Source organism: Patella vulgata, chromosome 1, assembly GCF_932274485.2.
Source record: "Patella vulgata chromosome 1, xgPatVulg1.2, whole genome shotgun sequence".
Taxonomy (NCBI): Eukaryota; Metazoa; Mollusca; class Gastropoda; family Patellidae; genus Patella; species Patella vulgata.
Window position 1 is genome coordinate 93,058,727 of NC_065879.2, and position 60,948 is coordinate 93,119,674.

Below are 60,948 nucleotides of genomic sequence, written 5' to 3' on the forward strand. Positions count from 1 at the left end.
CTTGCCCCGTTCCCCGTTTTCTCGTCATTATGAGAGATAGAAGGGGATTTCGCGTTCTTAAGTTATGCTCTAGTGAACCATTAGTGACATTTTTAACGAAAAAAATTAATGTTGTACGTGGAATTCAAATTAACTCATCTCAAAGAGGGGGGGGGGGCGGTCGTGGGTCTTCTTAAGCAGTTTTTTTGATGACATCTGAGGTTGGTCGACGTATGCACGAAAGTTGATCGTTGTACGCAAAATTCAAATTAAATCATCATTTTGGTCATTTCACCCATGGGTCCCCCGTTTTGTCGTTCTTATCTGGTATAGAAGGGGATTTCGCGTTCTTAAGTTAGTGTTATGTTCTAGTGGACCAATAGTGAAACTTTTAACGAAAAAAATTAATGTTGTACGTGGAAGTCGACTTAACTCGTCTCTCAGGGGGGTAAAGGGGGTGTTCTTAAGGGAGGAAGGAAGGATCGTGGGCCTTCTTAAGCAGTGATTTTGATGACATCTGATTTTGATCGACATATGCACGAAAGTTTATCGTTGTACGCATAAGTCGAATTAAATTGTCATTTTGTTCATTTCACCCATGGGTCCCCCGCTTTTTCGTTCTTTTCCGGGATAGAAGAGGATTTCGCGTTCTTAAGTTAGTGTTATGTTCTAGCGAACTAACGCGGAAGACGAATTAACTCGTCTCTCTGGGGGTAAAGGGGGTGTTCTTAAGGGAAGAAGGGAGCGTCGGGGGTCTTCTTAAGCAGTGTTTTTGATGACATCTGATTTTAGTGTACGTCAGGGGGCAACTGTAAAAAAAATGAAAAAAAACAACTGGGGGTGCGTTGGGTCTGCCAGCCGAAAAAATGCAAGAAAAAGTGCATTTCCGGGTAAGAAAATTGGGTGGTCTAACTGAGTTTTGCAAGGAAAAAAGCATTTCCGGGTAAGAAAATTGGGTGGTCTAACTGAGTTCTGAAAGAAAAAAAACATTTCCGGGTAAGAAAATTGGGTGGTCTAACAGAGTTCTGAAAGAAAAAAAAAACATTTCCGGGTAAGAAAATTTGGTGGTCTAACAGAGTTCTGTAAGAAAAAAAGCATTTCCGGGTAAGAAAATTGGGTGGACTAACAGAGTTCTGAAAGAAAAAAAGCATTTCTCCTCCTCACTCATGATAGAACAGGATAGAAACGATCACTACTGCAAATCAATTTTGACGCAAGAAAACGTTGTGACGTGCTGCCGTTTTACCGAGTTGTGTCGAATTAGTGGTCGAATCCAAGCGAAGATAAATTCAAATTTAATATGCTTGAGTCTTGGGTCGCTGGTAAATAAATTATGAAAGAAAATGCTATTCGAATATTTCAAATAAAATATTTCTAACGTTTGGAGATTTTTAAAAAGATTAGTAAATTAGCCTTAAACTAAGTGTGGTCTTTTTGACCGGTAGGTAGCCTAGTGCCAGTCGTGAATGAATTAGTTACGGCCTGTTAACCGAGACTACACAGGGATAACTCTTGGCAACAACGATGGCTACACACGCACTAGCGCACTGCACAATACTTGATCTTGAATATCTGAGAAATATCTTTCCTAGGGTTAGGGTTGGGGTTAGGTTTATCTAAAACTGTTCTGAAGGGTTAGGGTTAGAATTGTGGCTAACACACTTTCGAAGTTTCGATAACTTTAACATGGGTGAGTTGTTAGACTTTAATATGTAACAGGCATTGCCTGAGTAGAGCGAAGCTGGTTATTGTCAAATATAAAACCTTCAAAATTAATTTTCTCAAGTGATACAAAAAATGTTAAATAATTTAGTTTTTCCAAATTGATTTTCATTTAGATCTAAATTGTATACATTAATTTTGTTTTTTAAAAAAGAACAAAAAAGTGTGAGAATTATTTTCATTGACGTCAAAAATATGTGACCTCATTGATTAGACGCGTCATAGAAATAGTTCTATGAGGCGCGTAATCTCGCTTGGGCGAGATTTGGTAAGTTGACATGCGCATTGCCTGTTTTGCCCAGTGTATCCGGTTCCGGTCTGAATTTATTTTTAATCAACAGTCTGTGGGTGACAATTTCAGTTACGCTCCTGTGTTACCGGAAAAGAGCTTTGCTCAAGCACCGCGCTTCGCGCGATGCTGTAGAGCTTCGCTCTATATTATTTTAATTGCAGACCGTCAACACAATTTTATTGCTAGTTGAACTAGTTCTTGTTCAGAGAAGAGCAGTTCTTGCATACACCCCTCAGAATACCCTTATAAAACTATGTGATGCCTAGGATTCAAGTGGTTGCTATGTATAATATCGTTCTGACGTGTTGTCAATCATTGTCAATTTTAGCATAATTTCCCGTTATACTAGGCCCATCACAGCTGCTATTTCACCTCACCTACTCTAGTGAGTATATTTTCAAACAATTTCTTGAGACTAAACTCATTATCAGGCGGATCATGTTATTCAGAATTTGAGCAAACTTTGATTTAAATTGTCCACTTTAGCCTAAAGTAAACACTGCAGAGACGGAGTGCAAAAAAACAAAACAAAATTGTCCACACTGGCACTGCTATGCTTAGTTACGAATAATTTATGATGCCTGTTTATGACTGATTTTCTTCTGTTTTATATATTTCAGAGATGTGTTTGGATGAAGTTTGAAAATAGTGTGATGGTCATTTGAGCAGAATTTCTTGAAAATATTTGTCAATAAAGATTTGAGTTGAGGAAGATGGCTGAGCACAAAATGAAAAAAAAGTAGGCCTACACTGTACCGGTAATATTTATATACGCAGTTATTCGCCTTGCTAAAACAGAGGGGTGTTATATATTGTCCAATCGACAGTGTCTAATCCACCAATCAAAACGCAAAATTCACCCTTAAGCATGTTACAATGCCGTGTCGATACTGTTTTTTTTCCTGGTCTCAGTGTGGTGTTTGGTAACTATGTTTTTAGGACAATTGTGATACAAGTGAATGGTGAACTTTATATGTGTGTGTCGTAAAGTGACGACTATGATTAATTTTATAATTCCTCCGGGGAAAGTGAACTTTAATTTCGTGAAAACCCATGCTTTTTAACATGGCGATCTCCATAGACATCATAAACTCTGTGAACCATGAACTCTGTGAACTGTGAATTCCATGACTCGTGGACTCTAATTATTGAATTAGAACTGTCAACAAAGAAAACTGTCAACTTGTTTATGTTTGTACTGTAACTCCTGTTTCTTGTATATGTTTATTTACATAAATATTCATTAATATTTCAAAGCCTTATCATTTCATTCAATAGTTATCCCGTGATTTGATCGACTTTTGTCCTGTCAATTTGGTTTGCCAGCCCACTCAGAATAAACACGTCGTGTGGAGAGGGTCAACATATTTTTTTACCCACAACACCGCAGCATGCCGAGATGAGATTTGGGGAATCTTTTACTTCTTCACACTCTGGTCAAAATTGGTCAACCTGTGATCAGTAGATTTGAGTGGATCAGGCTGGATCAGGGAAAGCACAATAAATGAATAGGTACAAGCCTAAGTTCATATATTTTAGCCTGTCTCTGCATATGGGCAGTCTTAGACTATCTTTGTTAATAATTCAGACTCAGAATTTTGGCGAACATCCACTCAATATAAATACTGTATTTATAACATATCGTCTTGTCAATTGTTCTATTGTTCAGCCTTTTAGTACTTTTGGGTGGTCTAAAATGAGATATTTCAAGAAACACATTTTCTTGCACAAGATTTTAGGGTGGTCTAATAAGCAACTGTGAGGAACACATTTTCTTGCACATGATTTTTGGGTGGTCTTTTCTTAAAAATGATGGTGCAAATTTTTTTTACGCAAGATTTTAAGGGGTGGGTGGTCTACCCGTGTCCAGTGCATATTTTTCGACTTGACATATGATGTTTTTTTTTACTACTGCCCCCTGTCTACGTATGCATGAAAGTTGATCGTTGTACGCATAAGTCGAATTAAATCGTCATTTTGTTCATTTCACCTATACGCCCCCCTTTTTGTCGTTCTTATCCGGGATGGAAGGGGATTTTGCATATGCGGAAGTCGAATTAACCCCTCTCTCAGGGGGTAAAGGGGATGTTCTTAAGGGAGGAAGGAAGGGTCAGGTGTCTTCTTAAGCAGTGTTTTTGGCGGCATCTGAAGTTTGTCGACTTATGCACAAAAGTTGATTGTTGTACGCTAAAGTGGAATTAAACTTGAAAATTCAACGCTTTGTCGGACCCCCAACCCCCATGGGAAGGGGACCCGCAACTTAAGAATCAAGGTTCAGATTATTGAACACCGCTGTCCACTCATCTAACGTAGTAGAAATTTTGTACGCGATTTTCGAAACAACCTGAACCTAGCTCCCTAACTACTATGTTAGAGATTCTCAGTGCTAGAAATTAATGTTTTACTTATCTTTAGGGTGATCATCAAGACAAATATGGAACCATGTGGTTTTGGTTCCCAAAATTTGTTTTGCCCCCCCCCCCCAATTTTCAGTATTGTACCATACCCATTTTAGTGCTATATATTACTGTTTTACTAATCTACAACTCTGATATCATTTATATCAACATGATTACTTTTCACGCCATTAGAGATGTCGAGTGGTATGAAATGATCAACCCAATTTAAGACATAAGACCCTTCCCACCGCCGTATCTTGGAAACGCCCTTCAACAACCTGACCACCACCCAGAAGCGAAATCTACGCAAAAAGTGCTCTAGAAAATGTTGGTCTCATAAATTCTCCTTCGTGATAGCGCCTCCACCTCTTGACTGGCGGGACTAATACATAGCGCTAAGTAGTACATGTATGCACCTGGGTCCGTATTCAAAGGATTTCTTAAAGTTAAGTAAAAATACTTAATTTTTTCACTTAACCAAGTGTCTTATCTTAAATGAAATGGGGTTTAACGTGTCACTGCTCTGCCCCGACTGTACTAATGAAAATGGGCATACCCTATACAGTGTTCTATGAGGGGAAACTTTGTCCGGATAGCGGCGATATGGCCTACTCTTCTGTTGAATTCCAACCGTCAGCGGGTCTTTTACTTGCACGCCAATATGTACATGGGACATCAGTTTTTCGTTTCATCCGAACGACTATACGGTATTCCTTGCTAAGTCCTCCGTCCTGCACCCCTGTCAAAGAGAAATCATGAAGAGCCACATCACGACATGATACCAATCAGCCACCATATCAAAGCTGATGATAAAAAAATGTAAGTTGAGGCCAATTACGCCCGGCGACATTGTTTTTACTTCAATCTCAATCCGCTAACTTTTAAAATCGCCATAACGGGCCATCTACTAGTAGACTACATTGTGTACTCGCCAAAGCCTGCACCCACCCCAGACTGTTCTCGTCTCCTTCCCACAACACCAATCACAATTTATCTATTCCTCAGATGAAACGAAAACCTTGATTGCGAATATATAATTAGGTTCAGTATTTTACCGTCGTCGTTCTGAAAACGTTTGCGCTGAAAACGTAGCTACAGAATAAGACTGACAACTAAGTCTAGGTCTAATTATATCATAGAAATTTTTATTTAAACTATTTCAGGTTATAAAAACTCAGGTAACTGTATATTTTACAGAGTACATATAGATGCAGATCAGCTATATTTTCTTAAAATACACACAATTACCGCCAAAGCCTGCACCCACCCCAGACTGTTCTCGTCTCCTTCCCACAACACCAATCACAATTTATCTATTCCTCAGATGAAACGAAAACCTTGATTGCGAATATATAATTAGGTTCAGTATTTTACCGTCGTCGTTCTGAAAACGTTTGCGCTGAAAACGTAGCTACAGAATAAGACTGACAACTAAGTCTAGGTCTAATTATATCATAGAAATTTTTATTTAAACTATTTCAGGTTATAAAAACTCAGGTAACTGTATATTTTACAGAGTACATATAGATGCAGATCAGCTATATTTTCTTAAAATACACACAATTAAAATTACTGAAAGGAAACAAAGTACAGGCACAAAATGAACAGAATGATGATGACGGATCCAAAACTTGGATATGGAAAGGTTATTTATGAACAACCAAGAAATGACAACTCGGGTGTGATAGCTGAGATACATCATACATCAAACGAATTAAATGAAAATGTCTGATACCATAACATTGTAAGACACACATTATTAAAAATATAAAATGTATCAACAAAGTTACTATCATCACATTCGTAAAAGTTACTATCATCACATTCGTAAAAGTTAAGCAATGTCCATTCCAAAACTTTCCTTGTCATCTAATATATGTTCCCACTCATTTCGAAAGTCTGGGTAACTGGTATAAGTAGACGGTAATTCTAAACTTGGACCACATGTGTGAAAAGTTGGTACTCTACCTTTCCCATGACGGATAACAAATAAAACATCAATTTTTTCCACCAGTCATTAGGCGTAGTAATTTTGAAAGCTGGCAAATGTTTCGACCTCTAATAAAACGATATAAATATCCCAAACTTGAATTCTCCGCTTTTGACATTGGCACAGCTTTAATCAAAGATATAACTTTAGCGATAGATGGTTCCAACTATACATGTTCAAAATTGATTCAATATCGGGAAGGAGCAATTGTAAAGGTGCTCTAGCGATGTTTGCTATTGCATCCAACGCATATTTTGGTTCTTGGATAAGTGTTTTGTGACCTATCTGGACAATAAGCGCATCTAGGTCTTCCGGTGTGGGGATCTTGTGGCACTGAAACCTATCTAAGATACCTAACAGCTCATCGGTCTCGTATGGCAAACCATGTTGTGCAGCTTGAATAATGTCCTTTTCAGAAGGTTCGAGGTAAAGCATAAAACTGTTGGTGATCAGCTCGGGTGTAACACTCTCTTCTCCGTGGATTATAGCAATCATAAATACTGGAGCTTAATGAATCGGCAAATATCTGTGATCAGTAAATCCTTTTAAAAGAATCCGTCCTATGGCACCCCACTCTTCCAGTGAGTATTCGTTGACAAGCAAAGGGATGCGATAGGCTTCCCCATCAGTATTTCGCTGATAAAATGAATCCCAAAACCCAGAATAAGCGTCTCGTGACACCCCGTCCGCGTTGTGACCAAATTCGTTGATAAATGAAAACGAAAGACTTTGGTCGACAATTTCTGGGGCCTTAAAACAAGCAACAAGTTCTTCTTGAATTAATGTTCTGTGAATGTGTAGTTTATTTACTCCTGTCCCGACCGGTCCTACTTGTGAATCTTCGTGCACTATTTCTGGTATGTAACTTTCTCTGATAATGTCAAGTGTGGGTAAACTATCATCTGATAAATACGTAGGAGACTGATACACAAACGGGTCAACAAAGAATTCAACTGACTCTAGTTCACTGTCGTCGGAGTGTGATGATATAATGTTGTCTGAAATTAGTTGTATGTCATCAGCTTCTGTTTGTGTGTTTTGGGATTGGTCGGGTGTTTTGCTGTCTGTTTCATTGCGAATAGGAATACTAGCCGGCCCGTAATCATATAAAATCGAAGTCGTTTGAACTTGGCTGAATTGCAAACTTCCCTTACAGTTACATCATTGGCTAATTTTACTTGCGTTTGGTCAGATATCCAAAATTTGAATTCTGAAACGGACCCTTTTTTAGATTGACCGCCTGGAAAGAAAAGGGTTTGTGCTTTTCGTAAAAGGTCTGACATGTCTTCATCAACTTCTATATCAATACTTCGAGTGCCCCCACCATTCTGACACCGAACTTGTCTAGGCTCACAGTCTTCAGAGTACTGGTGCAACCAACCAACTTCGACCTATTTAGTCCCTTTTTTCGCATTTTTATTACCAGTTTGGGGCAGAGACCGCCTATCGTGTTCTTTGTTTATTTTGCTATTTAGTTTAGCTGCAAGTCTGTCTCGTAGTGTCATATTCTTATACGTAGAACTAGAAGGTGCACAGCCTGCCTCCATCTGCTTTTGTTGCTTAAGGAAGGAAAATAAAGCTAAGTAATCGCCATACTTCGGGATATATTTTTGGAGATCTTCCGATGACATTTGTAGTATTACGGTTTCATCTATCTGGAATAAAAAAATGATACATATTAGTAAATAACAGAATACCAAATAACGACATGGAATTTCATATACATCCACAAAACCTCTGAACTCTCAACATCCATATTTCTACTTTCAAATTCCTACTTCCGATTGCATTTGGTATTTTAATACCAACGCATCAGAGCGTATGTATAGGTATATGCAGTTTGAAAAAGCACAAAGGTCAATATTGTGAAAAACTTTTGAACTTAGAGTTCGCAAGTTTGACTTTGGAAATGCCACATAGCTACCGTATCATATTAATATTCATTCCGTGGTTACCTATCGTTTTCTGGACATGCATATTCAAGAAATAAAGCAAGCGGTTGCCATGCAAGATACTCCCACATTTTGCAAGAGATGGATAGTGAACAAGCTAAATCAAAGAAGAGATTTTTCGTACAATCAGGGGCCATAATCCCGGTAGTTACTGTCCGATATGCGTGAATATCTACAGGAACCTATAGGATCTTAAGGATATAAACTAAATGGAGCGGCCATTTTGACCATCAGTTTCGGTCAGATTTTTACGAAATTCAAACTCAACCTTCATCGATGTGAAAAGGTTATATATTTAAACATGCATTATGCAAGAGCTAAATCTGCCTTTTGCATGTCTTTCTTTAGGCCTGAAATCTTATCTAAATTATCAATTAGACATTAATTAACTTATCCAGACCATAATCAACTCTCGATGTCAGGGCTAGCCTTCGATATCGACTGGATTGGGATCCTATATGCTAATTAAATCAAAACAGTGGATAATCAAGACTATGCTTTTTAACTACTAATTTTAGTAATGATGAACGAGGCTAGACGGGCTGATATCTCGGTTCATAGTAGATCAATTTGACTGAAATTTTCAACGAATTACCTTTACATTATCTAGTTTTTAACTATTATAATGAGAACTGTCAGCTCTTTATCTAAATCTTACATAATGTATCTTTAAATATTTTTTAAAATTGAATACAAATTGTGACTTCTAGCTAAAAATACGATTTTTAGAACAATCAGGGGCCATAATCCAGGAAGTTAGGTTCGGATATGCGCGGTTATCAAAAGGAACCACGATCTTTGAGATATAAAGATAAATCAAAAGTTTCGTCAATATTGGATCACAATTATTGTGGCTTCTCGTGGTTCTACAACGTTGATATACCTTATTTTTACACAATTTGCACACAAGGGGCGGTCATTTTGTCTAGCAGTTTTGGTCCGATTTTCACGAAATTCAAACTCCACCATGATTAGGGTATAAAGGTGATATATTCAAACGGATTTTAAAATCGGATAAAAATTTCAACCTCTATAGAGCCAAGAAGCTAAAAACGTGATTTTTCGTAAAATTAGGGGCCATAATTCAGGAAGTTACGGTCTAATATACGAGAATATTGAAAGGAATCAAGATCTTTGTGATATAAAGATAAATGTAAAGTTTCATCAAAATCGGATCAAAATTTTGGCCTCTAGATGATCCACAACCTTGATATACCATCTTTACAATACTTGCGTACGAGGGACGGCCATTTTGTCCGTCAGTTTTGGTCCGATTTTTACGAAATTCAAACTCAACCATCCTTAGGATGTAACGGTGATATATTCAAACATTTTTTTTTTTTAAATCGGATAAACATTGTGACTTGTACAGGGTCCACAAGCTAAAAACGTGATTTTTCGTACAATCAGGGGCCATAATTCAGGAGGTTTCGGTCCGATATGAGCGAATATCGAAAGGAATCGAGATCTTCGAGTTATAAATTTACATTTCAAGTGTCAAAAAAATCGGATAAAAAATTGTGACCTCTATAGTGTCCACAAGCTACATACATGATTTTTCTTACAATCAGGGGCCATATTCCATCTTCTATCGTCTAACATAATAAAGTCAAAATCTCCATACTTGGGAGATCTTGTCGTTTTTTATTCGATTCAGAATCTCTTACTATTTCTCACTATTATGACGATTCAATGATTTTTCCCTCGAACGCCTCTTCCGAAGAACGTCTAATTATATAACGTATAGCCAAAACCCTCAAACGTTCTTATTTAACTTTGTAGATAAATTAACCGTGCTTAGCACACCTCTAAACACTCCTCTTAATACATTAATTCATTTCATTAACTCCAGCACAATCCTCGAACGCCTCTTCCGAAGAACTCCTAATTAGTAATCATATTCAATTGTTAAACTAATATAAAAAGGACAAAACCTTCAAACACTCCTAATTAACATGTTTTTAAGCTCGAAAAATTTAGTGACGAGAATACCCGAATAATTCAGAACACCCTTAAATATTCTTCCTAAGACCTTATCCGAAGAGCTTCGAAGTCATTCATCTATTTCAATCTAATATAGAACTAATCTACCTTGTTTAATAAATAACTTTAGATATGAAAGAAACCTAAAAGCTAATTATCATAGTAGGAATCAAAATAAACAAACTCAATCCTAAATATAACATCTAAATTTACTAAATTAGATACTCTTAAAATTGAGATAATCCCTTATGAAAATATTTCTCTTAAATAGCAGAGGAATTGCTGTCTGCAAGCATGAGTCCTATCTTCTAACCCATAACTTATACACGCAATGTGTGTCAATGATACTAGTCCCTATTACCCAGCATTATCTTAACTGTACAAATCATAATTAGTCTTGCTTAACCAGCCATCTCAAAAATTAACATGGAAATCTCCTATTGTAAACCTTTTCACAAGATATTCTCAGCCAATTCTGAATTATAAATAATTTTCTTGCTCACACTTACTTTAGTATCCATTGTAGTCACCAAATATAGCAACTTTTGAAACATTAATGGTCATATTTTAAAATATGAAGCATATTTTTAGATAGACCATATGTACTCAACATCCAAAAAACTCTACATTCCAAAATCCCACTGTAAACCTTTTTCTCTATATGACCTTAATTTATACCTAAAGTCATCAAATATTGCAATAATTGAAACATTGAAATTTATAATTAGTATTTAAAACCAAGTTTTTTCATTGACACTAAAGGTACCTAAAAGCGGTATTGTATTATAAATGTAGGTAGGCAAAACACAGGGAATGATTTTATTTGTATATATTATACTCTACTTTTTAATCTTTTATACATACTCAACTCTTAGACTATACATATTAAAAATAATGAAAAATACTTGTTTTTATTATTGTATATTTCTGTATTATACTCTGCCTGTGTTTTTCTTATATAGTAAAAAATAAATTAAAGGTGTGATAATTATGAAATACTGTAAATATTATAATGTATAATTATATTCTGTGAATAAATATATTACAAGAAAAAAAACCAAAACACCGGCTCGCTAGCCTGGAGGTCGGTTGTTCGACCCCTGCATTGGCCAAGAAAGTTCATCCCGATTTTCCGGCGTGGTTTCCCCTTGTCATTGATGCAGGACGGAGGGCCTGACAAGGACAGCTGTCTAGTCGTTCGTATGGAACGAAAAACCGAGGTCCTGTGTACACATTGGGTGGACGTAAAAGATCCCTTGGCAGTTGGAATTTGATATAAGAGTAGGCCGTAGCGCTGCTGCCTGGGCAAAATTCACCTCATAGCACACTGTATGGCATATGCCCGTCTTCATTAGCCCAGGTTGGGAGCAGAACAGTAGGACGTTAAACCCCATTTCATTTCACCAACTGTTAAATCTAAATTCAGAAGAATCCATGAAACAGGGAGGCCTGGAGAGCAGGGTCGAAAAGCATTAATACAATGAATGCACAAAGTTCAATGTGATAGGGTTCTCATTTTTGTGTAACAGGAATTCCTGTCGAATATTGTGAACTATGAATCTCTAATGATTTGATTTCGTTCAGTATTTTCAAAGTTATGCTGGATTGAAATTTCATCGATCTATGGCGCTCGCTATATAAGCCTCCCACCATTTTGTTGTTCGCCGGTTTTAATTCCAATTGCATCCATGCCCGGAGATTATCTAGCGTTGGTATTTTGATTTTGTTATTTATAATAAAAAGTTATATAACCAATTTCATTGAACATTAGCATCGCTTACACCACGTAGTGAGAATTTAAGATTTTAGCGAAAATTGCAAATGACGCGGGTTTTAACAATCGGAAGTGACGAACACAAAAGGAAAACACGAGTTATCCCTCTATATAACTGACTTAAAGGACAATATTGGTGTCAGTCATTATCACATATGTGATAGAACTTGTTAAACACATTCCAAATAACACAGAGATCACTGCTACGTTAGATGCGTTATGAAGCTTTCAAGAAAGGGGAGTGAAGAACGCAAAAGGAAAACACGAGTTATCCCTCTATATAACTGACTGAAGTGATGAGTGATAACAGATACATGGCCGAATTTCTGCTCACTAATAATTCCTTCGAAGACCCAAAGTTGTTATATGAGAAATTAAGAGGATATCTGACAATTCAAAAGATAGGTTTCCAAGCAACGAAATATATACGCCCACAGCAGCTAAATCGCCCGAGTGGTCGACAAGGGTTGTCGCATATTTATTCTTTTGTAGGTAATTAGGGGCATTTAATAGACAATTTCTTACAGATGGCATTATAAATTTGGTCGTTTGAGGGTTCAAAAGGTTCTAAAAACTAAAACAAGGGCCTTAACTCTGGAAGTAATCTACAGAAATTGTTGAAACTTTCGCTTTACTACATAAAAATTCCATACAGATCGGATTATAACTTTTGTCGTTCGAACATTCACAAGGTTCAACAAAGTAATTACTAATTTAAACGATACATATAAGTTTCATACAGATCGGATGATAACTTTTGTAGTAAGAGCGTTCTTAAGGTGCAACCAAGTGAAACAAGGACCATCATAACTAAAGGCGTAATTAACAGAAATTGCTGAAATTAAATAGGCTTCTTCGTTTCACTAAATTAAATGATGCATATAAATTTCATACAGAATGGATGATAACTGTTGTCATTAGAGCGTTCACAAGATTCAACAAAGTGAAACAAGGGACATAACTCTAGATGTAATTAACGAAATTGCTGCAATTCAATAGGCTTCTTCATTTTAATAATTTAAAGGACCTAAGTCCGTAACTCACAATCCTCCAAAATCTTCAAAATCGAAAACACGAATTATTGGTCAATTTAAATCAACATTGATGATGTTAACTTACCGGGAAAAAATGAGCTTCTGATATCCAATATTTAAGATAAAATAATTTTTTTAACATTGGTACACGAATCGTGTACCATAGTGCGTCTATCAGCATCAATTGTAATAAGGCACTGGGAGAACGAGGCTAAAATATCACACAAGTCAATGCGATTGTTCATATCCTGGACGCGGATTCTACACAAATGCTGTAGTAAAGAAGTATTGTGCGTGATCCCTGGCCAAACATGACACTTCCTGTGTAGACTGGAATAACCAGACGCTAGCAATCGCCCATCGATTGGGATACCTCGCGTATTTCACCAATATACCTTTTTTGAAATTAGAGTAAAAACGGAAACAATTGAATGCAAATCAGGTATACACATTCATATTACATTATTATATGTGTTGATACCCATTTGTGTCCATTTCTAGGTCCAAAATGTTAGCGACTTAGCTCCTTTAAACGATACATATACATTTGATAGAGATCAGATAATAACTTATGTCGTTAGTGCATTCACAAGGTGCAACAAAGTGAAACAGGGGCCATTACTCACGGCGTAATTAACAGAAATTGCTGAAATCAATAGGCTTCTTCGTTTCACTAAATTAAATGATGCATATGAATTTCATACGGATGATAACTGTTGTCAATAGAGTGTTCACAAGATTCAAGTGAAACCAGGGCGATAAATCTAGATATAATTAACGGAAATTGTTGAAATTCAATATATTTCATCCAGATTGGATGATAACTTGTGAGCGTTCACAAGGTGCAACAAACTGAACAAGGGCCATAATTCCACCAGAAATTACCGCAAGTTATTGAAATTCACTAGGCTTCTTTGATTCACTAATTTAAATAAAGCATATGAATTTCATACAGATTGGGTGATAACTTTTGTCGTCCGAGCGTTCACAAGTGAAACAAGGCCCATAACTCTAGATGTAATTAACAGAAATTTGCTGAAACTCAATAGGCTTGTTCGGTTTACTAATTTAAACGACACATACAAATTTCATGGACAGATCGGATAATAACTTTTGTCGATAGAGCATGCACAAGATACAACAAGGAGAAACAATGGCCATAACTCACGGCGTAATTAACTGAAATTGCTAAAATTCAATAGGAAAATCCTCATTTTCTAACTTAACGAAATGTAATGAAACTATACATCAAGTTCGATGATCAGTGTCACTTAATTAGAACTAAAGTTATCATTTCCCAAAGCATCAATCGATCAAATTGCTTATTTGTACTCAAACTAAGGACAAAATGCTCATCTTCGAACTACATCAACTACATTCGCCTTACCACAGAGGTCTGACCTATCGATTCATTATATGATATACCAAACCTACACCAAACCCAACTAGACAATATATAATAATAATAAAAAAATTATTATATATATTGTCTAGTTGGGTATGATGATGTATTTATACGGATAGAAGGTCAGACTCCTGTGGCTATACACGCCTACGCCAAGTTTGAACATTCTAGCTCAATTAAAATAGAAGGAGAGTTATTGTCATTGTGTTCCGAAAACGGAAAAGTGCGATGAACACTTACTGACAGGCCAATTTTAATAGTCCCTTGATTTCTTTGAATCAAAATCTAGTTTAAAGATAGGCTGGCACTGTCAGGCAGGATACGCCCACATTTTGAAATTGATATAAGTCGTTTGAATTAGTGAGATGAAGAAGCAATTTATTTCATTACGCCTTTCGTTACGGCCCACGTTTCACTTGGTTGCGCCTTGTGAACGCTCTAACAATAAAAGTTATCGCCCGATCTGTATGAAATTTTTATGTATCATTTAAAGGCCCAATAACACTCTTGTCGTAACTGAATAATATGTCCCAATCATTATTCTGGTCAACAAATTGTACTATTTTACAATATTCCAATTAATTGATGATACAAATTTCATCTTAACACACCGAATTTAAAAAATTGGAAATTCAACTACATGGTTTTAAAAGCATTACGTAAACCTTTTCAAATGTAACTTAGATTTAAAAATATTTTAACTTAGATTTAAAAATATTTTTGAACCCTCTGGACAAGTAAAATAGGATGTAATGGATAATTTACACAAGTAGGACACTTAAACATATAGTAGTTAGAATAAGGCTAATTTATTTTCTGGACCTGTCAAGCCAGCAAGAGTATTATTGTCCCTTTAAATTAGTAAAACGAAGAAGCCTGTTGGATTTCAGCAAATTTCTGTCAATTACTTCTAAAGTTATGACCCTTGTTTTACTTTGTTGAACCTTGGGAATGTTCGAACGACAAAACTTATCACAAAACTTATCATCAGATCCGTACAAAATTTATATGCATTATTTTAATTAGTAAAATGAAAGTTTCAACAATTTCTGTAGATTACTTCCAGAGCTAGGCTCTTGTTTTAGTTTTTAGAACCTTGGGAACCCTCAAACGATCAAAATTATAATGACGCCTGTATGAAATTGTCTATTAAATGCCCCTAATTACCTACAAAAGAATGAATATGCGGCAACCCTTGTCGACCGCTCGGACGATTTAGCTGCTGTGGGCGTATGTTTCGTTGCCTGGCAACCCATCTTTGGTATTAACTATACATCGCACTACATTAAACATACATTATGCAAGAGCTAAATTTGCCTATTGCAGGTCTTTCTTTGGGTCTAAAATATTATCTAAACTATTCGTTATTAGACATTTATTAAAAAAACAAGACCATAATCAACTCTCGATGGCATCGGATGCTCAAGATTTTAAATAGATTGGAATGGTTCGCCATCTAAAATTTAATTTAAAAATAGGCTGGCGGCTGCCAGGCAGGATACGCCCACATTTTCGAGAGATGGATAGAGGACCCCCAGACCCCCCGCAAGTCAGCAAATCAAGGTGGGGTATGAGTCGTGGCAACATCGATAACCCATTCCAAATATCAAGGGACATTTAACATGCTGCAAATTACATACAATGGACCTATATGCGAGTAAGTCCGTTTGCTTGCCATGCCAATCAATCTGCTGGCAAGTGGAAATGAAATTTGACGGGGGACCCCAATAATATTATATTTTGCACACTCTTTTGACAATAGTAGACTACTATTATTGTTTGAAATGGCCCATTTTAGCGAAAGCTCAATAGTCCGCCAGTATCTTTTGCCAGTTGAAATTCAGTGATAGATAGTTTCCTCTTTGACAGTATTGCGGGGTGGGGGGTCTGGCAAGGGATAACCTATAGTCTTTCGGATGGGACGCAAAACTGAGTTGCCAGGTACATATTCGCGTGCACACAAAGTACCCTCTGTCAGAATTCAATATAAGAGTAGGCCATAGCGCCGCTATATGAACAAAGTTTCCCTCGTAGTACACTGTATAGTACAAACCCGTCTTCATTAACCCAGGCGGAGCAGAACAGTAGGACGTTAAACTCCATTTCATTTCATTTAATATTCGTTCTTTTCTGCGTCAATCGGACTATTGAAGATGGAATATTATGTTAAATTTTATTTCAATAATTCAATTGCGCTTAGGGGTCTTTAGCAGCGGGGGAAAACGACAGAACCTGGAGAAAGCCCACGAGGTTGGACAGGCGACCCTACTCCTTGTCACGAGAATCGAAACCACGCCGTTATTAAAATGGTTTGTTAAGTTTGTAATAGACATTCAAATCGTTTAATTAACCCCATTTCATTTCTTACTTATCTGCATCAACCGAATTAATGAAGACGGGGGAAATGTGTGAGACTAACCTTTTCCTGGAATTAAAATTCTACCACTGTCTATTAGTCTATACATCCATACAGCACCTTACTCATAATAGAAACTATCTCAAGTCCCATCATTTCATTAATACGAAATAATATTTCGTTAATACGAAATAATATTTCGTTAATACGAAAGTGATGTATCCACTTGTTCATGTTGTTTGATGTGATGTATCCACCTGTTCTTGTTGTTTGTTGTGATGTGTCCACTTGTTCTTGTTGTTTGATGTGATGTATTCACTTGTTCTTGTTGTTTGGTGTGATGTATCCACTTGTTCTTGTTGTTTGATCTGGTGTATCCACTTTTTCTTGCTGTTTGATGTGGTTATTCTTTGATGTGGCGTGTCATGCTGTTTGTTGTCCGCTTCTGACTAATAGCTAATATTTGAGAATGCAATCCTACTGATAGTGAATTTCATAATTGACATGTCCATTTCCGAGTAGTCGTTAATAAGATACAGACATGTATTATCGTCTGTCTTAATGAAGTTGAAGAACATTATTATTACATGATCACATACAGTAGACTTTTACATCCTGACATACAGAAGACTTTTACATCCTGACCTAATACCGATATTAACATTCTGAAGTTCTTACACAGCGTAAGATAATGGAAATACATGAAATAGGTATGACGTTTTGAATACTTTTTGGTTTGTATAGGGTTACCAGATTATTTATAGTAGAAACCAAGACATGTGTTACCATTTTCTAGAAGTTGGGAGATGTGTTCTCCGCCATTTTGTGATGGTAGTTACACTCAAAATATATATGTAATATGTTGTGTTATGTACTAAGCTATAAAATATTTAGATTAGAAGTGGTATTATGAAGTATTGATCACCAGTTTAATAATGTCATTTGTGTTATTATTTTTTCAACTGAAAAACACCCAAAATTATTTTTTATCTGTGGAGTGATTTAAAAACCGGAACATCTTGGTATTTGAGAGGCATCGGGACGGGACGATAAAAAGTACCACAAAAATCAAGACCGTCCCGGTAAATGGATGCATGAATAACGGCATACACGATAAATAATTTACATCGGTATTTACCCCAGCCACAGCAGATTGCCAAGGTTAATTGACAGGACTGCTTAAGTTCATCAGGAAATATTAAAGATATTCAAGGGTGATATTCAAGGCCCATAAAATGAATGTCGTTCTTTCTGTTCTGCAGCAGTGTTCAAAAGAAAAATCATCCCACCCAACTCTCTAATCAATCGGCTAAAACAAGACAAAATAACGGACTATGGGTGTATTTATATGGATAAGCGCCCAAATTCATTACTGAGACCGAGAATAATAGCTTGTTCATACACAAAATCTAAATTGTTGTAAAAGAGTCACATACCGTTACGATAGACACGCCTTGCCGCCATCCCCTTGTAAGAAATGATTTATCCCGATAATTGATGTAATTAGCTCCTATTTTTGTATTTCTCGAAGTCATAGTTTGTGAGGATTTCAATTTTGAAAGAAAAAACTTGCACAATAGACTTTATTTAAGCGGAGGTGATTTCAAACACACAGACAAGTTTATAATAACCATAATTAAGTAGTTTGTTCATAATGGAATAAATCCGTTTAAAATTTATTACGGTTCAGACAGTGTAGTGTAAATTCATCTTTATTTATTTCATCGCAAGAATATATTGGATACCGGAAGTTATTCCGCACGAATTAGTAGAAGGGATGAATTACAAAATAATATTTTAAAAATGTTGGAGACATGCACCCACCACAGCAAGGTAGATCACTATGAGCCCCATTTGGCTAGTGTGGAAGCCAAACGTGAACCTATTAGACGTATGAATGTGGAAAAGGCCAGGTTAAGAGGTCATCAACATGTAATATGAACTTTTGATCCTTAATGACCCAAATATTTTATGTATCCCAAAACGAAAGTAAAACGAAATCGGACTTATCGCCCTACTGTTCTGTCCCGACTGGGCTAATAATAGCGATCGGCTCCACTGCTAGAGGGCTCAGACAATGTTGTGCTCAGCTATGGACGATTTTCAACCCCACTCTTAGAGAGTATGCACGCGTGTCCCAAAAAAATGGTTAGGCCCAATGGCGGTTGACATGCGGTACATAAGTGGACTTTAAATAAATTGTTGAAGGTTTCTTTTTTTATTGAAATTGTCTGACACGCGCAGATGCACTCAAACTTTTAATTACAATTATGAAAATAAACACTAAATTAGTGATCTAAAATATTGTTGAGGTCGGAAACCCATGTGGAAAGTGGCAATTCCTGGAAATCGGCACCGTGTCGGATTCGAAAGGGACGCAACTCCACCACAATACAGACAAAGACCACAGTTAATACCTCAACTGACTTTGACAAAAGAAAATGTTGCTTGTCGTTCAGTGTGTATTATTAGATTTATAAGTGTAATTTAAAATTCAGATGTAATTTTTGAAAATTGAATTAATACAGTCCATTTTAATTGATAGCATTTAGAGTTCCATAATGCTTGGGAAGAAAATATTTTTGTACCTGTTGCATAAAGGTATTATTTTAATTTATCAGGATTGTGTATGTTTGAGATTAAAATATATACATTAATAAATCCTAAATACACGAACATACAGTTTGGTATGAATAATAATATTGCTGTGCTGGCTATATAAACTTTTACTTGATATAATTAAATCTTTTGTATTTTCAGTAGTATGGTGGACTTGTGTTCTGGTACCTAGGTGAGTGCCAACTTGGGAAGAATGGTCGACTTGTGTTCTGGTACCTAGGTGACTGCCAACTTGGGAAGAAAATTATATTTCATGTTGATTTATTTAATACAGTTAGCTACATAAATAATTGATAAATAATTGGTTTTTTTTTTTATAATTTTTCTGGGTTTTTTTTGGGGGGGGGGGGGAGAGAGAGTATTATAAATATTATGATACTGGAATATAGATAAACGATTTTATTTTATGTATTTATTTATTTATGTCTTTTTATTTTATTTTATTTTTTTAAAATGTGGCGTGGGGGAGGGGGGTGGTTATTTTCATTTTAGTTTTATTCTTAGTTCATTCTTAATTTGTTTTGAATACTCTACGACGATTTTTTTTTTTTTTAAAGTGTTGATTAAAATGTATCATTATTGATTATGAATTTGTATAGTTCAAGTTCAAGTTATTATTTAATTTTCTGTACCGGTATTTTAAACCATGTGTTTGTATGGGGGGGGGCAAGGGCTTCTGGGGGCGCCGATGTACTCGTAGTGGGTGCCCAACCAAAGTCACTCGGCTTTATAGAGCGCCCATACTGATATGGACACGTTAGTCGTTGGTTTCGTACTGCGTCCCATTGGGGGAGCAGAGATTATTGTCATTATAAGGCGCCCCACCAAACATGTCATAATGGAAAGCCCTCTGGGATAAGGTGGACCACAGATCACGCCGTTTTAAACGCCCCATCAAGTTGAGTTCATCGCGTGAGGCTCCTCACCATTTGATTGCTGAGGCTCACATAAAACCAATTGACTTTGGTAGGGCGCCCTGCCAATCTCGTCGTGTGTGCCCAACAAATATCACTTGGCTTTATGGGGCGCCTATACTGATTTGGGCATGTAAGTCGCTGGCCTCCTATTGTGTTCAATGGAAAGGGCGCAGATTTTTTCCAAGTGGGGCGCAGATTGTTTCCGGGGTGGGCAGCTGCCCCCCTCTTGCCCCCCCCCCCCGCTAGGTACGGCCCTGGAAATATATTTTCGCATTGCAAATTAGGGGCTGAAAATTGAAGCAAAATGACTGATTTCGTGAAAAGGGGTGGGGTGGGGTTGGTTGTCTGCCAGTTGGCGTTACTAAACGGACAGTAACAACGTCAATTCTGCTCGGATTGTGAAAAACTTGGTGTTGTTACAACGCTGAGATGTGCGGCGTTCGGCAAACAACAAGGTTATCGACAATTAATTAATATTTAAAAATAACTGCCGGTAGCTACTAATAAAGACAAATGAAATGAAATGAAATGGAGTTTAACGTCCTACTTTTCTGCTCCTAACCTGGGCTAATGAAGACGGGCATACGCCATACAGTGTGCTATGAGTGAAATTTTGCCCGGACAGCGGCACTATGAAATGAAATGAAATGGAGTTTAACGTTCTACTTTTCTGCTCCTAACCTGGACTAATGAAGACGGGCATACGCCATACAGTGTGCTATGAGGGAAATTTTGCCCGGACAGCAGCAATACGGCCTACTCTTATATCGAATTCCAACTGCCAAGGGATCTTTTACGTGCACGCCAATGTGTACACGGGACCTCGGTTTTTCGTCCCATTCGACAGCTTTCCTTGTCAGTCCCTCCGTCCTGCATCACTGACAAGGGAGAACCACGCCGGAAAATCTGGATGAACTTTCTCGGCCAAAGCAGGGATCGAACACCCGACCTCCAGGCTAGCGAGCTAGCGTCTTACCCACTTAGCCACGTGATCCCCACTAATAAAGACGGGCATACGTAATACAGTGTGCTATAAGGGAAGCTCTGCCCGGACTGCGTCGATACGATCTACTCTTAATTCGAATTACAACTACCAAGGGATCTTTTACGTGCACACAGAGGCGTACGGGCGCGATGACTGTTATTGAGCAGAACCTGAAATGTATAGTGGCTGATTGGTATCATGTCGTGATGTCGCCCTTCCTGTTCGGGTGGAACATTAAAGATACATTATGGGAGATAAGATAAAGAGATGGCAGTTCTCGCTATAATAGTTAAAAACTAGATAGTGTAAAGGTAATTTGCTGAAAATTTCAGTCAAATTGATCCACTATGAGCCGAGAAAGAAGCGGGTGAAATTTTTGCATAGTCTCGGTCATCATTACTAAAATCATTAATATAAACAGCATAGTCTCGATTATCCACTTTTTTCTGATATAATTATCTTTGGCCGTTAGCGGCATATAGGAATCTAATCCAGCCTACATCGAAGTCTAGCCTTGACATCGAGAGTTTATTATGGTCTGGATAAGTTAATTAATGTCTAATTGATAATTTAGATAACATTTCAGGCCTAAAGAAAGACTTGTAATAAGCAGATTTTGCTCTTGCATAATGCATGTTTAATCAAAGGTACCGTGTACACATTGGTGTCTGGGAGAAGTGAGAGGGCTTTCAAGGAACGTTGTCTTAAAGCTCTGTACACACTGCCAACATTTTCGGTAACGTGTTGATCAGGTGCCATGTTGGTGAAAAAGTGGATAGTGTGTACAGTTCGGAAACATTCGAAACATGTTGTCCAAATGTTACCGAAATAAATACAATGATGTTGCCGAGTGTTGTCTAATCAGAAATTGGCCACAAATCACATGATCTACCTGGCAGCTACCAGCAAGAAACGGTTGTTAAGTTGCCCAACAATGTTGTCGAACTGTTTCCTGTGTATACAGTGTCAATATTTGTTGCCCGGGTGTGTTGCCGAGATGTTTCCGAAAATGTTGGCAGTGTGTACAAAGCTTAACACTTTACATTTTATCCAGGCTTGTGGGTTTGAGAGAAGGCTAGGTTTACAATAAACAGTTTCTAGTCGTTCGGGTAATTGTCTCCATGCTTGTAGGTTTGAGAGAAGGCTAGGTTTACAATAACCAGTTTTTAGTCGTTCGGGTAATTGTCTCCATGCCTGTAGGTCTGAGAGAAGGCTAGGCTTACAGTAAACAGTTTCTAGTCGTTCGGGTAATTGTCTCCAGACTTGTAGGTTTGAGAGAAGGCTAGGTTTACAATAAACAGTTTCTAGTGGTTCGGGTAATTGTCTCCAGGCTTGTAGGTTTGAGAGAAGGCTAGGCTATAACCAGTTTCTAGTCGTTCGGGTAATTTTCTCCAGGCTTGTAGGTTTGAGAGAAGGCTAGGCTATAAACAGTTTCTAGTCGTTCGGGTAATTGTCTCCAGGCTTGTAGGTCTGAGAGAAGGCTAGGCTTACAGTAAACAGTTTCTAGTCGTTCGGGTAATTGTCTCCAGGCTTGTAGGTCTGAGAGAAGGCTAGGCTTACAGTAAACAGTTTCTAGTCGTTCGGGTAATTTTCTCCAGGCTTGTAGGTCTGAGAGAAGGCTGGGCTTGCAATAACCAGTTTCTAGTCGTTCGGACAATAACTCGGTTGGTGTAGAAAAACAGGACGTTAAACCCCGTTTCAGTTCTAGAAGTTTAATCCCAATGTTGTACCTGTCAAGGAGTTGTGGTGTCACCTGCATAACCACGTGGGTTTTCTCTGCCCCCCTCCCCTTCCTACTGATTAAGAGTCCTGTTCAAGCGAATTAGTAGAATAAAGATATAGCCTACCATATGTTAGTCCCATAATGACCTACATGTGTTGAGTAGACGTTAAACCCCCTTCCCCGTGTCTCTTTATTCTATTGTAATTAACAACATGTCCTACATTCAGTCACATGTCTATTGATCAAGGTTACCAATAAAATAAATATAGTTTGTTTTATTTACCTTCAGTATATTCATATATGATAAATATTTATACAGATATAATCCAATAATAACTGTGATATAAATATATAGATATACAGGTCAATGTCTATAATACAGGTCAATGTTTATAATACAGGTCAATGTCTATAATACAGGTCAATGTCTATAATACAAGTTAATGTCTATATATGGTTTACAATATTAAAATATAACTGTGGTTGAAATGTCATGGTGTTCGAGACTACCGTAAACAAGATTTACCTATGAAAGTATGATATTATTGGTATGTACATGTACATAGAATTATTACTAAATAAAATGGTGTTTAACGTCCTACTTTTCTGCCCCGACTGGGCTAATAATGAAGACGGGTGTATGTCATACAGTAGCCTACTCTTTTGTCGAATTGCAGCTCTCCAGGGATCTTTTACGTCCACACCCCATTCAAATGGCTGTACCTTGCTACCCAATAGATGTAGTTTCAAACATAATTTTATAATTTACGGTTTTCTATAAGCTATTCATTAATCAGTAAAACCATTTTTAATAAGATATTGTACACATGTTTTTCTAGAAAGTTTACGAGCAAATTGTAATACACTCAAATTATTTATATCTCTAACCAATTTATTAACATTCATAGACATCAATAATTCTATTTTCTTTATAAAATTTCTTCGTTTTGTCAAAACACAATCAAATAGAGGTGTTCGATTATTATCATCCCTACTTTCTATATCGATTTTTTTTGTGTTTATAAAAAACTTTACACAATCTAGTCCACCATATTGACAGGCATAGTGAAGTATACTGGAGGAATGATCTAGTTTAGCACCCTTATCTAATAACATCTTGACCTTTTCTAATGACTGGATTGTTGAACTAATAGCTAACATTAAAGGACTTTCATTTTCACCATTCCTGCCTTCAATATCTAAACCTTTATTAATAAAGTATTTAACACAATCTAGACTGCCATATTGACAGGCATAGTGAAGTAAGCTGGGGGAATGATCTAGTTGAGCACCCTTATCTAATAATAGTTTGACCTTTTGTATTGATTGTTTTGATGAACGCAGGGCCGATATTATTGGAGTTTCATTTGCTTTGTTTCTTATCTCTATATCTTTACTTTTACTTAACAAAAATTCCACATCTTCTACTTCATGACGTCTGCATACAATATGCAGTAGACTATCACCTGAATAATTTGAATATTTTACATCAAGATTAGCACCACAATTTGCCAATACTCTCATCTTCTCACTACGTTGTCGATATGAACGTATAGCTACAAGTATTGGGGTTTCATCATAATCACCCCTACTCTCTATATCTATCCTACCTGTATTTAACAACAATTTAACAGTTTCTACACATCTATCCTTACACGCTACATGTAATAAACTATTACCACGCCGATCTTTAACATTAAGTTTAGCACCATATGATATCAATAATTCTAGTTTCTTTATAGATTGTTTATATGAAGAAAAAGCTACAAGTATTGGGGTTTGATCATCATCATCCTTTCTCTCTATATCTACCCTACCTGTATTTAACAACAATTTAACAGTTTCTACACATCTATCCTTACACACTACATGTAATAAACTATTACCATACTTATCTTTAACATCAAGTTTAGCACCATATGATATCAACAACTGTAGTTTCTCTACAGATTGTTTATCTGAAAGTAAAGCTGTAAATATTGGGGTTTCACCATACTTATTCATACTCTCTATATCTACCCTACCTGTATTTAACAACAATTTAACAGTTTCTACACATCTATCCTTACACGCTACATGTAATAAACTATTACCAGACCAATCTTTAACATCAAGTTTAGCACCATATGATATCAATAATTCTAGTTTTTCTACAGGTTGTCTACGTGAATGTATAGCTGCAAGTATCGGGGTTTTATCATCATTATCCTTACTCTCTATATCTACCCTACCTGTATTTAACAACAATTTAACAGTTTCTACACATCCATACCCACACGCCTCATGTAATAAACTATAACCTAACCTATATTTAACATCAAGTTTAGCACCATATGATATCAATAATTCTAGTTTTTCTACAGGTTGTCTACGTGAACGAAAAGCTACAAGTATTGGGGTTTCACCAAACTTATTCATACTCTCTATATCTATCCTACCTGTATTTAACAACAATTTAACAGTTTCTACACATCCATACTCACACGCTACATGTAATAAACTATTACCATTCTTATATTTAACATTAAGTTTAGCACCATATGATATCAATAATTCTAGTTTTTCTACAGGTTGTTGACGTGAACATATAGCTACAGGTATTGGGGAAATACCAGCATTGATCTTACTCTCTATATCTACTACCCTACCTGTATTTAAAAACGATTTAACAGTTTCTACAAATCCATACAAACACGCCTCATATAATAAACTATAACCTAACCTATCTTTAACATCAAGTTTAGCACCATATGATATCAACAACTCTAGTTTATCTACAGGTTGAATAACCGATCTAATACAATAAAACATGGCTCCCCTACCTAAATCATCTGTACTATTTAAATCAATTGTTTTATCTGATAAAATAGAATTTAATTCGTCTAATGTACCATGTTCACAAACAGTATGTAATGTATCTTTATCTACTGGTCTAACAACTTTATCATCATCGTAAACAGGTGATGTTTTAACTGGTGTTGTATCATCTTTACGTTGATTAATATGACTAGAATCTAGACACCGTGATGTTGATGGTTGACCAGACTCTAGATCCTGATGTTGGGAAGTGGATTGTAGACAAGACTCTACATTTGGTGAATAATGACCTGGTGTCAATAAAGTTGTAATATCTGAAATATATTAATTGAGGTACATTATGTATAAGACTAAAATGTAATAAGTAACATAAATGTTGAATTTGAACCACTGACTACGGAGGTTGGTATGAATGGCATTTATAAACAGGTCGAAACAAATAACAAAACATGTCGAAATTTAACACGGTCATATAATTGGTACGTTTAGATACGACACTTGGTTACCGAACATTACTGGTTGCCACGGATGACGTAACGGTGTCCTCGACGTCATGGAATCTATAATGACTTCATGTATATCAAACTGTTTGTCACATGATCTTATTAGATTTGGACCATAATGTGACCAGATGATCTTTACGGAAAAATAATACCACAATAACCTTCATAGATCAAACAATACTACAATAACCTATCCCAAATTACATAACATATTACCTCGAATCAGGATAATATATATAAATGGTATTATTCCCAATTAAAAACACTGGAAATGAAACAAAATAGGGCTTGCCATCCTATACTGTTCTGCTACGGCTGGGATAATGAAGAAAGGAATATGCCCTACTATGCCATACAGTGTTCTACGGGGGTAATTTTGGCCGAACAGCGGCGTTACCGCCTACTCTCATATCGAATTTCAACAGCAAAGTGATATTTTATGTGACGCCTAGCCTATGTGTACACCAGACCTCAGTTTTTTGTCCCATCAGGACGACTATATGTTGTCCCTTGCCAGCAATCCTGTCGAGCACCAGTGACAAGAGAAAACCACACCTAAATCGAACATGTAACCTCCAGGTTAGCGAGCCAAAGTCTTACTCATTGAGTCACCGCGGCTCCCTACACTAGAAAACGCCCACTAACCTAGTTACACATTTTATGTAAAAGACAGGGGGTCATCTAAAATCGTTTGATCTTTAATATACAGTGAAATTGGACAATAATTGGACCACCTTTGTATATAATATCATTATGCTTTTCTACTATTTGTGTAAAAGAAGGGTGGGTGGGGTAGGGCATTTAACAGGAAGTTGCCATAACTCATCTACGATTGTTGTGTAATCAACATATATTTGAACGTCAATTCAAATCGAATAATAATTATGATTTCTAGAGGTTCCATAAACTATAATCACGGACAATAATCCACAAGGTTACGGTTAGATACGTGCCAAAATCGCAACCATCTGCAATGTTGAAGATATAATCTCAGTTTCATAAAAGAAATAAGGAAACAATTTGATCTCTAGACTAGACAGCTGTCCTTGTCAGACCATCCATCCTGCACCACCGACAAGGGGGAAACCACGCCGGAAAATCCCGACGACCTCTCTCTCAGTCAATGCAGGGATGGAACACGCGATCTCCAGGATAGCCAGCCAGCTTCCTACCCACCTAAATGAGAACAGACGTCTGAACGGACGTGGACAACGGCATAAAACGTCCACTCTAATATTTAAGAGGATCAAGTCTATAAAATGTGTTTTTTTTGTGAGTCTAATATTTATTCAATGTTTCTATTTTCATTGTTATGAACTCAAAAACGAAGTGGTTTTATCAGATACTGGTAGTTTAGAAGTTAGTGTTATATCATCCCTCATGGACAATTGCCGTTCATCCTACTTTTTTCAATTTCTCTCGTCCCATCCAAAATACCTGGAGTAAATTCCACACGAAATGTGTTATGCCCGACAAGTTAGAACTACATGATTTGAATAGGTTAATGCCTTTGCACCACCCCACCCTCTTGACCGGAAGAGACCTTGGTGACCCCAAACTAAGCACACTATTCATCTGTCCTCAGCCTTATGATTTTTTTAAACAATACCTTATTCATCTCAATGAGATTCTATAACAGCCAATGTAATACACCTCAATATGTTAATCATGGGTATCTATAATGTCCGTTGAACAGTTTTTAGAGATCAATTATTGCAACATTTAATATGGCGTGTGAATATTGTGCTATACCTTGTTGATCAACAGCTGGCTGGGATATACCATTAGTCTGATCTATATCTGGTCTTGTAGTAGAAGACAGAACAGTTGGTTGCATTACGCCACAAGTCTCATTTATCTCTTGTGGTTCTTTTTTGATAAACAAGCCAGTATGTTCAACAACTTTGTCTAAAATGTATAAAATTAAAAAGCATACATATTAAGGTTAACGCATTATGTATCGTCTTTTAAACATATTATATGTTTTTGTTAACCAGACAGGTTGATGTATGTAAAGTTAGAAGACAAACTCGTGTTTACATCAGACAAACTGATTAATTACTATATATTTGTTCTTGTCAACAAGGCTGTGCCATTTTGTTCTTTTATTTCTAGGCAGTGGATTATGATATCTGTATTCTGATTGGTCAATGGTCTTCTGTCGATGTAATATTAATTAGTGTTTATTATTATCAATGTTTTAATTAATGGTTATTATAAACAAAATGTGATCATATAAAGTCCACTACGTAAATCAGGTCGGGAATCAGGTGCAAAAATCCATTTTGTAAAGCCACAACGGCGACAATAAATGGACTGCCTAGGTAGGATTATATCGTATTTTATATTAAGTTGACAACCTTTTGTAATGTCGTCTACTAATCTATCCGGTGAATTTGGTTTAATTAGCTGTGGATCATATATCGGTATACTACAGTCCATATCACCAATCCCATCTATATTCCAAAATTCCTGTTTTATCAACCGTTTATCAACTGGTTTATCATCTGTTGGTAGACTACAATCTATATCATCAGTCTGATGTACATCTAGAGGTTCTTGTTTTACCAGTAGTTTATCATCTGTTGGTAGACTACAGTCGTTATCATCAGTCTGATGTACATCTAGAGGTTCTTGTTTTCCCAGTAGTTTCCCATCTGTTGCTTGAATATCAACTGACGAATAATCGGATTCATTTATTCCTACATCTGAAATATTGCGATATTAAAGAATAAATAGAAAGAGCGGGAGAAATGGGGTTAAATTTCCACTCGACACACACTTGGTCATTTCGGGACTAGCATATGGTTTATTTTTTTTTCAATCATTCGCTTGAGCGTAGGGGTCTTTAGCAGTGGGAGAAAACCGGATGACCCGGAGAAAACCCACGAGGTTGGACAGGTGACCCTACTCCTTGTCACGTACAACCGGGGATTTGACACCACGCCAGGCGACTCAATGACAAGCCCTATAAAACATTGCGCACGTGCTAACCATTTGGCCATTCACCCCCCCCCCCTACATAATAAATAAAGACAGATATAAACTAAATGGATATGAACACGTAATAATAATGTGAACAATGTCAGATTTACAAATCCTCAAAATACAAAGGGGGTATTATGCCATAACGAGTCAAGCTACTGGATACTGGGATTGGCCAAAACGTATTCTGTTCTGAACATAGCATCTGTTTTACAACAAAAATACTAAAGATACAGTCGGCCAAGAAACACTACTGGTTGTTAATTACCGAATAAAGCTTACCTTGTCCATTATCATCATCTTCAAATTCCTCTTTAATTCTGTCTATTATAACATTTTGTTCATAAATTCGGTCCAGCTCATCGCACAAAATACTGTTTCTCACTTTCGTCATTTGTAGATCTTCATTTCTTGTCTCCCTTTCCTCTTTTAGTCGGTCCAGTAGCTTCGTTTTTGTTCTCATCTCGGACTTGAATCGAACCAAGATATTGGTTTTTGTTTTTAAAGCTATCCTCCATGAGTTCAACGTCGTTTTTATCCGCCGGTTCTCTGTGGAAGATATGTGAAGCGCCTGTTCACTCTCCCGTTTTATTTGTTGAAGTTTTTTCTGTAACTGTAAATATTTTTTCTCTGCCTGTAATTGTTTCACTTCCCTTTTAACTATTCCACCCATATCAACATCTGAAATTATTATAAATAACAAAATAACGTTATGTCATATATCTGAAATAAATCCACTTCAACATATTAATATAAGAATAATAGGTGAATCCTCGAAGGAAAGTATTTAATTCAATATCGCTGACAAACTAAAATAATGGTATCGAATGTAAATTGTTCTATTTTACTTACCCGATGATAATTGTTCGGCTACTGCTCCATATCCTGATATATATAAACAATCAATAAATTTTGGATATGCATGTCTACCACAAGTTTGAAGAATATCTAGAAATTGACGAATCATTTGTTTTGTACCACCGCTAGATTCCGCTCTACTGATTTTTTCCAAGTCATCTTCATTTAGGACATACATTTCAATTAAGCTGTCTAATAATGGGTGTAGAGGATTCAGATTCTCTGTTAAATACACGTAGTTAGATCTTATCCTAAATTCATCTTCAGGTGGCATCTTTCCTTTCTCTCTTCTAGCTATAACTTTTCTCCTCTTAGCATGGGGTGGACTCTCTTGGTATTCAACTGAAACAATAAACACCAAGATATTATACCCGTGTCTATAACAACAAATATTTGTATCATTAACATTCAGGTGTAATGACTACTATTTGAAAATGGACTTCATGCAAAAAAAAATATCACTGATGTTTCAATGCCATATAATATAATGCATTTCCGGAAAGCATCGAACAAAATCTATAATTATGAATTGAAACCATTTTATAAACAAAAACATGGGAGTAACTTCCGGAAATGATGTACTGTACTTCAACGTCATTTCATAACCATCGACCTTAAGAGTAACTGTGAGTCCAGGAATAAGAACTCTATTATAATTTTATACAATCTATTTCCTGTGAAACATAATGAAATCATGACAAAGCCGGGAAAACCTTTGCTACAGAACATCGTCATTTCTAATTTTTACTCTGAAATGTAATACTGTTTTGGGTACATCTTACAACATAAATGTTGAATATAGATATATGATACATACATGTACAGTGTATTTGAAAAGATAGATAATTATTGTTTCAATCAAAAAATAATATAAAGTTGATGGCCATTTACTCAGAAGTTGGTAAATGGATTATTAAACGTCGCAATGCCGAAACTATCGTTATGGATAAAGAAAAGTTTCAAAACATTATTCATTTTCTCATTGACAATGCCATAGCTGAAGTTGGAGATCAGATAATACAGCAAACTATTGGTTTGCCAGTGGGAACTGACCCCGTCCCATTTATGAGAAAAGCACATTTATATAAATATGAATTCTGCTTTCAGGATCATAAACGAAAAACTGATCACAAAGTAGCTAAAAGTCTAAACTATACCTTCCGATAACATAACACCTATCGCACAGAACTAATATTAAATAAAAAAAAATATGGCACTACAAATGCATCTGTTCTTGGCCTGGATATTAATATAATTAAACAATAAATTTAATGTCGGTATAATCAGATTGTATTTATTTTATACATGTAGCGTGGAATGAAAATTAATCGAAATGGGGTTTACTGTCCATTCAACAATTAAATGGGTTTTGTCGGGCCAGACTCAAGTTTTCAGTGGTTAAAAGTGCAATTTGTGAAATTTTGCCTCTGTGTTCATTGTATTGTATCTCATACATGTTGTTATAATTATTATATTACTTTGTATACGGTCCCGTTGGGTTTCTCCTAACACTATTTGATCAACTTTGCTTCAATTTCATCAACAGTAGGCTAGTCTAAATATCATCTGAATTAGATAGTTCTATTATGCATTTGTCTATTATGTAAAATGCAGAATGGAGAAGTGTAATGTGCAAAATAACTATTATACTGTATTTAGTATTATTGAAAAGTGTATTCTGTATTTTAACACTTTGACATTAGTATTGTGGTGGAATGGAAATTGCAAATTGTAAAACTAGAATACGTATTTGAAGAACTGCGGACATATGCATTTTGCACCGTGAACATTGAAATAATATTGGCAACTTTATCCTTATATTCTTGTACCTGGTCAATACGATGTATTTTTATAACTGGGCAATATAAGATTTATCCTTATAGTCTTCCTGGATTTGTTTATAAAGATTGTCCAGATTTTAATGTTAATGTTTGAAATATATTTACCTGTTCTGGTATTACCATGTAAAGTTTCTGTTTGTGAAACTAAAGCTGATCCAGTATCTGTACTACTACTGGTACTAGGGGTTGGTCGTGTTTCTAGTTGGAAAATTGTTTTCTTACTAGTGGAATGACTTTCTGAAGATTTCCTTTTACCATTATTTGTCTTACCAGACATGTTAGATCGTCCTGCCAATAAAGGTATTAAATGAACGCTTCCACAGAGAGAGAGAGGTAGAGAGAGAGATTATGCACAATAATGGACAAGCAGTTACATAAACTGTTGAAGTCAATATAACTCGTGACAAATGTTACGTAGTAAAATAAAGACCGGGGTGAAACCTTTGCCGAAAGTTGGCCGAAAGTTGGCCGATATATCGCCGCCTGGACGAAATGACCCCCCCCCCCTACCATATTACATTGCACAGTGATTATCAATAACAGTACTATTCACAGAGTGAATCTTGCACTGGTGGATTCCAGTGTTGGCGGCGGTGGTGTACATAATATAAACAACATATCTCGGTACGCGGTATGGCATATACCAATTTTCAGTTGCCGAGTTGGTGAAGAAATGAAAGACGTTAAATCACATCTCATTCAATCTTTTGTTCACTCAATAATTACCCCAAATTTTGAAATCTTCTGACTGAGACAAAATAGCACCCAGCCTCTCTCGGTTACATGGTTTTCAGAAAAGGTGGGAAGTCAAATTCTTCATATAGATGTAAGCCATGGACGAGAACTAATTACAATATTACATGAATAATTATACGAATACTACGTTTGAAGATTATGATTGATAAGGAATATTAATGACGACTTGTGTTTTATAATTGAAATGAGTGTAAGAACAATGCGCATGAGTTCAACAAGACGAAATGAGTTTGGTAAAAACAATAGATACGGTTATTGAGTCTTCTCTAGTATAGATGACACCCCACTCAAATTGTTAACAAGCCGTTGTCATGCAAGATGCGCCCAGATGGACAGAAAACAAGCTAAAAGAAAAAATACAATAAGGTGCTATAATCCAGGGTGTTACGGTCCGACATAACAAATTTATGTCCACAAGCTAATGACACGATTTTTCGTACAATCAGGGGCCATAATCCATGAAGTTACGATCCAATACACGCCGATATCGAAGGGAGGCGAGATCTTTGGGAGATAAACCTATATTTCAAGTTTCGTCAAAATCTGATAAAATTTTTTGACCTGTAGAGTGTCCACAAACAAAATGTGGACGGACGGTGCGACGACAATAAAAGTTATAATGTGAACGTATAAAATTATATTACTTTGACGAAAATGAATTACGAGGTAAACTGTATGCTTGACATGTGAATTAATGATTTATATAACATTTGAGGACAAACGGAAGATCCGCATTTTAACTTTAAACCATGATGGCTTCTTTTCTCTACTTTTGATTGATCAATGCCAATATCAAACACCCATGAGGAAATCCCAAAATCGAAACTGACATGCTGATGAAAGTTGGCAGAGCCATCGCTGTCCAGGCAAAATGATTTCTCTCTACATTGCACAGAGATTATCAATAACAGTACTATTTGCACAGTGACAATGAGACGACGTTTAGGTATCCGTAGGTCTTACAAAGTAACATAAATATTTCATAGCACGCTACGTGGTGTATACCAGATTTTATTTGCTCAGACATGTAAGGCGTTGAATCCCATTTCATCCAGTCTTTTGTTCACTCAATAATTGCCCTCAATTTGGCTGAAAATCAGTAATGTTCATCCTCTCACAGTCACGTGGTTTCAGAAAAGGTTGGCATTCACGCTCAAAATTATTCCCATAATTTTCGTTAAATTCTTCAAATAAGCCATGGACAAGAACTAATTACAAGATTACATAAATAATTATAGAGTCATAATAGTTAGATATTATCCTACTGTTATCTTCAGGTGACATCATCCCTTTCTCTCTTCTAGATATGAACTTTCTCCTCTTGGCACGAGGTGGACTCTCTGAAACAATAAACACGACGATATTATACCTGTGGCTGTAATAATTTGTATCATTGACAATAATATTATTATAGCAAGTTTTTGTTTATAAGACGTTAAAATAATGATGATCACCAATGACAAATTAAAATTCAACTAAAGGATTTCTTACAGGTCATTATGCTTCGTGCCATATAATAAAACGCACTTTTGGAAAGCATCAAACCAAATCTATAATTACAATTGATTTACTACCGGATATGTCGTATTGCAGTTGACTCCACTTTATTAACACAAACACGAGAGTAACAAGAATTTTATGCAACTTATTTCCCTGTGATGACAACTATATAACATAATGAAATCAGATGAATGTGATGACAACTATATAACATAATGAAATCAGATGAATATGATGAACAAATTCAGGTCAAGGTAACGAGTAGAAAACAATATTATCATACTTCTATACACGCACTGATTTACATAACAACATATATTACTAGACATAACAATATTATCATACATCTATACCCGCACTGATTTACATAACAACATATATTACTAGACACATAACAATATGGTGTTAATATCATGTCTGAGGATGATGATGATAGTAAATAACATACCGTATTGATATGATGTTAGTATCATGCCTGAGGATGGTGATGATAGTAAATAACATACCGTATTGATATGATGTTAGTATCATGCCTGAGGATGGTGATGATAGTAAATAACATACCGTATTGATATGATGTTAGTAGCATGCCTGAGGGTGATGATGATAGTAAATAACATACCGTAGTGATATGATGTTAATATCATGCCTGCGGGTGATGATAGTAAATAACGTACCGTATTGATATGATGTTTGTATCATGCCTGAGGGTGATGATAGTAAATAACGTACCGTATTGATATGATGTTAGTATCATGCCTGCGGGTGATGATAGTAAATAACGTACCGTATTCATATGATGTTAGTATCATGCCTGAGGATGGTGATGATAGTAAATAACGTACCGTATTGATATGCTGATGTGGTGGCTTGTTCTGTGTAAGACAGTCCATCTTTTGGTTTCAATGCTAGCTCCCAATTTCTCAAATCGTTTTCCCGTTGTTTTTGGTGCTCTTCCCATTGCTCTTCTCGTTGTTTTTGTTCCTCTTCTCGTTGTTTTTGGTGCTCTTCCCATTGCTCTTCCCGTTGTTTGAATTGTTCAATTTGCTTCGTCAGTTTAGCTATTTCGGCCCATCTGTTTTGATTGACTACTTCTTGGTCTTGTATTCTGGCTTCTCGTTGTTTTTGTTCCTCTTCTCGTTGTTTTTGGTGCTCTTCCCATTGCTCTTCTCGTTGTTTTTGTTCCTCTTCTCGTTGTTTTTGGTGATCTTCCCATTGCTCTTCTCGTTGTTTTTGTTCCTCTTCCCGTTGTTTGAATTGTTCAATTTGCTTCGTCAGTTTAGCTATTTCGGCCCATCTGTTTTGATTGACTACTTCTTGGTCTTGTATTCTGGCTTCAAACAACTTCTTCGCCACTTCGTACATTTCGTTTTTATAATAGGCCCCACCATTTTTCTGTATAGTTGTCTGAAGTAATTGTAAGATTCCATCAACATCCTTCGTCTTTCCTTCTGTTGTATGTTTCCTTCCATTATTGATCGTTGCCGATTGGCAGTGTTTAAAAACATCACTAAATGTTGACAAATGAGTATGAAAGTCGCCTATAGCACCATCTTCACTTCGATCAACCAGTAGATCTTTCCCAGTAAACACCACAACGGCAAATTTATCAATCAGTTCACCGAAAGTGTTTTTAAAATATTCAAGAACTTTTATGTCCTCTTTTGAGAGTCTTAAGTCAATTCTGAATACCATAATAAATAAATGCGGCCCTGGTGATAAAATATGAATACATTTAACGATTTCCTTGGCTATTGTTTTGTTACTGTTACCCGTGTCAAACAAACCTGGTGTATCCACAACTTTTAGTAAGGTATCTACACCGTTTAACTGAAGATGTCGTTGTCCCGAACCACATTCTGATGTTACAGAGGTAATCTGTTGTTGTGATTTAAAGATATTGTGTTGTAACAGCGCATTCCCTAATGCGCTCTTACCAACCCCTGTCTTTCCTATAATAGATACTCGGATTTCTGAAAATAAAACAAACATTAGGTAATTGGAATTCCAGTCTGTTTTATAGACAAGGTATAAAAGCACATCAACTACGATGACATACTAAACATTGTTTAAAATATCAATATTACCCCAATTTTACCAACCTGTTTACAATGTATTTCACTCTAACAAAGATATTCAACGATACACAGATTCAACAACCAGTCAGATTAAGGATTTAGTCAACTACCTCTTTCTCTTCAATATATCTACATAGATTAATAAACACACAATACCTTCCATTTTATGTTCTTATTTATAGATTCCAGGACCAGTCAAACATTTATCTAGTACGGTGATCATCCCAACATTAATATGGTGATCATCCCAATATTTATCTAGTATGGTGGACGTTCCAAATGAATGTTATAATTAACTATAGTTGCATCTGTAAGATATAAAACAAGCTATGGACATAGAGAATAAGCTAAGAAAGAGATTTTCGGACAATATGGGGCTATAATCCAGGATGTTACGGCCCGATATAAACCTATATTGCAAGTTTCGACAAAATTGGATAAATAGTATGACCTATAGAGTATCCACAAACAAAATATGGGCGTATAAAAAGCACAAAATAATGGTCTTGATTTGACAAACATCACCTGTGCAGCTGTGAAAGAATTGTTACATTTGTGTATTGTTTGTTTATCCGTTTCTGGTAAATCTTCGTTTTTAACAGAGCTGTCAATATCCGTTTTAAGGTGATTCTGTTATAGAAGTTTAACTAACACTAACCCGTCGTTTATGTAGTAGAATGTTGAGCACTGTAAAAAAAATACGTTGTCTAGTATTTTACCCGCTGTAAACGGACCGGTTGTCTAGTATTTTACTCAATGTAAACGGACCGGTCGACTAGTATTTTACCTACTGTAAACGGACCGGTCGGCTAGTATTTTACCTACTGTAAACGAACCGGTTGGTTCGTATTTTACTCACTGTAAACTGGCCGGTTGGCTAGTATTTTACCTACAGTAAACGGACTTGTTGGTTCGTATTTTACTCACTGTAAACTGGCCGGTTGGCTAGTATTTTACCTACTGTAAACGGACCTGTTGGCTAGTAATTGAACCGGCTGGTTAGTATTTTACTCCGTGTAAACGAACCGGTTGGTTAGTATTTTACCCACTGTATTGGTTAACAGTATAACATGAATTAGATTTAATTAGTATTTTATCTACGGTCTTGAATAACATTTTAACATAAATTAGGTTTATTTTATAAGATTTAAGTTACCTTGTCTTTTATTCCTTTACATATAATAACAAACTATTCACCCTCTTGACAAACTACACGTCAGGTTTATTTATATCTGGAAAAACCAGGCTATTATGTATAGATGTGACTTGTTATAGTACGGGCAAACCCGTTTTCTATATTTAAAGATACAAAGCCAAATCTGCCTATTGCAGGTGGTCTTTCTTTTGGATTCGAATGTTTAGAAACTATTATTTAGACATTTATTCACATAACAAGCTTATATTCAACCTTCTAAACCATCTGATGGCAGAGATGTAAACGGACTGAAACAAGATCTATGCCACATCTTGTTCAAGTCATTTGAATGAAATTTTCAATATATTCATTTGTATGATCTATTTGAACTATTATAACGCATCTTTAACCCGTATTACTGTTGCAGCATAGTTTAGTAACATTTTCTTTATACTTGTATAATATTCTGTATTATTTTACTTTACTTTATACAGATTATATTATATATTGTGTTATACATGTATATCATTCTGTCTTTTGTATTATTTTTATTTCATTTGATACAGATTATATTATAAATTGTTTTACACTTCTTATGTTTATCTTTAGCCTGCCTAACTTCCCAGGCATCACCCTTCTGGTAAAGATCCCTACGTGGAAGCGAATTATTGAAATAAAATTGTACTATATGGTAGCCTCGAAATGACGTCTCTCTCTCTCTCTCCCTCTCTCTCATTTAGAATATGACCAGAGTGTATGTTGTATGATTATAACCACATATATACCACGTCATAATAAATAGTTTGTAAATCAGTTCATCACTCATCTCGTAGAGTCTGATTCACAAAAGCCTACCATTCATTATAAATATTTAATCAAAATATTAAAATATTAAAGCCTGTTAATGTCACCTCGGCCTCATTTAAAGTTCTAGAAGTCGCTATATCGACCTGTCTTCATATACATTCATTGTATGTAATCTATACTAATATTTGTGTAGTCATACTTCAATACCCGTGTATAAAAGAACAAGTATAATCTTATCACGTGATATACATCCTGGTGTCGCGTGAATAAATACCAACTTATGTCATACTGAACAAACATTATACTACGTATTATTATGCATCACCCAATAACTGGAATTTCGTATTAAGACCCGTATTATGATCCCGTCATCTCACTAAAGTAGAGTTCAATACGATCCAAATTTGATCTAATTTAACATAGTACGTAAATATGAATGTGCCAGAACACATTTCATAATTTTGAAACGGTATAATATATGGACCTTTATTTTAATGGTATGCATTGTGTTATGGTCCGTATTTTGACGTTAAATACCCCCCCCACCCCCATCATTTAAATTTAATACAGGTTAGCGCCATTCACATTTGATCTTTATTCAAGGTATGTATATTGTGCCAGAAAATAATGTACATTTTTGTAGCAACCAATAAACAAACTTTCCAATAGTATATGAACAGATATACCTCTCCATCTCCACTCATTTAATAAAGTGTAGTACCGTGCAACCTTGACCTTTTTTCAATATAAATATGCCAGAAGATACCTGGAAAAGTTGTATGGTACGATTGAAGGGGGGGGGGTCTTAAATGTCTAAATACGGACCATAATATGAAATTCCAGATATCACACTGAATACGGCTGAACAGAAGGTTCATTTACCTTTTTTCAGAATATAAATTATTTTCTGGCATATTCACATTTACATACCTTGAACATGAAAACAGATCATATTCGAATCGAAAAGTTAAAAAAACGGGTAATTGTTTAATGTATCGCGGGATGTATCAGACAATAGCCTAATTACTAACAATAGACTACTTTCAATTTGTTTTCTTTATTGAAGAACCGGATTAGCTATACCACACAGGTAATTTCAATGCTGTCACCACTGACTGTCACGCCCATCGAGCGATTTTTCTTATGTCACAATTCTGGAGTACATAATGTAAAAAGATGACATTTCATTGTGGGCTCTCAAAGATTCGCCATTATTGTATGGTGACTTATTGTATAGCAGGTTGAATTCATCCCACCAGTAGCGTCCTCTGTCGTCATAATGTTCAGGTTAGATGAATTTGTTGACCGAGATATTAAAATAAAATTAAATTTAACAAAATTACAATTTACAAATCTGATATAACAAATGTCTGATTTGTAAAACAAATGTTAATTTTAAGATACAAATGTTAATTTTAAGATACAAATGTCGAAATACAACAACAAAATGAAGAAATAGTTTTGTTGCAGCTAAATCTACCTATTTGAGCTATTTAATTTAACGTCGAGTTTAGTTTATTGCATTCTATTAAAGATTCAAGATCTAAATCTTCAAAATTATATAATTATTATTCCCCAGATATTTATTCACATGTCAAGGTAGGCCATCTTATGACTGCGATATTTAGTTTGTCACATCTTCGTATGTCAATAACATTAATAACAATCTAGACTTTGTTTATTAGAATGACAATGATACTTGACAATCGGCCATTTCTTATCAACATTTCACACATACATAACGTAAGAATAAAATAATTTGAATTTGACTGAATTCTACAATATATCGGGCCATACTATACACCGGAAAACAACCAGAAAACATCATTTTATACTGAATACCGGAAAAACACTAAATACCGGAAAACATCCTAAATACCGGAAAGCACCCTGAATAGGTAACCCGGAGCCTGGTCCTCTGTGTGCGGTTTTGGATCAAGTGAGCGCCGATGAAGGAAGGTCAAGGTCATTACGATGTTCGTTTTACAAATAGCCCCCCCCCCCCACCCTCAAAAAAAAAAAATCCGATTTTTTTTTCTCCAAAATTTTGTTGATGCCTATTATGTTTTGAATGTTTTAAAAGACGCAATCAGTCTACCTCCATCATTGACCATATTTTATTTTGTATTTTAATTTTAGTTTTCAGTAAATTTCAGTAGATTAAACACTGCCCTCGGAGGGCCCGATTATATGCCGGTTGCGCCGGTCTCCTGGCTCTTACCAGTAACGCTGGCATCAGGGTGGTACGAATTAGTGGAAGGCACGACTAGGCCAACTCCTCCCTAGGTAACAAAAATTCGCATCATAAAACAGCAAGTATCATCAAAAGCGAGTTTATAAATCTCTGAATAGTTCGAGTTGAAGTTCCAGGTTTAACCGCTATGTGTCCTAATCACCAAACGAAATGGATGCCACGCAATTCTCGGACAGGCTGTAATCTGAAAAGTGTCTGTCCTTTCCAAGAGCTATCCATCTCGTTGGAAGGGCTACAAATCTACGTGTTTCTGAGCTTACTTTCATTCCAGGGTCAAATATAATCACTTGAACCATAATAATATTCCAAGGGCCGCACACAGGATTTTTTTCTGGATTACTTTTCGAGCTTTTTTCCCCAACTTGTTGACCAGTTTTCCTTGAGAAAACCCCAACTTTCGCCCAATTGTCCATGAAAAAACTACATATTCCATCTTACTGCATTGACGGGAAGTGGTAAACTGGACGTCTGTGAAAAGGGTTGATCTATAAATTTTCAAGGAAGCAATTGTTGTTTTTGCTTGTGAAATAGAGGACTCTAGCCGATGAGGCTACTTCCCCCCCCCCCCCCCGAGAACCTCAGGCAACCACTACTAACCACTTCCTGGTGGCTGAAGACTTACACCGAATGCGTATTGGGAAAAAAATGTCCCCGAGAAAATGTTTTTTCCGACAATCGATATTCGAGATGTCTTCTGTTGCACAAATTATGCTGCACTGTGTAATAACATTTTCCTTCTTTTGATCTGAAGATTGTAGATGGAAAAGTATCATTTGCACTATTTCAAAGTAAACCTGCATTTTCGTATATCATCCCGTAATTTGTGATTAATGACAATGACTGTGGAAATAATATGGGTTGAGGAACGGAAGATCTATGTTCGTCACGTGACTGGACAATTCCACCCCCGTCCCACCCTGAAGATGATCCCTCCCGGAGCGGCGCGGCGCGCTATCTAAAAAAATCTCGGGCACAGTTTACTCTTCTAAGTTTTCCGGTAGCTATTTAGTAACCCGGAGTTTTGTCCTCGTGTGTGGTTTTGGACCAGGTGAGCGCTGATAAAATAAGTTCATTAACATACAAGCGAGCGATCGCCTACGGTCAAAGAAAAATTTCTTTTCAGATTTTTTTTTAACAATTTCTTCTCCCAAATTTCTCTCATTTTTTTTCCAGTATTTTTCGCTAAAATTATTTTCTACGGAATGTTTTTTTACGGAAACGTATAGGGGTCATGCAAAGGTTTGTGAAATGAAATGAAATGGGGTTTAACGTCCTACTGTTCTGCTCCTAAACTGGGCTAATGAAGACGGGCATAATCATTAGCCCAGTTTAGGAGCAGAACAGTAGGTTCGTAGAAGACCTCGAGATCCTGCGATCTTGTGATACTTTCTCGAGATCTCAATTAAATGTTCTCGAAATCCCCTAATAATGTGCGCGTAGTTTTAAGGTATTTTTAAAGCGCCCCACAGCCTGTCGTTTCGGCGTTTAGCCCCCCCCCCCCCACACACACTTCCCCGAAAACCTTAATAGCACGGTAGAACCTACAGTTTTTTTTACGGATTTGTTTCAAATTTAGTGTATCCCTGTCGCACCTTATCGTTCTGGAGTTATCCCCCTTATCCGAAAAACTTGTTAACGCAATAGAGGCTACAGTTTTTAACTGATTTTGTTTTTCAAATGTGGTGGGAAGCACTAGGACCTTTCGATTTTCAGTACTACGCAAACTTCTGTTCGAGATTTACCCTCTTTGTCCGTATTTCTTTCAAATATGTGACGATGAGAGGACGAACCATATCGATATTCAGCATTCTGTGACCTTCTGTTCTTTAATATACCCCCTTCCCCGCCCGCTCCCTGAAAGCTTTGGGGTCATGAACTTTATTGATATTGAATGGTTAGCCATCTTCCGTTCAGGAGTTATACTCTCCATTCTTTGAAAACCTTATTTTTCAGCAATATAAGGTTTTCTGTCCCAGCGATATAACAAGCACGTGAACACGATAGAGATTAGATTTCTTGATGAATGCTAGATCCTTATTCAATTTATTTAACAACCAAGTTTTCCTTTCGAATAATCTGCTGTTGAGGCATGGATGCTGCGTGGGCGTATCTCCACACTTTACGTGGCTATCGTTCAAATTTCTTTTGAATCATTAGTGTCATAAGCAGAGGAACCCTATTTATTTTCGGCCGAACAATGAACCATATTGATTTACAGCGCTCCCTGGCTTTTTGTTATGGCGTTATTCCTTTTTTCCGGTAAACCTTGTGAACGGGTTAGAGCCCAGAGTTTTTCAAGATTTTTGATTTAAAATCTGCTCCGAAGTATTTATATCAAATTTGGTGCGAAGTATTGGGCCAATGGTTGTTTCACAACGTGGAGACACTATCATATAATTGACAGGATGTCAATATCTCGAGAACATTAACTCGAATTCTTGAGAAAATTTACACAGGATGTCAATATCTCAGGAAAATTATCAGGGGATTTCGAGAACATTAAATTGAGATCTCGAGAAAATTACCAGGTGATCACGGGATTTCGAGAAAGTATCACAGGATCGCAGGATCTCGAGACCTTCTACAAAATTTTGCATGACACCAATACGCTTCCGTAGTTTTTTTATAAAACCAATTTTTCGGGAAAATTCGACTTTTTTTGGGGGTGACAGAAATTTTTTTTCATCAAAAAAATTTTGGAGAAAAAAAAAATCGGAATTTATTTTTGGGGGGTGGGGGCTATTTGTAAAACGAACATCGTAATGACCTTGACCTTCCTTCATCGGCGCTCACTTGGTCCAAAACCCACACAGAGGACCAGGCTCCGGGTTACTTATTTAGGGTGTTTTCCGGTATTTAGTGTTTTTCCGGTGTTTTCCGGTATTCAGTATAAAATGGTGTTTTCCGGTATATAGTATTGCCGCAATATATCCATTTTTCTTTTTCTATATTGAATTAGTATAGCAAAAACGACCAACTATTTCTCTACATCTGTAAGATTATCTGAGTTCCCAATATGTTATCCGAATTGTTATACATATTTCAGCTAATAGTGGTATGATGTTATACATATTTCAGCTAATAGTGGTATGAATTATTATCTTCATGGCAGCACAAAATTCATGACAGTCGGAACAGTTGGTCTTGCTTGTGTACATTCGATGACGGTTGAGTTTTGTCAACTGGATTGCCATCAGCCGAAAATCTTAAATATAGTTTGTCATTGCTGAATCTCGCGAGTCAAGATCATGGATCAACCGTAGCAAAGATCGTGTATTTCTAAAATCATGCTTGGAATGTCTTTAACCAATTCTATCTCATATGTAATATGATGTGAACAGGGCCCTGTTTCACAAAAACTTAAGGTAAAATCACTAAAATAGATTTTAACTAAAATCAAAATGAAATTTTAAGCGTTTCACGAAGATCGTTTGTAACTTAAAATGCAATTTTAGTAGATTTTAGTTAAAATTGCTTGCGCCCGCGCAGTGTACATTTCTGATGTGGGCTCTTACGGTGTAAGCAAATACGCTTTGAAACAGGTTGAACTAACGGGTACAATGTCGATGGGGAGAGTTTCATACGTTGTAGTAATGTTTGCACATGGTCAGACAGTCGTAGCGTGGTGAAATAAATGAATGAATTGCCTATGATACGTTTCGAAAAGTATCGGTGGGTTGGCCTTGAACTTGATTAAGTCACTGGCTTCGATGTAATGTCCGTCTTCATTAGCCCAGTATAGGAGCAGAACAGTAGGACGTTAAACCCCATTTCATTTCATTTCGATGTAATATGTATCGATAAACCGTAGGCAACAGTTCTATGGATAAACTATATTAAATCCCTTGAATTTGGTAGTTTTATGGTAATTTGGATAACAGAAACTATTGAGAACTTTCACAAACATGTGATATTTCTGACTCAAACGATTAATCTAGACTGTACATTATTCTCGAATTTTAAAAGTATTTAACAATTTATTTTTAAACTAATACACGATGCCTAGATTTGAAATGTCAGTCCCATGGGCCCTTTCAATAATACTATGAAAATGCCAGTACCACACTCCTTATTGGATAATGCCTATCTATCTTACTAAATTAAAATGATTTTTCCCCAATATAAAATACCCTTGGCTCCTATATACAACTTTTCTGATTTGCGCTGTGTTATTAACAATAAATTTATGATATTAAAATTTAATTTCAAATAGGCCTATAAAAATGTTTCAATAAACACATTTGAGATTATTGATTTATCTTTTTTACAAATTATCATAACCCCAAAACCATATGAGTAAATACTATGCATATGGTGTGTCTAGTAATATCGGGTTGTAGGCCTTCTAAACAAGAAATAGGCAATTTTAAACAATTGTAGGCCTACAAAGATTTTTTTATAGACATTAAATATGAAGTGAGTTTAGACTTTTTTGTTGGGGGGGGGGGGCTATTAATTATTGAAAATGGTATAATTTATACTTGAATCATATGGTAATATATAAAACAGTAACACAAAGTTTTGTTTACTGGGGTTTTGAGGGAATATTTGTTCTTGGGGTTTTAATTTGGGGCGTCATCTAATTGCTTATATTGCCTTATAAACGGGTGGGCCGCAGCTATATTTCCCATGCAATGAAAAGAAATTGAATGAGAATTATTTTTGTGAATGATAGTATATTAAAATTATATGACCCAGTCCATTGACAATATTATCATTATTCCAAATATATCTATATGTCGCAATAGATCTAACAATGTAGCTCTAATTAATGTTTGTTAATGTCGTGATTTTAAGTTAGGAGAGGATGACGGCTGTCCTAAGTTAAAATTGTTCCTAATCTATCTAAAATGCTTAAAATCGTTTTGTGAAACGCTTCTATCTTAAGTTAGGATGGAATTTTAGTTTAAGACGATTTTAAGGAAATTTAAGTTTTTGTGAAACAGAGCCCAGGTGCTCTGTGAATATGAACACCTAACCTACCTGCCAGGTGAATGATAAAAGTATGTGAACTCGCCACGACATAAATTAATCAGTAAATCAAATTAGAATTGTTGGGGTCCTTATAAGATAGGTAAAACCTAATACAACATAAATTAGAATAGTCGAGGCCCTCTAAGATAATTCCAATCACAATGTGTGATTAATTATAGGTATTGATAAAATTATAAATTATAAAATATTGCCTTTAATCATGAATTACTAGGAAAATTTAGTTGTTAATAAAAACCAGTTTTATCATCTATTACTGGAGATTGTGTATGACCAATCTACTGTGTTAATAAATACATGTTTCATATACCTGCTAGAGATTGTGTATGACCAATCTACTGTGTTGATATATACCTGTTTCATATACCTACTAATACGTCTGTCATATACCTGCTTACTATATAAATAACCTAAGCTCGTGTGGTGATATATATACCTTACATTTACCCGCTTCTTATTATCTAAACTGTCATGTAACTTGGTCAACCATAACTTTATTACACATGTACAATGTATATGTTGACACACACACACCTACCATTGTTCAGGTATCATCTTCCAATGACTCATCTTGCGTTCTTCTCACATATCTAATATTATGACGTAACGTAGGATCTATAAGTATTGTATAATAACCAGAATCGGTGCCTCATAAAATTGCGTCTACGAGGTTGGACAGGCAACTCTACTCCTAGTCACGTAAAAACGAGATATCCAATAACAGACCTTATGATGCAACGTGCACGTGTTAACTGTTCGCCCCCTCCCCCATATAAAATAACAATAAATAGATGAATTATAATGTGACTTAATTAATTTATCTATCAAAGCGTAATGGAATTACACACAGATAAAGAGGTTTGTAGAATTTTGTGACATCAGTAGTGCAAACCCGACTATAATGCCCAATGTAACCTTCCCCGCAAATCATCTTTCAAGCTGTAAACGGCAATAGCGCGGACAAATTAAACATGCGCATAGACGATTTAACCATGTATGCCTGTTGACTTCACTCTTAGCTAATGAAAATCGTTCGAGGCAGCTATTCTCAAACACTTGCTCTGCAGGCAATCCCCGGGCGAAAGAAATCCACCTGCGTTCGCTTTCCTGCCAGTATAAGCGATTCCGTTCAAATTGTAGTTAAATAAATCAAATGCGATGACCGCGTTCACGGTCGCGGCCGCATTCGCGCTTAGTGTAAGCAACCCTTAAGTCAGTTACCGCGATCATACAATGGACCTGACGCATACATCACTCTTTGGGGAAGTTGAAAAATTTACAAATAAATCGTTTAGACAGGGTGTATTTGGGCCAGTGACAGCTAACAACTGTATAGTTAAACATAGCTAAAATATCTGGCTATATCCTTTTAAACTAGTGTCGCAAAGAACAATAAACAGCTAGGGCCATATTTGCGAACGGTGTCTAAAATAATATGTGATTAGGTCTAATCGCTAACTAGCTAGTTAATGGTTAGTAGTGGACTAGGTTCGATGAACTTTCTCTTGCATTGGCCTAGAAAGGTCATCGGGATTTTCCGATGTGGTTTCCCCTTGTCAGTGGCGGAGGGTCTGACAAGGACAGCTGTCTGGTTCTTTTGTTCAATTTTGTCTGACATAAGTGATAAATAATAATTTCTATAAAGAATTAATACTTCATAATGGCATATCAGTGCACTTAATTCATTCTTAAGCTACCCCCCCCCCCCCCCGAGATGACTAAATTTTGGGAAGTCAACGTTGTAGAATATCACCTTTATGGTATTCTCGAACAATGATTAGGTTAATCAAAGTTTATAAAATGTTAATTTAAAATTTAATCATATTTTCAGAATATGACTGTTCAGAAAATCGGAGACTAAATTTCAGATTAGCACTAATCAACTTTCGAAAATATAGGCATTAAGGTCTAAATAAAGCAATCGGAATGAATGTCTAAACGGGGGATGTGTAGATGGGCATATCACTAAATAGTAAATGAAATGGGGTTTGACGTCCTACTGTTCTGCTCCTAAACTGAGCTAATGAAGACGGCACTATGACCTACTCTTATATTGAATTCCAACTGTCAAGGGATCTCTGAAGTGCACCCGTGTTTTCACCCAAAACATTACAATATAGCAAAATGAAATGATATGAAATAGAGTTTAACGTCCTACTGTTCTGCTTCGAACTGAGCTAATGAAGACGGACATACACCATACAGTGTGCTATGAGGGAAATTTTGCCTGGAGAGCGGCACTACAGCCTACTATTATATATCGTTTTTTTCGTCCGGATGCACACTACTGCTAAATATCCCCACGTGAAAGCGAATTATTGAAATAAAATTGTACCATATGTTAGCTCCGAAATGCCCCCCCCCCTCCCCGTCGTAGTAAGTGATTTCTAACAAGGCCCATCACTCAGTCTAATTGACAAAATCCTGATGATTATAAATATTTAATGAATATATTAAAAAGTTAGACTATATGACGTTAAACCTCTTAATGTCACCTCGGCCTCATTGGAAGTTCTAGAAGTCACTTTATTCACGAAAACAAAATAACTTGTATGTAATATAATATTATTGTAGTCATACTTCAATACCCGTGTATAAAAGAACACGTATAATCTTCTGATCTTATCACATGATATACGTCCTGATGTCTCGCTCGTGAATAAATACCAGCTTATGTCATAGATACTGAACCATGTTATACTTTACGTATTACTATGGTGTGATATAGTCCGGTTGTTGCTGCCGTGCCCTTAAACACCATTTCATGTCATGTTATGTGCTATCTTTGTCAGTATTGTGCCAGACACCAGAATCCTACCTCAAGTACCATACTATAGATAACAATTGTTTCTCAGTTTCTAGAATATTTTGTAGATGGAACATTAATGATTGGAAATGCACAAACCCTTTGATATTTTTCGTCATTTGAATGATTTTAAAATAATCGATTGATGCCTATAGTTGAAACTGTTGAATATATTAACGAGGTATTGATATAGTTATTATTTCTGTTCATCAGGTTATAAGACGGTAGATATTTTAAAGATCACGGGCACATGCGGTTTTTTTCTTACGTATTTTAGGATTTTGAAACAATGTCGTGCATAATCTATTAATTCAAATTATTGAATGATGTTTGTCCACGTTGATGGATGAACCGTACAGTGTACAAATATATATGTAGGGTCATTCCATGACCCCCTCCAAAAAAATTATAAAAAAATATATGTTATAGTATATGGCCTTAAACTAAGAAATCCGAAATTTTACCTATGTAGGTTGGAAACTCGCTGAGATATGGCCTTTTGAAATTAGGGTACTAAAACGGATCATAAATTCAGTAATTTTTTTCAGGTTTTCGAATGCTTTAAACTCACACTTCTAATAGGAGTAGGGAATTCTAACTTTGTTATCTAAAACAACGTTTGGTGAAGATTATGAATTTAGCACCACACTCATTGTCCAGTGCATAGTGTTCGTGCCGCCAGGTTGCAAAATGTGGAACAAATGAACTATTCACTTTTATTTTTAGGATTTCAACAGCCTCTTGCAAAGTCACTATTGTATACACAAACTTCAAAATTGGCATAGTTAATGTCAGTTTGTCTTATATCAATTTACAAAAGTTTCTAAGTCGATGGGGTATAATACTTTTCCAAATATTCAGTCACGAAATTCAATGCACACTGAAAACATACAAAATATACCCATTTTCACCTTAAATTTTGGCCATGTGGGAGAGGTTAAAATTCTGAAAAAGTTTGAAAATAAAACTTCAAATACCCTACATTAAAGCCCATCTTGTGTATTTGATGTCTTATATTTTTAATTGACACTTGAAATCTGTGCGGGGATAAAGTTTTAATGACTGTTATCCAAAATTTTGACTTTTCACGTTGATTTTAAAATAACTTCTAAATGACCTATACTCCTCAAACATGTCTATTTAGAGTGACTTTTTTGCGTACATTACAAATATGTAATCAATTTGGATGTAAATTGTATTGTTCTAATTTTATTTTGCCTCCAAAATGAACTATTCACTTTTATTTTCAGGATTACCACAGCCTCTGGCAAAGTCACTGTTGTGTACACAAACTCCAAAATTGGCATAGGTAATGTCAGTTTGTCTTTTATCAATTGACAAAAAAATCTAGTCGATGGGATATATACTTTTCCAAATATTCAGTCTCGAAATTCAATGCACACTGAAAACATACAAAATATACCCGTTTTCACCTTCAATTTTGGCCATGTGGGACAGAGGTTAAAATTCTGAAAAAGTTTGAGAGTGAAACTTCAATTACCCTACTATAACATACATTAAAGTCCATCTTGTGTATTTGATGGCTTATATTTTTAATTGGCACTTGACATCTATGCGGTGATGAAGTTTTAATGGCTATCATCAAAATTGTTGACTTTTCACTTTGATTTTAAAATTACGTCTAAATGACCTATACCCATCAAACGTGTCTACTTAGAGTAAATGTTTGCGTAGATAAAGAATTTGCAATTTTTATTTGACCTCCCAAATGAGAAAATGGTTATTCCGCTTTACAAATTGAAATATTCGGCTTTGACAGTCAGATTAAAATTACTTCTGAAAGACATAGGCCCCTCATATTTGTTATTTCAGAGCAACTTATAATGTAGAATAAGAATATATACTCATTTGGCTACAGGGAGTATCGTTTCAATCTAATTTTGCTTTCAAACACAGGGGAAAACTTGTTTTGTCTGCTTAGCTGCTTAGAATGTTGGAGTACAGTAATGTTGTTACACTACCACTAAACACTTGAAAACTACAGGCCGCAATTCTTAACGCATGGTCTTGAAACTTTGCATACTTATTCCTTATACCCTAAGGATGTTTCCTATTGTTTTTGGTGCTTGCCCAACCCGGCTCAAAGCCACACCCATTTTTTCTTTGTGTGTCTGTGTGTTGTTTTACCTCTACAGACCGCAATTCCTAATGGATTGTCTTGAAAACTATTCATCCTTATACCCAAAGGATGACTGTTATTATTGTTGGTTCATGCCCGACACCCAGGGGCACAGCAACACAGATTTTTGTGTTATCGTCCACAGGCTGCAATTCTGAACTTTTAGTGCATGCCCGACCCCTGTCACGCTCCAAGATGACCCATTTATAATTGCGGCCCATAGGCGATAAACATAAAAGAAATGGGCGTTGCTATGCCCCTGGGGTCGAGCATGCATCAAAAATAATAGCGGTCATCCTTAAGGTATAAGGAATAAGTATGAAAAGTTTTCAAGATGATCAAAACACACATACACACAAAGAAAAAATAGGCGTGGCTCTGCCCTTGGGGGTTGGTCATGCACAAAAAAAACAATATCGATCATTCTTAGGGTATAAGGAATAATTACGAAATTAGAGAGTTTTACTCGTATTAGAAATGTGAGTTTAAAGCATCCGAGAACCTGAAAAAAATTACTGAATTTATGATCCGTTTCAGTACCCTAATTTCAAATGGCCATATCTCAGAGAATTTTCGGTCTACAGAGGTATAATTTTGGATTTGTTAGCTTAAGTCCGTGTACTGTAACATATATTTTTTATAATTTTTTGGGAGGGGTCATGTTCCCAACTTTCTGAAATTTGGTCCACTTGACATGGAATAGGCATTCAGGAAGGTGTACTCGCCTCCCCCTCCCTCTCTCACAGGTAGAATATGGTTCGTCTACAATTTCCAAAAGATATTTACTAATTAAATGTTTAAGATTTGTTATTCACATTCTATTAGTTGCCAAATCTGCCTTTTATTACATGTCTTTTTTTTGCGGGGGGGGGGGGGGCGGGGGTCGACGTAGTTCATAACGTAAGAATGGAGTATAATTTGACTGAATTCAGCAATACTTTCATTTTGCGTCATCTATATTGGAACTATTATCGCAAACACGACCAGCTATTTATCTAAATCGTACAGACATCATTAAGATTATCGGAGTTCACAATATGTTAATATGTTATCCGAATTGTTATACATATTTCAGCTAATAGTGGTATGAACTATTATTTTCACGACAGCACAAAATTCACGAAAACATAATTGATTCACGGGATTCGTTCTCGCGGAACAGTTGGTCTTGCTTTTGTACATTCGGGTTCAGTCGATGTAGTGTCTTCAACTGGATTATCTTCAGCTAAAAATCTTGAATGCAGTTTGTCATCGCTGAATCTCCCAGATGAAGATCATGTATTTTTTGGAATGTCCATAACCCTTACACCACATATGTAATATATGAACATTCAGACCACACAAGAACTCCTATAATGTCACGACACATACAGATCATGTCTGTAACCCTTACACCACATATGTAATATAATGAACATTCAACCCAAACATGAAGTCCTATAATGTCACGACGCATAAAAAAAATTACGTATTAAATTGTAAGTAGATTATTTGAGGAACTTGTAAGATAGATATTGCTAAAAATATAAATTGTAAAATATTACCTTTAATCATTAATTACCAGGAAAAGTTTAGTTGTTAATAAAACCAATGCTTTCTTCTGTTACTGTAGATGGTGTTTGGCCAGTCTACTATACGTCGTGTATTAATGTTAATATATATATACCCCTGATTACTATATAACATGTGATGTAACTTGATCAACCATAACGTTATAACAAACAGACCTGTCGTTTTATACATGTGGGTTTATATGTTCTCACACAGCTATATATGAAACATCTAATGTTATAACATAACGTAGGATCTATAAGTATTGTATAATAATCTCATATAAAATAACAATAAATATTATTTATTAGTGAGTAATGAAGATAATTATTTATTTAGGGGAATGGACTAATGAAGACGGACATACGCCATACAGTTGGTTATGAGGCGAATTTTGTCCGGACAGCGGCGCTACGGCCTACTCGTATATCGAATTCCAACTCCCAAGGGGTATTTGACGTGCACGCCAATGTGTACAGGGGACCTCGGTACTTCGCCCCACCCGAACTACTTCCTGCAGTAGTAATACTAGACCTATTACTATAAAAGATGTCTGTGAACCCGGACGGTCTTCTGGTTCTGAATACAAATTTACAAAATTGAAAACAAATTTACAAAAATAAAAATTATTTTACAAAAATAAAAATTATTTTACAAAAAATAAATTATTTTACAAAAAATAAATTATTTTACAAAATAAAAATTCAAAATGGAAATAAAAAACAACAATTATTTTTTTCAAAATTAAATTTTAAGAATAAAAAAAAAGGAAATAAACAAAAATAGCTCGTATTTGAGCTTTCGTAAATGTTATATTTTACATAAGTGATTAATAATAATAATAATAATAATCAAAATGACTTTATTTTCTGAGGGAACATATTTAGTATATGAGTTCTAATTTTCTACATGCCCCTACTACTCTATAAAACTAGTAACTACACAATAACAATACTTACACATATTTACAAAGTGCATATATATCATATCAAATAGGCTTATAAAACTAGCAACTACACAGTAACAATACTTACACATATCTACAAAGTGCATATATATCATATCAAATAAGCTTATAAAACTATCAACTATACAGTAACAATACTTACAGATATCTACGAAGTGCATATATATCAAATAAGCTTAAGCTTATAATCGGGAAATATCAAACAAGGGTAAAAAGATTTAACGTGTTTTACTAACTTCTTTTTGAAGATAAGACATGAAGACGCATGTTTCACAATTTGAGGTAGCGGTATATTAGACGGTCTTGTCATTGCCCTTTTGGATTTTCTAATTTAAATTGATTTTCTGATCTCAATGTCATGGTAATTTCGGTCAATTTAGAAGTTTCACAGAATGTGTTATATAAATATGAAGGTAAATTGTCTCTTAGAATTTTGAAGGTCATCATTCCATGGTTGTGTTGTATGCGTTGGTAGATTGTGAGCCAATTTAGAGATTCAAATCACGGTGCCAAATGTGAAGCTGGTCTTTTATCCAAAATGTTCCTTGCAGCACGCTTTTGAAGTTTATACAGGACCTGTAGTTAACCTTTATTGACATTACCCCAAACTGTGGAATGTATGTATGAACGTAACCCCATACTATTTTCTCTGGGAATACACTTTAGTGGGACGTTAAACCCCATTTTATTTTATTTCATTTTCTTTGAATCGGGAATTCCCAGGGTTTATGGTTCACTGTGAAACCTACGACCCGAAAGGTCTAGAGAATATATAGGCGTTGCCGCGTTAATGTTACACCATGACGCCATTTTAAGTGTAAAAATTTGGCAACGTAATAGTAATGACGTTTTAAACAGTATGATGTTAGTTCACTTACATAGTTGACGGTTTAATACGGCTAATTGTTTAACCAGTATATTACAGCTAATTGATTTAACCAGTATAATACAGCTAATTGTATTAACCAGTATATTATGGCTAATTGTTGTAACCAATATATTATGACTAATTCTTGTAACTAGTATGTTACGGCTAATTGTTTTTGTTTTAACCAGTATTATGGCTAATTGTTTTAATTGTTTTCGGTGTGTAAAATTCATTTTTATTGATGATCGCTGTTCAGCTAACCTTTAACACGCACAGGTACAACACGGTCTCTATGTGGTCCCTATAATATACACCTTAATTCTCTATGTGGTACAACATGGTCCCTATAATATACACCTTAATTCTCTATGTGGTACCAGACGGTCCGTTTAGAAAACACCTTAATTCGCTATATTTATGAAATCAAGGTTCATCCATTGCCCACAAGAATTGATCACTTTGTAGAACTTACAAAAGGAATGTACCTACATGTACTTATTTTTTGAATATACAGTTGCCATACAATGTACATCCATATTTTCCAAGAGATGGACGGAGAACAGGGAAAATCGATAGGGCTTGTCGTCTCATTGTCTCAACGCTTCACATTGAATATAAAAACACATCCGTCACAAAATATAGCCATTTGACAAGGGGTGTGGGGGAGGGTATCTCTAGAACGGAAGGTTGACAAGCTTGAGTTGGATAACACTAGAACGGAAGGTCAATAAGCTTCTGAGTGTGAGTTGGGTATCTCTAGAACGGAAGGTTGACAAGCTTCTGAGTGTGAGTTGGGTATCTCTAGAACGGAAGGTCAATAAGCTTCTGAGTGTGAGTTGGGTATCTCTAGAACGGAAGGTTGACAAGCTTCTGAGTGTGAGTTGGATAACTCTAGAACGGAAGGTCAATAAGCTTCTGAGTGTGAGTTGGATAACCCTAGAACGAAAGATCGATAAACGTCTGAGTGTGAGTTGGGTAACTCTAGAACGGAAAGTCGACAAGCTCCAATCCTGTGATGACGACTGAACTCCAATCCTGTGATGACGACTGAACTCCAAGTCCCGTAATAATAAATGTTATAATGATAAGTATTCAATTGCCAAGTTGCGTGATTCCTTAAAACGGGTTCGTGATACTGCAATTGGTTCCGATGAAATCTATTAGATGTGTTACAGATCGACAATAATATTATCGTTGCCAATCATTATAGAATTTATTTACCCAACCAGGTTTATATTATAACACGTTAGACTTTTGAAAAGAGACGGAATTTTATTATAGATTTGATCGTATATTCATATATTTTCACATTTTAAATAATTATATATTATAGTGTTGTTTTTTCATTACTTTTAAGAATACTTATCTGTGATATTTGTTTTCTGTGCATTTCTTTATGCATACACTGCCTAGAATACAAGAACCGGTACGTTTTTTATATGAATAGGAAGATAACGTCTACCTTTAACAGGTGTAATTTAATCTTTTAATCATCATATTATCAGTATGACGGGTGCACTGTTAACGCGTCATGCATATTTTATACAATTGTCAGATATTCTTTTCGGTATGTTTATTGTGTATAAACGAAGCTCCGTTCTTCTATTTATTCTATTAGCTATTCATATACCCCACTATAGTCATGTCAGCCACATACCTTTTATATAAAGATCAAGTATGACAAATATTTTTTTAAAAAAAAAAACAGTTTGTGTAATCTCAGTTTAAAAGTGATTCAATTCATCTCCGGTAATACAGTTTCAAAGAATCGGGTAATCCCGGGCAATATAGTTTGCTGTGATATATTTATGCAGTCAATAGGAAATTCCCGGGAAATATCAAATCTAAATATTTCCCTATCAAGGACGAATATAGGTGACTGATTATTTCAAATTGCTTTAACCCTGGGCAGTTTTTATCTTTAAAGTGACGTATTTTTAAATAAAAGAGACTTTGTTTGGCAATATAAATATTAATCTATGGCGATAATTATTGATAAATATAAAGTTACCCAAGTTATTTTATATATTTGTCTTTACATTATTTGATTTGTTCCATATATAGATTTAAATGTTGACCTGTACACCTGCTACCTGATAGGCTACATGTTTTTTTTTTTTTATAAACCTAATTAATTTGTTTTCAAATTGTGATTCTTATTTCACCATTAGCTTGTCCTAGACGGATCTCCCACCAAAACAAAACGCAACTAATGTACCATCTAAATTCAAGGTCAGTTGTCGTACCATAAATATATTAGATGCAGTTTTTTTTTTCAATTACATATTCCATATTTGGACTGAGGTTTGCATATTTGGGCATATTAAGCTAATCAATTATTTAATACATTTTTGTCCACGTGATATGAAGGGTATAAGAGGATATGATGAGTGAAATCTCGGTATACACGTTGAAATTCTTAGAAGGGCATGATGCAACATTTTCAAAGTTTTGTTTAAGTTGTTGGGGTATGTGAAATGTTAATACATAACTTATTTAAGATGATAGGATTGCGCTCATACAGACACAAGTCCACATTGAATGATTTCACTTGAATGAATACAAGTTTTGAATTTGGTATGTTAACTGACGATGTTTAGAAAATCTGAACGAAAACTGTTTATTCACCTATTTATTTATGTTTTTATTTTAAATTAGACTTTAATGTGATTTAATACACCCTCACATCCATAATGTATCCATTTTATGTCCTTTAACCTAACAATCTATCAGATACTTGTTAGGTTGACAGGGCTGATGCTTGTGGTGGGTAGAACAGGGGTGATACTTGTAGTGGGCAGGACAGGGCTGATACGTGTGGTGGTTAGGATAGGGCTGATACTTGTAGTGGTTGGGACAGGATTGATACTTGTGGGTAGGACAGGGGTGATACGTGTGGTGGGTAAAACAAGGCTGATACAGGGTTGATACTTGTGGTGGGCATATCAATACCTGTGTTGGGTAGGACAGGGCTGATACTTGTAGTGGGTAGGACAGGGCTGATACTTGTAGTGGTTGGGACAGGGTTGATACTTGTGGGTAGGACAGGGGTGATACGTGTGGTGGTTAGGACAGGGCTGATACTTGTGGTGGGTAAAACAAGGCTGATACTTGTGGTAGGTAGGACAGGGCTGATACTTGTGGTGGGTAGGACATGTTTGATACTTGTGGTGGGTAGGACAGGGTTGATACGTGTGGTGGTTAGGACAGGGCTGATACTTGTGGTGGGTAAAACAAGGCTGATACTTGTGGTGGGTAGGACAGGGCTGATACTTGTGGTGGGTAGGACAGGGTTGATACTTGTGGTGGGCATATCAATACTTGTGGTGGGTAGAACAGGGCTGATACTTGTAGTGGGTAGGACAGGGCTGATACTTGTGGTGGGTAGGGCAGGGCTGATACTTGTGGTGGGTAGGGCAGGGCTGATACTTGTGGTGGGTAGGGCAGGGCTGATACGTGTGGTGGTTAGGACTGGGCTGATACTTGTGGTGGGCATATCAATACTTGTGGTGGGTAGGACAGGGCTGATACTTGTGGTGGTTAGGACAGGGTTGATACTTGGTGTGGGTAGAACAGGGCTGTACACTTTACAATGTACTTGAATTATTCATTAAACCGTATCTTACACTTTACAATGTACTTGAATTATTTATTACATAGTTTCCAGGCTTGTGGGTTTGGGAGTAAGGTTGGGCCTGGCCAGGAACAGTGTCTAGTTCTTCATATAAGACGAAAATCAGAGGTACCCTGTATACTTTGGTGTTTACGTAAACAAGGAGTAGGGTCGCCTGTCCAATCCCGTGGATTTTCTCCGGGACCTCCGGTTTCCTCCCACTACTAAAGATGTGATATAACCACATAACTCTTTTTGATTAGAAGGATACTTTAATACTGGATAACATATATATTTACATGTACAATTCTACATATGAACATCATTTGTGGTTAGATATAATAACGTCTGTATACAGCTGCTCCTACTAGGTCTCAGAAGACCTCATTCTCCAGGGGTCCGAGGGCAGATCCTCATGGGGTCTCGGAAGATCTCTAGGTCTCTCCCCACCTGATTCTCAACTAGGCTTATTATAAAGTGGGGCAATATCTGTCGCGTCAGCTAGGCACGTCATAGTTAATAGCATTAGTAATCAGAACAATGAAAACTAAGAGTCACACATCCTAACTCTAGACAATAGGTGTTACATCTTACATGTCATAAACCCCACACCTGATATAGATTAAATCTTACAATTAATGTCACTTTATATGTCCAAAATGAGTTACAAAAAAAATTTGAATTCAGAATACAATGTTAAAATTTAGATCCCAAATGATATTGTATTACAAAGACCCCCACGCGCAAGCTAATTATTGAAATAAGATAGGTAAAATCATTTGGTGTGATTAAGTATAGATATTCATAGGATTAATAATTGTAAAATATTACCTTTAATCATGAATTAACAGGATAATTTAGTTGATGATAAAACCAATGTTATCATCTATTACTATGTTAATATATACCCCTTTCATATACCTGCCTACTATATAAATAAACTAACCAAGCTAGTGTGTCGTATATCTGCTTACTATATTGATCAAACCTGTAATTTTACATACTCTAAAAAAAAAATTTGTGTTGAAATTATTTCCCGGGTAACACGGTTCGAAGATAGTTGCAGATGGAAGGGATCATAGTGAAGATATTTGTAGTTTGCTACTCTGAAAACTACGGGCTAACTTCACGAGAGCAGAACATCCAGGATGGTGGCCAAACACTATATGATTCGGGTAAAACTTATTATTTTTTACTTCAAATATTAACCCTAACCCGATGGTTTGACCGCAACCAGATTCAGATTTTAATTACTCTAGTGTTTCCTCTAATCTCAGTTCATAACACTTTTCCCATGATGAAGTTCAAGTTGGCAAGTTTCACTTTCATGGCCACATCGTGCACAAATTTGTTTAACGTTTTTAACACTTTTGTAGAATTTTTGCTCTTGAAATTAATGATAGCATTATATTGTATTAATTAATATCTTTGGCAAGTTATTAGATTCACATATATGTAGTATGTACTTAAATCAACTTAGTGATTGAATGACATATTGTCATATAAAAAAGAGTCATAATGTGCTAAACATTCAATTCTAGGTTGATAACGTATATCTCATGGGAAGTTTCTTCGGTATATTTCCATTTTCCATATAAGGGTGGGTTTCGACGTCATTAGCCTTAATTGACCAATCTCTTTGATTATGTACATCATATTTGATTTGACCAATTTGATAATTGAACGTCAAAACCCAAGCTACGAACTATCATATTTGTGAGCAATCGCCAGACAGCAGCTTGATTCCAGAAGGGAAAAGATGTAGCAATGTCTATCGGCAGACTCACCCATCGAGTCTGGCTGGCTAGTGTTTGAGAATGACTTTAGTATTGTAATCTATACTATGCTTGTATCCATGTATCCGGCTATGATATATAAAATGTAAAAATGAACTGTTGCATTGTTATAACTACTGAGAAGACAAACAGGAAGAAGTAAATACACAACGTGAAGCAGAAGCAAAGACAGGTAGAGACAAATTCTAGACGATCACAAGGCTACTAAGATATGTAGTAAGAAAAGATGCATGGGTCATACGTAGGATGTGGCGACCGGAATCAATGGCCCGCTTTCCACGTCTGACAGAAGACCTATGGTGCTACACGTTACACACATTTTAACTGTACCTAAATCATTGGCATTGAAAGCAACGCAATGGGTTGGGTATGTACGGGGAAACTGGAATCGAGAGAAATCCAGCTTTAATCATTCTGGGAAATTCTGATTTATTAAAAGTCGGGATATAGGTGTTGGTTAAAATGGTGTTATCATGTCGTCGTATAGATAAACGTTTAACTACAGTTTCACCCTGTGAGGAGAGTTCACTAAGCATATATTCCTCATTGCAGCCGTCTAAATCATCAGACCTTATATACTATTCAAAAAAAGTAGGGGATATTTGATTTTGGGGGCATAATACTAAAATATGCAAATGACTACGAAAAAAGTCACTATAGAACCTAACAGAAGAAACATTTCCAGTTACATGTGACGCCCAAACGCACCAATAGCTACCGCATGGAATGCAGGTGATGCTTGGGATCATCATGGGGGTCCAACCCAAGATTTGCACGACTCTGACTTTGAATGTTACAGTCATTGTGGCATTGAATTCCAGGGTGGAAACATCAGTTTAATTGTTTTAGTGACCAGAAAACAAATTTTGATATGCGTCGGCTTACCCAAAATGAAAGGTTACGTGCCCTTGGCATGCTACAGATCGGCACAACACAGGCGGTTGTGGCGCGGACGATGAATGTTTCTCAGTCTGTCATAAGCAGGCTATGGTCCAGATACCGTGATACACAATCTGTACAGGACAGACCACGCTCAGGTCGACCAAGGGCGACAACTCAAGCCCAGGATCGATTTATCCGTACCTTGGCCTTGAGAAATCGTGTCATCACAGCAAATCAGATCAGCGCTCGTCTTCAAACAGACACTGGTGTGAGAGTGAGTGGCCAGACGATTCGGAATCGACTGCATAGGGGTCACCTTCGCGCCCGACGTCCTCGCGTGATCCCTTGTTTGAGAGATCATCACATTCAGGCAAGACGTCGTTGGTGTAGGGATCGTCAACACTGGGATAATCGACGCTGGAGCAATGTGATGTTTTCAGATGAGTCAAGGTTCACTGTTGATTTTTTGGACAGACGTAGGAGGGTGTGGCGTCGTCGAAACGAGCGCTTCCAAGACGTTAACGTCATCAGACATGATCGATTTGGGGGTGGTTCTGTTATGGTGTGGGGAGGCATCACTGTTGCTGGAAGAACGGCTTTACATGTTGTGGCAGGGCGTGTTACAGGCCAGTACTACCGGGACAACATCTTGGCAGTCCATGTTGTGCC

General features: G+C 36.2%; 2 protein-coding genes and 1 pseudogene across 2 annotated transcripts; all 3 read right to left on the reverse strand.

Moving 5' to 3' along the window:
• Positions 1 to 5,890: 5,890 nt before the first annotated feature.
• LOC130012919 (uncharacterized) lies at positions 5,891 to 10,838 on the reverse strand (annotated as a pseudogene).
• Positions 10,839 to 19,875: 9,037 nt separating this feature from the next.
• LOC130010551 (uncharacterized) lies at positions 19,876 to 32,413 on the reverse strand. Its single transcript, XM_056101067.1, has 7 exons — positions 32,240 to 32,413; positions 30,288 to 30,635; positions 29,718 to 30,116; positions 28,811 to 29,158; positions 28,203 to 28,358; positions 25,779 to 26,261; positions 19,876 to 19,883 (listed from the first exon to the last, which is right to left on the reverse strand). The coding sequence occupies exons 1-7, from the start codon at positions 32,409 to 32,411 to the stop codon at positions 19,876 to 19,878; spliced, it is 1,914 nt and encodes a 637-aa protein (XP_055957042.1). The 5' UTR covers positions 32,412 to 32,413.
• A 262-nt stretch (positions 32,414 to 32,675) lies between these two features.
• On the reverse strand, positions 32,676 to 36,761 carry LOC130012438 (GTPase IMAP family member 7-like). The gene is made up of 3 exons (XM_056100393.1): positions 36,625 to 36,761; positions 35,236 to 36,363; positions 32,676 to 34,230 (listed from the first exon to the last, which is right to left on the reverse strand). The coding sequence occupies exons 1-3, from the start codon at positions 36,629 to 36,631 to the stop codon at positions 34,103 to 34,105; spliced, it is 1,263 nt and encodes a 420-aa protein (XP_055956368.1). The 5' UTR covers positions 36,632 to 36,761; the 3' UTR covers positions 32,676 to 34,102.
• Between the last annotated feature and the right edge of the window lie 24,187 nt (positions 36,762 to 60,948).

What these genes read in the sequence shown, in the direction of transcription:
- LOC130012438 (XM_056100393.1), bottom strand. An exon ending in CACATCAGCATATCAATACG is followed by an intron (nt 34,231 to 35,235) that starts GTACGTTATTTA and finishes TTATTGTTTCAG; the next exon opens with AGAGTCCACCTCGTGCCAAG.
- LOC130010551 (XM_056101067.1), bottom strand. Translation starts at nt 32,411, where the DNA reads ATGTCTGGTAAGACAAATAATGGTAAAAGGAAATCTTCAGAAAGTCAT. An exon ending in ACATGGTAATACCAGAACAG is followed by an intron (nt 30,636 to 32,239) that starts GTAAATATATTT and finishes TTATTGTTTCAG; the next exon opens with TTGAATACCAAGAGAGTCCA. An exon ending in GCCAGCTGTTGATCAACAAG is followed by an intron (nt 26,262 to 28,202) that starts GTATAGCACAAT and finishes AATATATTTCAG; the next exon opens with ATATTACAACTTTATTGACA.